Source organism: Pinus tabuliformis, chromosome J (assembly GCF_031772625.1).
Source record: "Pinus tabuliformis cultivar Carrire ecotype Pingquan chromosome J, CPIR1, whole genome shotgun sequence".
Classification (NCBI taxonomy): domain Eukaryota; kingdom Viridiplantae; phylum Streptophyta; class Pinopsida; order Pinales; family Pinaceae; genus Pinus; species Pinus tabuliformis.
The window spans coordinates 1,521,657,518-1,521,729,606 of NC_142295.1; the positions used below are offsets into that span (position 1 = coordinate 1,521,657,518).

Here is a 72,089-nt window from a genome sequence, read left to right on the forward strand (position 1 = left end):
AAAAGACGAGTCTCCTTTAAGCTATTTCAACTGACTCGTAAAATATGAAAAGGTTGTCGAGTCCTTGGCCTTCTAGCTCGTTAAAGGGACAGGAAGTGTTATCCCTTCTCTAGATTTTAATCTTTTTGGACCTGAGGGATTATTGCACAAAAAGATCGAGCGCTTGTTTTGTTCGGCTCATTAAAACTATCGAAAATTCATCCCTTCTGTATTGTTTTATACTTTTTCAGACTTAAGGGATTAGATGACGAAAAAGGAATTTTGGAGTTACCTTTACGTACCTTTTCAGACTCTATAAAAATGAAAAGGACTGAGTTATCTTTGTCGTTAAACTCGTTAAAAAGATTAATAGTGACAAACTTGTCTTTAGACGAGAACGAGTTTCACTATCGCTAGGCTCGTTAAAACTGTAGGAATTTACAGGGTAAGTTCCTCAGAAAGAACACCAAAAGGACACCGCTCACAACCAGATCTCAAATCAATACACCAGTATTTTTGACGTGGTTAAAACCCTCAGAGTGCAAGGAGGGAAACAGTCCACGGCCTGTCCCAACGTGGGTACTACAGGCAATTTATTAATCAAAGAATGAAAATTTACATAAGCTTCTCTCATGCACGGATTACCCGAACAATGACCCTCCATGCGCTTTAAATAGAACTCATGGACCAATCGGGTGTCAAGCCACGGATCAAGTGTCGGTAATACCGAGGTGAGAGTGAACCGTCGGATCACTACATATCGTGACCGTCGGATTGTAAGTTACAAAATGTACAACGGTAAAGAAACACACTTTACCTAACTCTAACCTAACTCTATACTAGACCAAGTTGAACTTAACTATATCCTATGTGTCGGAATATCCTAACATCCCCCCTTAAGAACAACTTGGGATAGGATTGAAGGATTTACAAATATGACACAATAGGAGAAGGAAGGAGGCACTAGAGCCTATCCCCCCTTAGTGACAACTTCCTGAACTCCAAGCATATATCGAAGTTTAGTGAACTTCGCCTCTGTGAGAGCCTTTGTGAAGATGTCTGCAACCTGATCATCTGTTGGACAATATTGCACTTCAAGAACATGGTCATGAATGAGCTTTCTGATGAAGTGCATGTGTAGTTCAATGTGTTTGCTGCGCTGATGCTGGACTGGATCTTTGCATAGCTGAATGGCACTTTGATTATCACACCAAAGTGTGGTTGGATGCTGCTGCTCAAAGCCAAACTCTGATAGGATCTGACGAAGCCACAAGGCTTCCTTACTAGCTTCCACGGCACCACGATACTCTGCTTCTGCTGACGAAAGAGAAATGGCAGCCTGTTTCTTACAAGCCCATGTAATAGGTCCTGAACCAAGAGTGAAGACATAACCGGCAGTAGACTTCCGATCATCAGGGTCACCAGCCCAATCAGAATCAGTGAAACCAACTAACAGAGGAGCTGCTTTGGCACTGTAATGAATCCCAAACTGTACTGTACCTCGAACATAACGAAGTATTCTTTTAGCTGCTTTCCAATGACTTTCACGGGGGTTTTGCATAAAACGAGCAACAAGGCCAATAGCAAAGGAAAGATCAGGACGAGTATGGGTTAAATACAAGAGTTTTCCGACAAGTTGACGGTATAAGGTAGCATCAACTTCAGGAGAAGTACAAGAGACTGAAAGTTTGACTCTAGACTGAAAGGGAGAAGGGGCTGGCTTACAGTCTTCCATGTGAAAATGACGAAGAATATCACAAGCATACTTGGACTGGGAAAGGAAAATACCCTCCTGGGATTGCAAGACTTGAAGACCGAGAAAATAGTGTAAGTGTCCTAAGTCTGTCATTTCAAATTTCTTTTTAAGGCTGGACTTCACATGGTTTATAAGGTTGGGATCACTACCAGTAAGAATAAGATCATCAACATAAAGAACAAGGATGATAAGAGAGTTGCCCACTTTCTTGGTGTAGACAGTATTGTCAGAATGACACCTAGAAAAGCCAGATTCTAAAAGAAAGCTATCCATTTTGGCATACCAAGCCCGAGGAGCTTGCTTGAGGCCATAAAGGGATTTCTTAAGTCGACAAACAAGGCTGGAGTCTGTTTGTATGAAGCCAATGGGTTGTTCCATATAGATTTCTTCCTGCAAGTCCCCATGCAAGAAGGCAGATTTAACATCCATCTGATGGACTTCCCATTTTAAAGAGGCAGCAAGGGAAAGAACAAGGCGGATAGAGTTCATTTTGGCAACAGGGGAGAAGGTTTCAGTGTAGTCAATTCCTTCAACCTGTGAAAAGCCCTTAGCAACGAGACGAGCTTTATGTTTATCAACTTTCCCATCTGGTCCATACTTGGTTCTGTAAACCCATTTACATCTAACAAGTTTGCGTCCCTTTGGTAGAGGAACAAGATCCCATGTATCATTTGTCATCAATGAATGATATTATTCATTCATAGCTGCTTCCCAATGTGGATGGCCTGAAGCTTCTGCAAAAGTGTCAGGATCATGATTTACTGGAGCTTGAGCCAGTAAAGAAGAGGCTCTTTCAAACTGAGAACGTGTACGTCGCTGATCTGTAGGATCACCGGCAAGATCACCTGCTGCATCCCGAGTAGCACGGACCCATCGTGGAAGTTGAGGATCCTGAGAAGGTGGGGGAGGATTATCATCCTCGCTTTCATCATCTGAAGAAGAAATGTTTTCAAAAGTAGAAGAGATAGGAAGAGGTGGCACATCCGCCGGACTAGGCTCGCAGGCCGATTTATTTTCATCAAACTTTACATCTCTTCTAATGATAACATTTTTGGACTTGAATGGAATAAGTCTATAACCTTTTACATCTTCAGAATATCCAACAAAAGTACATTTCTCACTCTTAGGTTCTAAAGCTTTATGCTTTTCATCTGGAATATGGGCCCATGCTTCACTTCCAAACACACGAAAGTGACTTACATCTGGTTTAATGGAACTCCAAGCTTCTTCTGGAGTGATATTCTCTAGAACCTTAGTAGGAGTGCGATTGATTATATAATTTGCACAATTAATTGCTTCGGCCCAAAAACTAAGACTGAGTCCTTTAGATTGCAGCATACAATTAGCCATTTCCTTTAAGGTGCGATTTTTCCTTTCAGCTACACCATTTTGTTGTGGAGTGTATGGAACAGTATGTTGCATTTGAATTCCATTTTCGGTGCAAAAGTTGATGAATGCGTTTTTAACATATTCTCCACCATTATCAGTTCTTAGCTTAAGAATTTGATGTCCAGATTGTTTTTCAACAAAGGCTTTGAAGGCCAAAAAAGTGTTAAATACTTCGCTCTTGAGTTTTAAGAAGTATACCCAAGTGCGTCTGGAGAAATCATCAATGAAAGTTAAGAAGTACTTGCAGCCAGAGAATGAAGCAACAGGAAGAGGACCACATAAATCACTGTGCACAAGCTGTAAAGGGGCTGAGGCGTGCCAAGAGGCACGTTTGTCAAAACTGTCCCGATGATGTTTTCCGAGTACACATCCGGAACAAACACCATCTCTGCAAGATACCATAGGAAGACCTGTCACCATATTTTCTTTACATAGATGCTGAAGGGAGCGATAGTTTAAGTGACCAAATCGCTCATGCCAAAGTTTGCTCACTTCATCATTATGAGCAATAAATACTGAGGGAAGATTTGATGACCCAAAGTTGTGAAACTTATACAACCTTTTGGAATCATCAGCAAGACCAGTAGCTAGAATCTGTTTAGGATCTTTTAGATCCTTGATTACAACATCATGAGGTGAAAATTCAACAATTTTACCTTCACCTGAATGAGTTATCTGATAGACAGATAGAAGGTTGCAGGATAAGGTTGGAACACATAATACATCATTAAACTGACCATTTTCTAGATCAACAGTTCCAGTCCCTACAACATTAAGAGATCTATCATCACCAACATATATATTTTTGGTGTTACAATCATTTAGAGAAGAAAACATGGCTTGGTTTTTGGCCATGTGACAAGAGGCTCCAGAATCAATGAGCCACTCATGAGAATGAGAAGGAGAAGAAGATACATTTAATGCATAACCAGACTGAGATGATTGACAATGACATGCAGAAAGTGCCATTCCGGAAGTTGAAGTTGAAGTAGGCTCCACATGGATGTTATGTTTCTTCATTGCGGCTTCCAAGGCTTCCATCTTCTTAAAGCATTTAGATTCTAAGTGGCCATCTCGATTACAAAAGTTACAATGTCTATCAGTCTTCTTCCATTTGTTTTTATTGGTCTTATCATTTTGCTGAAATGATCTTTCATTTTGAGGCTGAGATGGTTTAGGACCATTCTTTTGAGGATATGACTTCTTAGGATTCTTTGAATTTGGTTGCTGCTGGGCGGCTAACGCTTTCGTGGAAGAGTTTCCAAGATTAAGAAGACCAAGGTGTAAGAGTTTTTCTTGTTCTCTTATTAAGGAATCACAAAAGGAGTCAAAGGAAGGGGCCTTGTAGTCTTTTCCTTGACAAATGAAAGCTTCCCTTGTAGAATGGAAAGTGGAAACAAATACAGAGTAGGCTGGTCCCAACTTAGTAAGGATGGAATAAATAAGGTTACCATCTTCTTTCTTAACTTTAACACCTTCCAAGAGATATCTAAGGGTCTTGAATTTGGACAAGAAATCTTCAATGCAAGAAAAATTATTAGGATCCAAAGTAAGCAGCTCATTTTCAAGTTGATGGGCTCTAATTTCATTTTTAATCCCAAAAACTTTGGCGAGTTTTTCTAATGCTTCATGAGGAGTCTCAAGGTCTGCAATATGGAATCTAAGATCAGGAGAAATAGACATCCCTATCAAACCACGTGCTTGATCTTGTCTATTTTCCCATTTTGCAACCTTGTCTTCATCTTTTGGTTTCTTCTCTTGGTCTGTGGCTATTCTGAAGAGACCTTTACTTCTAAGTAAATCTTCCATGTAGGCTACCCATTGGAAGTAGTTAGTGCTGTCAAGAATGACTTGGCATGGACTTTCCATTTTTTTAAAAAACTGAAGCTGAGGATGCTGAAAGTAAGTGTTCCAATGGATAGATCTCGAAAAAATAGGCGGTTTTTAAAAAAAAACGGCTCTGAAAAAGGCTTCCGGATGAAGAAGTTATGGCTTTTTGAAAAAAAATTGTTGACGTTGCCGGCAAAGTTCGCGAATGTGCGGGAATGAAAAAAAATCCGCCCCCACAAAATGGAGACTTGAACCCAAGACCTCTACTCTCTTAAAATAGCTTTGAACCAATTGATCTATACAAAAAATTTGAGAGAGAGAGAGAGAGAGAGGGGGGGGCCTTGGTTTCCGTGCTTGCCTTGAGAAAACTCTTTTTCCCTACAAAACACAAGACACAAAACCCAACACGAATATGCAAAGAAAAACGAACCTTGCGGCTCGAAGTTAGCTTTAGCCAAAAAACTAGAAATTTTAAAAAAAATCTCAAAGTTAGCTTTAGCCGAAAAACTAAATATTTTTCTCAATGTTTCTGATTTTCCGAGATCACACTAAGGTGCAGGGAAAAGAGCATACGCATGAGAAAAATCCTTCCTTTCTGTTTCTGATTTGCCCAGATCGCACAGAGTCGCAGGGCAAAGAGCATACGCAGAAATGAAAGGTATAGATCCGGTTAAAAAAAAAGGCTAAATAAACTGAGACCGAAATAAACAGAGAGAAAATAACAGTAAACTGCAAAAAAACACTGTATACCTCCCGATCTGAAAAATGACGCAGCTAGGGCTACCGGAAACCTTTTCGCGTGAAACGAAAGGGGTTCCTCACTGGAACAGATGCTCCGAATGCAATAGAGCAGTCCTCTCGGCCCGAAAGCAGTCAGAAACAGCAGATCTAGGAAACGACAGCCGCATGCAGTTCTACCGGCTTCAGATTTGGATCACCAACGGACGCGGCCCTCAAATAGCTCTGATACCATGTAGGAATTTACAGGGTAAGTTCCTCAGAAAGAATACCAAAAGGACACCGCTCACAACCAGATCTCAAATCAATACACCAGTATTTTTGACGTGGTTAAAACCCTCAGAGTGCAAGGAGGGAAACAGTCCATGGCCTGTCCCAACGTGGGTACTACAGGCAATTTATTAATCAAAGAATGAAAATTTACATAAGCTTCTTTCATGCACGGATTACCCGAACAATGACCCTCCATGCGCTTTAAATAGAACTCATGGACCAATCGGGTGTCAAGCCACGGATCAAGTGTCGGTAATACCGAGGTGAGAGTGAACCGTCGGATCACTACATATCGTGACCGTCGGATTGTAAGTTACAAAATGTACAACGGTAAAGAAACACACTTTACCTAACTCTAACCTAACTCTATACTAGACCAAGTTGAACTTAACTATATCCTATGTGTCGGAATATCCTAACAAAAACATAGCGATGGGTTTGCCCGAAGGAAAAATTATAGAACAAGCATATGTTATCCTCCTCAAGCTTGAAAAAATTAAAGAGGTACTGGTCAGCAATGACTAGGGAAAAATTGGGAAGAAAACTCAAAGAATCTTTATTGGTAGCAAGTCGCTCTTGAACATGACACTTCCACTCCGTGTCCGAGTCGGGTTGGGTTGTTTCATTCACCTGTCACATCACCATGGTCACGCCATACCATCCACATTTGGGGTTAATGCTACCAATCCATCACATAAGTGTCGCCGACATGTTCAAGAGAAGTCATCCAGAGAAGTCACCTGTGTCCCACCCACTACCATACATTATACTCCATTCTTTCATGACCGCCACCCTGAACCGTATATCATCAGATTGTTTTCACCTCCATCAAAATCATTTGCTCCATTCCAAGTCATTGATGTGGGATTCATTAAGTCCCTCCTTTGACGGATCACTTCTTGTCGACATCAGCTCATTATCCAAGAAGTTGGTCTAGGAACACCCCATTCAGTACTTTGAAGCTTGCATGCCTTAATGGCAAGTTTCTCACTTCCAGCGACAGGTTTACATCAATGGCCTTCGACCAAAAGATTTTGCATGGTGTTTGACGCCAAGTCCTTATTCACACCACGTGAATTGTACTGTAGCACCTTGAGGGTCATTATCATTATCGGTGATTCCTCTCGCGCTTGTTAACAGTTTACATCATTGACTGGTAATCAAGCGATGTCTTTCCATGTTCGACTTCAGAACATTTTTCACATGGATCGACTTGTACCTCGAGTGAAGATCGGACGAGATTGAAGACCCCGGATCTAGTTTCATCCATCCGGGCTACGATATATATTCAGGGAAATAAAGACATTAAATGTACAGCATTGCAGCACAGATAATCATCCTACCAAAAGGATGATGGCTCTATCAGAATCATCAGTCTACACTCAGACGATTGTCTGTCCTATGTACATGAAAATGAATTTATAAAGCTGAGCATGGGAATGCCCGCCTCAGTTAGATCATGAAAAACAATATGAAGATAATGTATTGTATTGTATCTTATTACAGGTCTCCTCCCAGCATTGAAAGAACTTCGGATCCTCATAATAAAGCATTTCACCCGATTAATGGCCTCATACTTTAGGGGGCAACTATTATAGACATTTTTGTGCCTTGCATCTCCAAGCATGAAATGTCCATAAACCAAGGGCTCCTAAGTCCCTAAAAGTGTTGTTCCAACCCCTAAAGGAACAAGGTCAACAAATTATAGCTTCTCCCAGAAGTTCTCCACCAGAAACTGCTCAGAATAAGTCAAAACAGGATCATTTCAGCTGCTCCACTAGCTAGCTGCGTTGCATAGCACCTAAACACACTAGCTGGGTGTGTTGCAACGCACCTAAATGCACTATGAGGGTGCGTTGAGCGGGAAATGACAAATGGCAGTGCCATTCAGCGAGGTGGAAAGACAATGGAAGCTTCCAGAATCTTCTCCTATGACACTTGCCTCACTGAATTCGACCAAGGATGAGTAAGAGGCTTTCAGTCTCCAAGTGGAAGCAAGAACTGACAGAGAGAAGACACTAATCAAATCACAGGTTGACTCATCCTCCTTGCATACATCTATATATGGATCCCTCATCCCAGAGATCCAGAGGCTGGAATTTTGCACATTGTAAGGAATTGCTGTTGGTTTTGAGATTGATATTAGAGTATTGGGTGATTTATGCTTTGTTGGAGGTGAAGAGGGGCTTCTTTGCTGGGAGGTTGATGCTGGGTTAGGAATCATCGGTTGTAACTCCTCCTGGATCTTCTTGTATATCAATAAAAACTATTTGAGTTTCTCCTCCATGCTTTTGTATCATTGATGCTTGTTACATTTGTATGGTTAGCTTAAATCTGATCCTAAGCTGTTTATGAATATAGATCCATGTCTTTGTATAGTTTTCTTCTTCTGTGATCTTATAGGTACTTGGTGAAGTTGGGCAAGTAAGGAAGCAGGTAGCTGGAAGCTGTCAAAGAAGAGAGGGACTGGATCAAAGGACTAGCGCAAGACACAGGTCGGTTCTTTCTATCCTCCTCTATCCTTAATTCATAAAGGAAATACAAAAGTAGTTTTCTCTGTTTGTTTCTAAGGCAGCTGTCACACCTTAGTGGGATAGAGCAGTTCTAAATAGACACTTTTCCCGGTAACACCGCACCCAAAAGCTTCGGACCTCTGTATCATTTGTGGGCTTAGGCCACTTCATAATCACATCTACTTTAGAGGGATCTATTTTTAATTGCCCATTATCGACTATGTGACCTAAATAAACCAGAGAGGTCTTCCCAAACTCACACTTTAACAGTTTTACATCAATTTTTCTTTTTTTAGGACATCAAGCACTTTCTTCATATGACATACATGTTCATCCCATGCCCTACTATACACAAGAATATTGTCCAGATATACAAGCACAAAATTATCAAGAAAAGGCCTAAACAGATCATTCATTACTCACATAAAAGTGGTTGGAGCATTGCACAGTCCGAATGGCATCACCATCCATTCGAGCAACCCCTGATTGGTTTTGAATTCAGTCTTCTAAATGTCTTATTCGGCAACTCTAACCTGGTGATATCCACTACGCAAATCCAGTTTTGTAAAATAGACAAAAAAAATTGAACTGATCTAATAATTCATCAATGCGAGGGAGAGGGTATCGATTCCTCAATGTAATTTTGTTTAACACCCTATAGTCTACACACATTCTCCATGTGTCGTCTTTCTTTGGCACCAACACGATCAGTGAGCTGCACGAAGAAGAAACCGGTTTAATGACCCCTTGATTTAACAACTCTTGCACCTATTTCTTGATCTCCTCCATCTCGATAGAAGTCATTTTGTACATGCTAGGATTCGATAAAGGATCATCCTGTTGTAAATGGATCTCATGTTGGATTTCCCATTTTGTGGGCAATCCTCTTGGTTCCTCAAACAATCCATCATAGTCATAAATAATTTCAAACAATTCTTTCTTATGATCAGGATCACAACCTTTGAAAGAGTCATCCATCTCGGCCTCTTACGCCCTCATTACCATGAGCATGCACCCCTTACTGGAATTAACCAATCGTTTAATTTGTCCTAACTGGCAAGGCTAGCACTAACTTTCGTATGATGAGCTCTGACTATATATTCTACCCCATCCTTCGTGAGGTGGTATTTATTTTCATGCTGAAAGAAAACTGCCTTTATGTCATATAGATATGGACTTCCCAAGATAATTCCACAGATATCCAAAGGCACAACATCTAACTCTACCTCATCAACTAATTTGGAAGCAATAACAAATCTAGCCCTACATTGCTTGGTTACTTGTAATTTTTCTTTATCGCTTACCCAACCAAGCGGGTATGGACTCGAATGAGGCTTAGTTTCGAGGCCTAACTTTTTCACTAAGGACTCTGAGATTAAATTTTCTTGGGAACCTGAATCGAACAGAGTTTCCACCTTTGTGTGTTTTATAATAACTCTAATGTGGAATAATTCAATTCTCTTTCGCTCATTACTTATAGGCTCATTCAAATAACTAGTACTTTCCATTGAATCAGAATTATTACTAACAGAAGGAGTACCTTTTGTGCCCACGGCTGTGATCAATGTCTCATCACTGGAATATGATCCAAGGTCCTGTTGCATTGTTGCCACTATCTTCTGCTTGCCCTTTCCGCTGAATCTCTTTGGTCTCAGCTCTGGATGTAGCTTCCAACAGTGGTCCTTTCCATGACCTTCTCTCTTGCAATGCGTGCAAGATGATGTTGCTTCATCCTCTTTCTTGGTTGCAATGGTCTTCTTAGCCTTCCCCTTGCATTTATTCTGGAATTTGCCATGTTGAGGGTTGAACAGTGTTTTCTTGGCTTGATGATCTCTATCATTCTTTCCTTGGCTTTCAAGATGAATCGCCTTTATGATGGCTGCATAAATTGTAGTAGGCTTGAACAATAACAGTGAGTGTCTTATGTAACTATGTAGCGCACCAACATACTTAGTTAAAGTCTCGGGTGAATCTAATGAGATACCCAAATTTAATGCTTGTTTCCAAAATTCTTCAATGAATCTTTGCACATTTTGGCCTTTACCTTGCCTTATATATTTCCATTCCATTAGTGCCTTTTATTTATAACCCAAAGGGTAAAATTGGTCTTTCAATGTAGAAATAAAACTAAACCAAGAGGAAAGATGGTTACCCGAATTTTTGCTGCCCTTCTACAACTTCCTCTCCCACCAAATGAGAGCAGTGCCACTCAGCCGAAGAGATGCTAACTCAACCTTTGCCTCATCTTCTTTGATCTGCTAAATCTGGCAGTATAACTCTATATGTCTTATCCAATTATTAAGTTTTTTTGCACTACACTCTCCATTGTACATGGGCAAGTCAAACTTTACATCTATCTTGAAGAATGGTTTCTTAGATGTATGTTTGGAATCACGATTAGAGTGATGAGAACTATCACTTGAAGAAGGAGAAGGAGGAGGCTCTTCTCCACCACCTTCATGATTTTATGATCTATTTTCATCGACATCTTGCTTCTCGTTCCCAAGTGCCTTCTCGTACTCTGAAAATAGCTTATCCACTTTCTCTGCCATATTGTAGAATACCTTGAGGAAATTTTGTTCCTCTTCCCAACAAGCTTCTTCATTGGCCACGTTTCTTCTTCATTGTGCATGTCCTGCTTCGGGATCAAAGGACTTAAGCATTCCTTCTCCTTTTCGCAACTTGTTCCAGGTTAGCATATACTCATGCAATTTGCATCAACAAAGACCTGCTCTGATACCAAACTTGATCCAAGATATTTTACTTATAAATGAATCGGAATTACATGAAACCGAGCTTATTAACCATGGAACTTAAAAACACACAAGATGATGTGGAAATAACAAGATAAACATGAAACCATGACATGATGATTTGATTACAGAGTTCGTCCAATTTGGACTATGTATCTGGGCCCTACTCAATAGTGGGGATGCCTTCTTTCATTTAGTGGCATAAAGTACAAGAAACAATCATTTACAATCCTTATACATCCAATATGGAAGATGGACGAAGAATGGAGAACTCAGCTTCAAAGACAGATAGTACTACTGAAATCCTGGCAAAAAATCATGCAAAAATGCCTATCTGAACACCCAATTCAGATAATCAGGCTTTCTATACCTTCGCTAAACCTCCCTATGGCTCAAGGCAAGGTTTCGGCCTCTACTGCCAGGTCGGGTTACTGCTGTGTACAGTTATGAACTATCGAACAGTATCCCCCCTTCCTTTCCTATGCGGACAATCCATTATATATATGTTGGTGGCTAACTCCTCAATTCTCGGGCAGTCCCCAACAGATGACAAGTTTTAGCAAGTGGCGTTTCCAACAGAGGTTCTCAGGGCCGCATATAATATGCAGGTAACAAAAGCTATTTAAACAAAGGGAAAAACATTTTAACAATGTTTCCACATGAATCAGTGTACTTCCTGAATCCCGACGGCTTTATCAATGTTGATAACCCATCGCAAATCGCAATCGGTCAGAATCGGGGTGATCCTCCATACAGGCTACTGAGCTATGTGATCCGGCGGACCCGGCGAGTTTTCAAACCCACACTCTATACCATATCTCATCCGGGAGCAATGGTGTGTTGCAATCGAAAGAACTGATGGGTCTTACTATTTTGCGGCTCTATGCGATTGCGATATCGTAGTCGCAATTGTGACTATCGGGGGCTGATTCTATAGAGCACTTCCATATGCAATATGTGATTGCAATCATCGCATCACACCCTTCCTTGCATGGGGCCGATTTGTAAAACCGCCGACCTTTGCCTTTTGTGATCAGCGAAATGCGGGACCAATGGCGACCTACCACTTAGTACTTCCCCATTCACTGAGAGTGTTTTCCATGTCACTTCCTCCTACTACCTGTCCAAGTCAAACTTGATCTTTAACTTATTCTAACTTCTTCATATGAAAACGTATTGGAGTTTCATTCACACCGTTGGAATCAGGATGACGAGCACTTCGACCTGATACTAAGTTCATAGAGTTTTTGCCACTTTGATTTTTAAGCCTTTTTACCATGGCACTGGTACTTTTTAGAGATCCACCTGGATCAGTTTGGTTCAAGGGTTACTAGGCCAATGGCTTCATGCATCCTTAATCTCGTTCATGGACCACTACACCATGTGTTTTTCAATTCGGAGATCCACCCCACTCAGCTTCGAATCCAATCCGGCCATCCCACATAAACCGAATGAGAGAACCCATCTCATCAAAGCTATTAGGAAATTACAAGGCTAGGCTGAAAATATTGTCACACCTGGAAAAACCCATGCCATGGTAGAAAAGAAACACATGAAATCCCATGCATGCAAAATCTAGTAAGGAAAATACGCAAGCAAGTCGATACCTGCAATGAAGCTTGTTGTAGTTGCTTGATCCTGCCTTTGCCCGCTTGATCTTTGCTTCCTCTTTCCTTCTTTTCCTTTCTTGCTCCAATGCCAAAGTGCTCCAAGAAAACTCTAAGTGTCCAAAAGTATGAGAAATAGAATAATGAAAGGGCTCCAAAGCTAAACTGACAAAAGGTTACCAATTGATCCTCAGAAGTCTTTTTATGAATGAGGCCTCTATTTTCTTCATTTTCCTCTTCACATGTAACTTATGACCTTTCACCTCGCTTTTCACCTAATTTCCATTATTTTCATCTATAAATGTGCCGAAAATGCCATTTTTCTTTTCCAAATCCTTAGCCATTGCCTTTGCCAACTTCCTTAGCCATAAATAACCAAATGAACACCCCCTAGTATGAATTGCCCAACGTTCAGCTTGGAATAAGTGTCCCATTCATCCGTGGTTATTGTTTTTAACTTTTATTACATGGAATTTTCACCAGGGTTGTTACAGAACCCTCCCCCTTGGGGGACACCGTCCTCAGTGTTCAATCACTCATATAGCTTTGCAACCTTCTGAAATAAGACATACTGCTCATGGAGCTTTATAACACAGCTCGATGCAGTATTCAAAATGAAATATTTTCTCAAGAGAAAAACATCATGATAACATGACAACATACCGCATAGTGGAGCTTTATAACACATCTCACTATGATATTTACAATGATCATCTTGCTGAGTGCCAACTCATAGGACATCATGATAACATAACCACATGATAGCATAATAACATGATAACATAACCATAATGACATGACACCCATACCACATAGTGGAGCTTTATAACACATCTCGTTATGGTATTTACATCCATACGCATGGGTACATATAGTAATATCACCATAAATATAGGTACCAAAACATATGCCAAATCATATACCAAAACATATATCAAACATATACTAGTAATCATCTCTAAGCACATATCAAAACATCATATAGCATATATCAAACAATCATAAAGCATATATCAAACCACCATAAAGAATATACCACACCACCATAAGAAAATATCTAACCACAATAAGTAAATACCAAACCACCATAAGCAAATACCAAACCACCCTAATCAAATACCAAACCACCATGTTAAGCTTCTTTTCCTCAACCAGAAAAAAGGAAGGATACATACCCTGCATCTGATCCGACATCTCCCATGTAGCTTCATCGGGCCTGAAGTGCTTTCATTGCACTTTAACTTGCTCAATTGCTCAGTTCTAGAGCATGAGCACCTTTTTATGCGATATACACTGAGGCTCTGGCTGGACTTCTCCATCTGGTTCCACCTGCAATATAGATCAGTCAATTACATGATCAACATCTTTAACATAATTCTTAAGCAATGATACATGGAAAACATCATTGACTTTCATTGTCGGAGGCAACGCAAGTCAATAGGATACTAACCCAATCCTCTCAACGATACCGAAGGGTACACAACCATGGTGCCAGCTTGGCACATGAGCCAATCCGCAAGGAGCTCTTCTTCAGTTTGATGTGCAGGTACACCTATTCCCCAAACTAGAACTCCTTGAACAACCTATTCATGTCTGCATAACTCTTCTACCTATCATGTGTTGCATTGAGATTCTTCTTGATCACCTGCATCTCCTATTCCATGTCTACCAACATATCTAGTCCAATTAATACTCTGTTAACTGGATCACTCCAACTAATGGGAGTGTTATAACTCTGCACATACAATGCCTCAAAAGGACTCATCCTCAGTGACTCCTAATTACCGTTGTTGTATGAAAACTCTACCAAAGGGAGATAGTCTTCCCATTTCTGCTGTTGATGCATCACATACATCCTCAACATGTCCTTAAATATCTTGTTGAACCTCTTTGTCTGTCCATTTGTCTATGGATGATAAGTTATGTTGAAGTCCAACTCTGTGCCCAAACCTCTAAATAACTCCTTCCAAAACTTGGAAGTGAAATTCACATCCCTTTCTGACACAATCTTCTTCGAAACACCATGTAGTCTAACCACATCTCTGATGAAAACTTATGCCACATAGCTAGCTGAGAACATAGACTTCATTAGAATGAAGTTTGCAACCTTTGTCAACCTGTCCACAATGTCCATGATGGAATCATGTTGCTTCACTGTCTTTGGAAACCCTATGATGAAGTCCATGGAAATGACTTCCCATTTCCATTCTAGAATCAAAATCATCTATAGAAGTACATTTGGATGTTTACACTGATTTCACTTGGTGACAATCAAAACATCTAGCCACGAACTCTGCTACATCCCTCTTCAAATTCAACCAATAATAATATCTCTTCACTGTTGTCAGTGTCTTTTGATAACCTAGGTGACCTAAATATGGTTTCGCATGAAACTCCCTCAAGATCACCTTCTTGAGCTCACTGCTATCTGGTACATATATCCTGTCTTGGAACCTAACCAATTGATCCATTGTAAGACAATATTCCATGCCCTGTGCACCTGCACCTGCACCTGTACTCGTACTTGTACATGTACTGCCACCTGCGTCTGTACCACTACTTGTACCTGTACTATCAACCTGCTATAACCTATGCACAATCTCCATATACCTGACATCCTGTTGTCCCACCTGCAATATCCTATCCTGTAAGTCCGTCCCATAGGATCTCATAGCTTCTAAGTGATGTACATGTACCCATCTGCTGAGAGCATCTGCCACCCTGTCCTCTTTACCTTTTATGTACCTGATCTCGAAATCAAACTCGTTGATCGTGGCCAACCATCTAGCCTACCTGGCATTTGTTGAAATGTGGCAACAAGAATATTCCAATTTAATTTGTCCTTGAATTAAATTGAGAATTAAAATCGAATTTAGTCTTAACAGCTACTTGAAAATAATTAATTGAGTTAATTTGAGTTAATTAGTTGGAGAAATTCAAGTTTGAAGTCTTTCTAAAGTCATGCAAGAGTTATCCCTTGAATTAAGGAGATAAGGTTGAGTTATATTTGAGTTGTAATTAGTTGACTCAGTTTATTGAGTTAATTCCAATTAAATTAGTTCCAAACTGTTTGAGGAACTAATAGAGAGTTAACAATCAGTTGATGCATGCATGTACTCAACTAGTGTACTCCGATTAACTGAAGATTCCCTCATCAAAAACTCATGCATGTCTATTCTGAGAAAGACCCAGTTGAGATTAAAGACAAGGAAAATGTACTATCAGTTGTATGTATTTTCCTATAAAGAAAACTATGCATGCAGAAGGAACAATTCCTTGAGGATTGTGCAGTTCTGACAGTGTGTGAGAGCAGTGTTCCACTTGGTGAGGTGAGAATCATCCCAGAGGAACAATGCAAGGAAATAGGAGCTTGGAGGGCCGAGAGGAAGGCTTGAGAGAAGCCAGGATTTCCTGTGAGCATCTACGAGGATTGTACTGAGAGCTGGATAGCTGTGAGAGCTAAGGCTTTGTATAATTCCTATGTATTTCCACCTTGTATGATAATACACATAGTGGGGTTTTTAGCTGAGGCTTTCCCCAAAGTATTTTCATGTGTATTTTGTGATTGAATCTTTTTCTGGTTATATGTATTTAGCTCAATATTTAAGCTTCCGCAAATTGATAGTAGAAGTAGGTTATAGTATTCTGCTTTGGTTATATTGCATTATCAGGTTAATCTACAACTAGATTTTCTACATGGTCTTAGAGTGAGATTTGTAGAGAATTTTCACAATTTCTACATGGTATTGGAGTTGTGAACAGTATATTGAGAAGAGAATTCAAAGTTTTAATTTCGGGGTTGCAAGTGCAAATCAAATTCTTATCATACTTCAGGGTTGGCCAATAGCATTCAGTGGCTTGAGACTCGAGTATGCCTTGGAAGGTAGCTCGAATTACATAGCATGGAAAGATAGAATGGAGGTTGTATTATAAGACAATGGTTTGAAGGATTTCATTGATCAAGAAATCCCAAAGCCAGCTTCAACTAATGCACAAGAGTTGGCTGAGTGGAAGAAGTGTGTGGTGAAGGCAAGACGAATCATCCTTGAGGGAGTTCGAGACCATATTGTCTCGAGTCTCCATGGGAAGGATACTCCATTTTCAATGTGGAAGACATTGAAAGACATCTACCAGAATAGTAGCGACTAGAGGAAATTGGTGCTTAAGGATAAGCTTCGAAGAATCAAGATGGAGAAGGGCGATACTATTTCCACATATCTCAACAAGCTCACCACTTGCAGAGATGAGCTTGGAAGTGTGGGAATAACTACTGCCGATGATGATATGGTTAGCCTCACTCTCCTTGGCTTTCCAAAGAGCTGGAATAGCTACCAGGACTCTGTGAATGGAAGGGAGAAACTGCCGAATTGGGAACAACTATCGTTGGATCTCATGCAGGAGGAGATCAGGAGAAGCACACGAGATGGTTCTACACCCAAGGATGATGATGAAGAAAATATGGCCTTAGCAAGTAAGGCAAGGAAAGGGAAGGGGAAGGCTTCCCATTACAAATCAAATTCTTCTCATGGAGGGAAGAAGGGTGACAAGTCTAAAGTAAGATGCTTTAATTGTCACGATATGGGACATTATGCGACTAATTGCCCATCGAAGAAGTCCAAGAAGGGATCCTCAGAAGGATCGGAAGGTGAGGCATTAACCTCTCAGTTTGAAATGGACTTTACCCTCATCACATGCATGGTGTCATCGATGATGGGTTGTGTCTAGTATCTTGACAATGGAGCCTCATTCCACATGACTGGCGATAAAAGTTTATTCAGTACCTTGGAGGAGAAAGACCTTAAGATGCACATAGATATGGGTGATGACGGAAGGTATAGTGTTTCAGGAGTGGGCAGGGTTGCTTTTTAGAGGGAGCATGGACCTCCTATCACCTTGACAGATGTAATGTATGTGCCTGGACTGAAGAAGAACTTGGTACCGGTCGCAATCTTGGAGGACAAAGGCTACGATGTTGTCTTCAATAAAGGAAAGGTGTTCCTAAGACACATAGCCATGGGTCAGACCAAGAGGATAAAGATTCGGGTGAAGAATCTCTATAAACTAGAGGTAGATGATTGTGCAACATTGAGTACGAAAGCATAATTAGTGCAAAGCCAAGACATTGGCGAGTTATGGCACAGACGGTTGGGCCATTTGCGTCACAGGGCTTTGAAGATAATGCAGCAGATATCTATAGGACTTCCCAAAGGTAAACTTGAGCAAGTTGACACAGGCAAAGGTCGTACCTTGGTAAAGTACACCAAGTCTTCTTTTCATGATCAAGACAGTCAAGCAGAGGTTATCTTGGAGCGAGTTTATACTGATGTGTGCGGACCATTTTTTACGGCATCCACAATGAAGAAAAAGTATTTTGTGATTTTCATTGATGATTATTCTCGTAAACGCTGGATTTATTTCATGCAGAAGAAGGATCAAACCTTCACAATATTTTGTGAGTTCAAATATTTGGTCGAGAAAGAGTCAGGGAAGGAGATCAAGGCCTTGAGAAGCGACAATGATGGGGAATATGTCTCTCAAGAGTTTAAGGACTTCTGTGCAGCAAAAGGAATTAAATGAGAGATGATGGCACATCATAACCCACAGCAGAATGGGGTGGCCGAGAGGAAGAACATAACTATTGTAGGGGTAGCATGGGAAATGCTACATGACCAAGACCTGCCACTTCACTTGTGGGATGAGGCATGCAACACAACAATCTATTTGTAGAATAGAAGCCCACATCACATACTTGGGATGAAGACACCACAGGAAGATTTCTCTAGTAAGAGACCAGATGTGGGTCACTTGAGGATCTTTGGCTCATCGGTATATTTCCATGTGGCCAAGGATGCATGGAAGAAGCTTGAGCTGACGACAGAGTTGGGGATACTTGTGGGGTTCGCTGATACACCTCACAACTATCGGGTGTACTTGCCTACCAGTCAGAGGACAGTGGCTCGCAGAGATCTCAAGTTTGATGAGCAGAAGGCCATGCAAGTTTCCCTTGAGAGGGAGCTACAACTACAGGTTGTGGAGGAACTATTAGTTCCTAAGGAGGAGGATCCTCAGACTGATGTGGAGCAGCCGCATGCAAAGGTTCTAGGAGTGGAGGCATCCACTCAAGTAGAGTCTTCCAGAGATGGACAGAAGCGTGCAAGAGAAGTTGATAGATTGTTGAAGGATGCGAGAGAGAATGTGGGAGCACCATTTTCTCAGCGAAGACAGAGGAGGTCACCTGAGAGGTACATTGGATACATGGACCTTGCTGGGGAATGTGTTGAGACCAAGCCATCTTCCTTTTAGGAAGCAGTGCAGCAACTGATTTGGGTTGATTCTATGGTGGAGGAGTATGACTCCATAGTTCGTAACAGTGTTTGGGACGTGGTTATGAGATCGGAGAACAAGTCAGTTGTGAGTTCCTGTTGGCTTTACGAGGTAAAGTAAGCTGTTGGTGGAAGTGTGGAGAAGCATAAGGCAAGATTTGTTGCTCATGGCTTTTCACAGATCGAGGAGGATCATGTTGCTGCAGTGTATATTTCAACAGAGGAGCAAGATGCTGACATTTTGACAAAGGCATTGTTAAAGTGTAAATTCAAGTTCCATAGAGACATGATCGAGGTGGCATATAATCCCTTTCTTGTTGAGAGAGAGTGTTGTAATGTGGCAACAAGAATATTCCAATTTAATTTGTCCTTGAATTAAATTGAGAATTAAAATTGAATTTAGTCTTAACATGAAAATAATTGATTAAGTTATTTTGACTTAATTAGTTGGAGAAATTCAAGTTAGAAGTCTTTCTGAAGTCATGTAAGAGTTATCCCTTGAATTAAGGAGATAAGGTTGAGTTATATTTGAGTTGTAATTAGTTGACTCAGTTTACTTAGTTAAGTCCAGTTAAATTAGTTGCAAACTGTTTGAGGAACTAATAGAGAGTTAACAGTCAATTGATGCATGCATGCACTCAACTAGAGTACTCCAGTTCACTGAAGATTACCTCATCAGAAACTCATGCATGTCTATTTTGAGAAAGACCTAGTTGAGATTAAAGACAAGGACAATGTACTATCAGTTTTATGCGTTTTCCTATAAAGAAAACTCATGCATGCAGAAGGAAAAATTCCTTGAGGATTGTGTAGTTCTGACAGTGTGTGAGAGCAGTGTTCCACTTGGTGAGGTGAGAATCATCCTAGAGGAACAACGCAAGGAAATAGGAGCTTGGAGGGAAGAGAGGAAGGCTTGAGAGAAGCCAGGATTTCCTGTGAGCATCTACGAGGATCGTACTGAGAGCTAGATAGTTGTGAGAGCTAAGGCTTTGTATAATTCCTATGTATTTCCACCTTGTATGATAATACACATAGTGGGGTTTTTAGCTGAGGCTTTCCCAAAAGTATTTTCATGTGTATTTTGTGATTGATTCTTTTTCTGGTTATATGTGTTCAACTCAATATTTAAGCTTCTGCAAATTGATAGTAGAAGTAGGTTATAGTATTATGCTTTGGTTATATTGCATTATCGGGTTGATCTACAACCAGATTTTCTAGATGGTCTTAGAGTGAGATTTGTAGAGAATTTGCAGAATTTCTACAACATTCAGATTCAGTTGGTCAAACAAATACCTCAACCCAATGTGATCACTCATAAGCAAAAGCTACCTGCCAAGAAGATAGTGCCTCCACATATTTAGTGCATGTATCATCGTTGCTAACTCAAGATCATGTGTCGGGTAGTTCTGATCGTTCTCATTTAGTTTTTGGGACTCATAACATACGACCTGTCCATCCGCATAAGGACTCCACCAAGACCTCTGTTGTAAGCATATGTGCATACCACAAGCTCTTTGTCTGGATATGCAATTTGTAGTATTGGTGCCAGGGAAAATTTTAAGAATCCCCCTAAATTTATATGTATAATAAATGGGTGAATCCCCATGTTACATAGGAAAAATTGAAGGCGTTTTTATTACTAATATAATATGTATATATAATTTTTTTGGCGAATCTCTCACCAAATTATATTGTCTTGTAAAATCATAGTGAATCACTAGTAAAAAAATAGTGAATCATTGACAAATCCAAGGGTTATTGCAGTCGCTTGGCACCAAGAGGATATTTCAAGAAGAAATTGTAAAACAACTTGACCATATTGTTGGAAAATCGAAAGAGCTTAACAAGTTACCATCAAGTGTGTTGCTCTAGTGACTAATTCATACAAATCTAGAACCAACAATTTTCGCTTAACAATTTCTTTCAAAAGTGATAATGCAATGATAGTTGAGATACTCTCTAAATTGATAAAGAGTGGACATTGGAGAAGCATCATTAATGGATAATTTGAGATGGTTATATTTGCATGTCTCAAAAGAATAACATGTAAATTAACAAAAGACTGCATTAAGGGACTGTCACTTTTTCTTGATGTTAGGACCATATTAACTAGCAATTGCCCCAAAAGGTGCAAAGATATGCCTATAGGGTTTTTAAATTGAAGAAGTTGTACTTTAGTTTCCATAATCAAGAAAATAACAATTGATATATTAAATTTAAGTTTTTTTAGTGTATTTTTTTAATGTTTATAATTTTTATTTTTTTTTGGTTTCAAAATTTAAGTAACAAATTTTATTTATTTATATTAACATTTCTCCTCTTAATATTAGGATATAGCATATTAATCACAACATGTAACATAATAGTTAATATTTTATCTTTTTCCAATGCTTACTTACAACATCAAGTTTTCAAAACATCTTATAAAGTTACTTGTGGCCTATACATATAAAAAAACAATTCAATAACTACATATCTCCATCTTGGCTACGTTCACCACCATATTGAAATATGGATAAATCCTATTGCAAAGATAAGACTCATGGTTTTTCCAGTAGGTATTTCGAAGTTGAATTATCATGGAGATCATAGTCGCGCTTTCAATGGAGATAGGGAAAAATAGAAGAAGTCGTGATGGATCTCATAGTTTTGGCATTGGGCAACCTCAGGTCTACGTTCTTAAAATATATATATATCCTTCTTCGGGCTCTAAACATTGCATGGTTTGGCTCCAGAAACACAATGGTAAACAAAGTTAACTCTCACAAATTTGTGTTGACATTGGGTAACTCTGTCATGGCGAACGTGGGATCCTCTTCCCATGATTTTGAATCCATTGAAATCAATGTAATTTTGGATAGGGTCCTCGAGGCTATGGAAGGCATGCAACTCGCCTTCAAGCAGAGACAAGAAGCTGAAGAAAAGGCTCACAATTCTCTTTAGTTGCTAACCAATTCCAAGCTCGAGTTAATGCAAATAAAAAATGATTGCCTTAATAATGAAATGAGGTCCAAGAAGGCATCCATTCACTACAAATGGTGGAGATGGAGGATGTGTTTGTTGTGTTAAATTTCCATGAAATTTTGTAGCTACTTAGATGAATAACTGAAAACTAAAAACTAGTTTACTTTCACCAAGATGCAAAGTTTCTTAACAATTCAAAAACACCAGAGATATAAAAATACATCACACAAATTGACACACTTATTTGATCAAGAAACCCAACAAGGAAAACATGCTTCCTTGATATGGTATTTTATAGATTATTCTCAAGCAATTAAATCTATTATAAAGAAATCTATCTCTAAGAAAGAATTATGCATCTTCTCATAAATATCAACTAATACAATGGATCTCAGCTTGCCTTAATCAAGACCCTCTAACTTGCAATTGTTCCTTTTCTGCCTCCTTGACTTGCTCTACAAAACCTTCTCTTCTTCTCTTTATCTTTGAACACTAGAGGCTTGTTAATCCTTATGCACATGAGCCCCTATTCTCTACCACAGATAAACTCCCATTTTATAGGGAAAATCTAGATTTCCTTGTGCACTTCCTTCCTCTTATTTCTTAGGGACCCAACTCCTCAGCCATGCGCACAATCAATCTCCTATTTTCTAGTGCACATGATCTCCTATTACTTAGGACATAAGTTCTACACTTCCTACAATCAAAGACTCTTTCACAAACTCGTGAGTTGTCTTGTCTCACCAAGCTTGTGCAAAAAATTATGAATTTTCTTGTGCCTTCATCCTCCTCTTTATAGATCCAATTCGAACATGCAAGGAGATCCAATTCAAATTTAGAAATCGATTTCTCATTGACAAGTTAACTGAGATTGATGCTCTTTCTCTCTCCAATTAGAATTAGATTTCTTAACTCGTCCTTCCTTTAATCAAGACTGAACACTTACTCTTTTAACTGAACTTGTAATTACCACCTTGTTCTGTAGTCAAACTAATGAAGACTCCACTTAACTGAAGCTCCAACTCTATGCATGTTAACTTGATGATTATTCCAGTAAACTGGAAATAACTCATCCTAACTGAAGTCTAACTCATGAGCTTGCACTCAAACTGATAGAAGGATACTTTGAGGTCTTCACTGGCTAAGGCACAAGCCAGAAGACCTTGCTTGCTACATTTTCAACATGTTGCAGGGCTTCAGCTAGTTCCAACAGAGGACGATTCTGGTAAAAATGCAGTTCCAAAAAGAGGAAAGTTGGTCCAGGCTCCAAAACAGCAAAAGAAATTCTAAATATGCAGCTTTGGCAACAAGTTTTTGGTAGTTTTCACTTAAATTTCAGTTTCTAATGTTGTGCAAATTATGTTTGTACCTATGAATCTACGAAATGGTATACAGTCGGCACAAATAAAATAAAAATTGCCACAAGCATAGGTTGCAAATGTACTGGACCTCAGAAATTAGGATTATGGTGGAACTGGATGAACTATGTAAGGGTTTTAGCCCGAAAACCAGATTTTGTTTTTAATAAAAATCCTCTAACCATTCCTTTGAAAAAAATGAAATCATATAATAATCCAAATATCAAAATTTTAAACTCAATCCCAACAACAACATTTAAAATTTCATAATTTCTTCCTTCGCATATTGATGCACCAAATAATTTCTTCCTTCACATGCACTTTGTTGTATGGATAGTTAATCAAAGTTCATCTTGCATTCTTCATACAAGGATAAACATATATAATAAAACATGTTACATATGTCCAACAAAGTTTTGTTTGTTGCAGGAGATTGTCACATGAATTGATTTCAGACTATTCTATTTTCATGTGCTTCTTATCTTATCATATGTCCCCATCATTAAAGATGAATGACTCCCACTGTCTTGAAATTCACTTTTTTATCAGGGGATCAATAAAAGGATTTACATAGGCTAGGAATGGATTCATTTAATGATAAGCGGATCATATTTTGACATCTGAGCCTTCTCAGATCATACTTTGTTATTAGAACTCATTTCAATCATGTGAGCATCATGCCAAAAAGTATTCAAGCCTTTGGGAAACAACCAAGGTTATATTTTGGTGTGAGAGTTCATCGGGGATCATATTTTGTTGTCTTTTTAAACCGTGGACAATGAAGTAAAATAAGCCATGAGAAAGAAGGCAGAGAGAAGCTGTGACACTAAGGAATACCAAACAACAAGCAATTGTCAGGAAACTGCAGGAATCCATCTCATGCTTCACTGCAAATCTTTCCTAACCTCCCACAAAAGAGCTTATCGTTGTTTGCAAATACTCAAATTACATAACAAATATTGATGTTCATTTGAAAGTTGAAACACCTGTTTTCACTCATTTGGTCACATGCAAGACAATTTGTACAAGAAGCTGCTAATTGAAAGAACTTTCCTTGCATTACATTTATAAGTCAAAACTAATCTCCCATGCACCAAATTCGAGCATTTGAATTGCACGTGTTCATCCTGCTTTATCGAATGTCTCAAACCCTTGAAAGATGTCATTAAATTGTGCAAATCTCAATCTCCATGTTGATTTTTGGAGTATCCATTGGAGGATCAAATAGTGTTTCTCAAAGGCCCTTACCATAGATGGCACAACCATTCATGCCCTACAGGTTATTAGCTTGGGCTCCAATTTTTTTTATTAAACTTTTGAAAAAGTAGATGATATGCTGCCATATCACAAAAGTGAGCTTTTCAACGGGAATTATAGAAAAATAGATAAATCTTGAGGGAATGCAACTCAATCCTCAAATTTGGTTACTAATTTTTTCAGAATTTTAAGGTGCATACAAAAGTGAGAACTACGTTGAAAACTTACATATCTTCAAAAAATAGTATCAAGATCCATTCATGAGAATGGGTTTAATTTTCGAGTCGTCATCCCCTGTACAATGACCTCAAAAAATATTTGGGTATTCCAACTCAAATTGGTCAAGTAGTGCAACAAATAAGAAGAGCACCTCAAGGTGTTGCTTTCATTGGGATCAACGATGATAAAATAGTTCAATAGGAAGGAAAATTTTGTGGCACTTAGCTTAGTGAAAATACCTATGATTGAATAGAAAATAATTTGAATAACTCAAATTGCAGCATCAAAGGATTCAACTCATTAGGTTACAAGTAAAGTAGTTCTAGGAGGAGAAGCTTTAAGAGAAGTTCTGGTTTCATAATTAAAAAAAAATGACATATTAAATAAAAAAATGGAAATACAATCTAAATACAGTGATAAGCCTTTGCAATGATTACTTTTAGGACCCATCTACAGTGCCATTTTTACCTAGAACATATCTTTATTACATTTTTAATATGTATTTTTAATATTTTACGTGATAAATCATGAAGTCAAGTAGGTTGCTCAATTAGTATGATCATGCTTATGTTTTTGTTGTTTTTGGTACAAGTAGTGGATTGGATATGACATGAATCTTCAAAAGACCTTTCATTGGAAACTCTGCAAGAAAATAGGGATCCTGCTCTTGATATTGCTAGCACTTAAACTAAAAATACTCAACTTATCCAAGGACACATCACCATTTGAAGACTGAATCTGCAAATGCAATTAACACTGAAAGACAAACTCCACCCAATTTCAAGATTTTTGGAGGAAATCAGCCCCACCTATTTAGGGGATTGTTCCTTTTTGCAGATATAAATTGAGGACTTGAACCTCATAGTAGTTAGTTGATTTTTCTGCTGTATGAGTTGGTTTCAGTTTCAGACAATTCCAAACTTTGAAAGCAGGTATCCATTTTTGTCATGTGAATGAAAAAGTTATGTTCGGTTTAGCGTGGTGATTTTCTTATTTTATTGACTACCTTAGGGAGTGCCCACCCAAAGGACTCCAAGAAAATTTTGTGCTTTAGTTTCTTAACCCTCTTTCCTATGTTATAATCTTCTTATAAATTGTTGTTACAAATTTTCCATATTTGCATTTATTTACTTTCCAGTAGAAAGACAAATTTCATGATATAACTCATTTCTTGATCACATATATGATTGTTAGGACTTGTATTAGGCCAATCAAGTAGTTTTCATGAGAATCAAATGATTTCATCTCTGTTTACAAATTTCTTTTAACTATTTAGGCAAGTTTCCTATTGTAGTGCAAAGTTTATCTGTAGCTCTGCAATTGTTCTTGTAAAACAATGCATCTCTTTTTAGCATATTTCTCCACAACAATGCACATTATTTCTACAACACCACTAATGGCATCAAGCAATAAGATTCAACCAAAGGGGAATTAGGATTTGGGTATTCTTCCATTAAGTTCTTGTTGTGAGTGTTTATGCTTTCATTGCATTTTGAATTATGCTTTCTAAAATTTAGATCAATAACATTTCCTTTTACCTGAAATAATTCCTTCAAGTTGAATCAAATATAGACTTTTGTTTCAAGAACATTTCAAGGATTCAGGCACATTTCAAGGATGTTCCACACAAATTTTAGGGATTTTCCAAGTAGATTTCTTGGATAATCCAAGCATCTATCTTCACTTTTGACAATCATGGACATTCAAAAATGGACAATATGATCATTTTTCCTTGATGACCCTTATTCAAACTTCTTAAAACTCCTTATTCTCCTTTCAATAGATCTTCAGACTGCCTTTTTCCTTATTCTTCACCTTAGCTCTGATTCTCAATTGGACAAGACAAATTTGCAAGAACCCTGAAATCAATAAGAAAAATAAGGGTTTTATCTTAAAGAAAATGGGAAAAAAAGAAAAGAAACATGGATTAAGGGGTGTATCAAGAAGACAAGTAAAGTAAAGTAATTAAACTTGGTATTAATATTACAGAGCTTAATCAATACCTTCCATTGCGCTATTCCAGAAATCTTTCCAAGGATGCTTTACATGCTAGTGGTAGCGTTGGCATAAAACAAATATCAAATAAGATAGCAATAAATGAATGCAATTCTATTAACCTCTATATATACATATTCTCATTCATTATCCACTTAATGCCTACTGCCAAAAGGTAGGCCAACCTATTATTATATCTACATTAGTCCACATATATTATAACCCCCATCAGGGTTATAACAACTTATGATACCTTGAGCTAAGTCTGATATCCTAGGAATATAGAGCTAAGTAATTAGCCTTCTGTATCGTCGTTACCTCTTGGTACGACAACATTAGGTGTTGATGTTGGGAAAACATTTTTTTCACATTCTTGTTGGTTGCTACTAGCCCCATTGTTTTGATTTGATTATAGTTCCCCATTACTTTAGGATACTCCAATAGACTGGTCGGGTTTGGAACATAATTGGGTCTTTCAGGGATGAACTTGTGGAATAGGCATAAGATGCATTTGAGGTGGACCATGTGGAGTCATTCAAGTTAGTGCATTTGGTCGTCTAGAGAAAATATTAGGTGTGGATGGTCTACTATGACTATTTGTTGGCAATGTTGTCGACATTACAAAAGTTTGAGGTGATAAATTTGTCATCTTTGTAGACATTGAACTTCTATTTTCAGTCGCTAGCATGATTGCATGTGCCTGCAATGAAAACCAAGAATTTGATATTAATTTTAGTAGAGGCTTTTATAGAGAGTCCAAGTGAACAGATGGCAGAAAATACCTAAATAGTAAATACCCAGAAAGATGAATAAAAATCTCAAGTATCCACAAATAGAGTTCTACATCCCTACTCTTTAATATTAGCATATAATACAACCAAAGAGTAGTCAGTCCAAGTGACTAGAAAGAAGAAGCTATCTAAATATAAAATACTTAGAAATATGAACAAACATCTCAAAGACACATAGATAGATCCATCTTAATTAAAAGACCTATATTTTGTGTAAGAGATTATGAGTAAATGAATTTTAGGGACCTAAGAATGTTATCACTAATTGCCAATCGCCCCACACAAAGCACTAGACCAAATCTACTTTAATATTCAAATTTGAACGAGTTTAATTTATTAACTTTCCTAATCATGTTATAGCTTCTAGGCCCCAAAGAATGCATACATTGTCTGGAGGAATGTTATCATACACATTTACTATGTCAGCATAGAATATTGTCAGTTGAGCATTAGCCAATTTTCCAGGTAAATTAGAATCGGCCTTGCAAGTACAAGTTAAGAAGAATGTGTCATATTTTAGAATAAAGGAAAACCCAGAAAAGATAAATAAGAAACAAATCCAAACCAACCTGAAGTTTGTTTTACTTATGATAATGATTTTGCAAACTCACTCAAGCATAGAATTACATTGAACCTGCCTTTTCATGGATAAGTTGTATTGCCTCATCGATGTGGTACTAACTGAAGAGGAAACAACACCACACAAGACAGAATAATGTCTCGTAAAGGGAATGCTTACAATTAGTTTTCCAGCCAAAGCAGTTGTTGGATCTTGTCCCTTCAAAGAAGCAGGAGAGCTAAAATGCTCCTTGAAATTAGTTGGAGAGAGGGAGGCCTTTTCTCTAGGAAAAGCACCAGCTTGTTCAATAGAAGGATTAGAAAAGGTTGGATCATCAAAGAATTTTATCTAAAAGGATGAAGGAGGCACTTCAAAAGCTAACTGTCTTAGAAGTTAGAATATTGAAGTTTGTTTAGAAAATCTTCGGCAAAATCACATAATCAATCTTTTGTCGACGCGTTTCGAACCAACCAGTGTGGTTCATCGTCAGGACAAGTTGAAGGACTGATCTGGCTAAGCTTGATTAAATAGAGTGTGCAGAGATCCCAACGGTTATATTGCAACGGCTAATTTTGACTTAGTCAAACTAATAATTTTATTATTAACCGAAACCTACTATTATTAGTTAATTGAATATAATAAATATAATGTTTAAATATAATGGTCATTATATTTATTAAAAATCTATATTTATTATTATTCTTAAATTAATTAATTCCAAATAAATAGTATTAAAATACTATTAATCTTTAGAATTTAGTTACAATGGTAATTGTGTATTTAAAAATTGTTTATACCTAAGGATCCAATGGTAAAGATATAATGGTTAATAAATTATGGTAAATTCATAATGGTAAACTACCTATAATGGTCATTAATAAATTATATTAATATTCCCAAATTATTTAACTCTAAATGGTAATAAATTACTATTGTTTTTAGAATCAAGTTATAATAGGTAAAAGTTTAAACCAAAAAATCATTTTAATTTAAAATTTTTTAATTGTAAAGGCCCATTCGAAATTAAATTAATAAGTACTAACCACTAATCTATATTTTCTTAATAATTTATAGTTCTAATAATAAAAAACAATAAATAGTATTTTAGTTAAATTAATATTCCTAGAATGTAGTTTACCTAAGGTAAATGCCATAATTAACATACATGTTTATTAATAATAGTATATTCATTAACCTAATATTATTGGTATACCATATACTTTTCTAATAACTTCTTGTTTATCATTTAACCTTAAGGGTCATTAGGTAAAATTGGATTACCTCTTATCATTAATTATATTCAATAATTTATCAATAATAATTTACTAAAATTCTTATTAGAATTAATTATGTTATTAGTTATTAATCTTATTACTTATAAGGTTTAGAAAAGGAAGGCCTTTATTAATTCAATATAAGGAAATCAGTTAAAAGTAAAAATCAATGAAACAATCTAATCTAATTTAAAATACCCCTTGGAATAAGGTTAATACTAACAAACTAAAACCTCAAGCACTCCAGATTAATAAGGCAACCCGCCAAAACCAGAACTTGAGGAGAGAGAAGACAGAAACCCTATAAGAAGGAACAAAGAGGGAAGGGTGGAGGCTAGGAAGACAACGCTGGGACCCAGCAACTGCTAATCTTCCAGCCATCATCCCTATTAAGATTGTTCGGCCTTTTCTCAATCTCCAGGGCCTCTCTAAATTTACGATGGTGAAACTGCGCAACTTTGGCAATGACTTGAGCATCTTCTATACAAACATGATGCATAGTCTTCCCCGCATGCTCAGCCAGGGCTGAGGACTTGGTCCTACCATGTCTTAAGTCAGCCGAATGCTCACTGATCCGTTGATTGATAGAGCGACCAGTCTCACCAATATAAGGGGTCCCACAGGAACAGGGAATGACATAGACGCCTTTCATGTCCTTAGGGTCAATAGGGTCTTTCACAGACCTAAGGGAGCTACGGATAGTGCGGAGGGGTCTAAACGTTGCGGGCACATCGTATCTCCTCAGAACCCTCGCAATCCTATCTGTAGTCCCTTGGATGTAAGGAAGGTTCACACCCAAGACATGGTCTTTGGGAACCTTTCGGATTGAAGGCTCCTTCTTGGCCTTGAGGAAGGCTTTTTGACCAAGGCGCCTATTATAACCATTCTTCTCAAAGACATCAAGGAGATGAGCTTTCTCCGCTTCCAGGCTCTCCTCATCCGAAATTCTTACAGCGCGTGTGGCAAGCGTGCTAAGGACTCCTAACTTCTGAGCGGGGAAATGATGCGACGACGCATGCAAGTATTGTTCAGTATGCGTCTTCTTTCTAAACACCTGATGAGAAAAGGAACCATCCACCTTCTTAGAGATGAGAACATCTAAGAACGGAAGACAACCATTATCTTCTTTTTCCATCGTGAATTTAATGGCGGTGGACTGGTTATTGAGGTGACAAAAGAAACGCTCCAGCTCGACCGGACCATGAGACCAGACAACACCAGTGTCATCAACAAATCTTTTCCAAAGCTTCGGTAAGAGACGAGAGGAGGCCAAAGCCTTAGACTCAAAATCCTCCATGAAGAGATTAGCGACGACAGGGGACAAGGGGGAGCCCATGGCAACTCCGCAAGTCTGCTCATAGAATTCTCCCTCGAAGCTGAAAAAGGTGGAGGTAAGGCAAAGCTCAACTAACTTAGCCGTATCAGGGTCAGTTAGCTTATTAATTACCATCATGGCCTCATTGATAGGAATACAAGTGTAAAGAGAGACCACGTCGAAACTTACCAAAATGTCCCCGGGCTCAAGATTAATTTTCTTAAGATCCTCAATAAAAGAAGTTGAGTCTTTGACAAAGGACTCAGTCTGCCCTACCAAGGGTCTCAATTTAGCAGCGAGGAACTTGGCCAGGAGGTAAGTCGGACCACCAATGGTATTGATGGTATCGGTGCTCAGCAGTCAGATGATGTTGCGGATGTCTCAATGGATGGTGAACTGCGCGGAGTTTCTGTTTCAGCTGGCATTACTATGGACAAGTCAGCGGTTTTAGATCTGCGCAGAGATGAGCGGATTTGTGTAGAAATGTCAGGCCGTTCTGATGTGCGAAGTGATCCGGCCGTGGTTGAGCTGGATTCGTTGAGTCTAAGTTCGTCTTCCCTGGAGAACGAGACCTTAGGTAACGTTTTGACCGTTAATACTAATTTGTTTAACGAAAAGAGTAGGAATATTATGATTTTAAACGATGGCGTTGATAGTAATAAAAGCGTTTTATATATGAATAATGATGATGCTAATTTGAATTACGTTGATAGTAATAAAGGCGGTTTATATAAGAGTAATGATAATGCTAATTCGAATTACGTTGATAGTAATAAAGGCGCTGTATTTAATAGTAACGATAATGCTAATAGCGTAAATAACATGAATAATAAGTTAAAAAACAATTACGATGGTAGTTATAAAGCTGGTTTATGTAAAAGTTATGATGATCCTAATTGTGATTTTATTAATATATGTAATAATAATAATAGGAGTCAGTTAGTGATCGAAAATAAGCAGGATGATTGCAATAAAGAAGCGGCAATATACAGAGATAATAATATTAATAATAACCCGTTAAATAACGAAGACCCCAATCCGGTTAATGGTTTGGGTGTTAGCAGTAATTTAAGTATCATTAATAAGCATTATGGTATTAATAACTTGGGCAATTACGATAATAATAATGCATTATATATATGGGATAATAAAAATAAAAAAGTCAAGATTCCGAATGGTGTTAAAGCATACAATAATAATAGTGGTTGGTATGATAAAGGGTTAGATGGGATTGATTGCCTTGATCATAGAGTTAGTAGTAAGGGTCCGTCGTTGGGTAAGTCGGATTCTTTCCCTCAGGACAATAAGGTAATAAATCTGTCGAGTTTTTCCTTTCCGCCCGCGGTTTTTAGTCTCTTAAGGAAGGGTCTTAACTTTGCCTTAGCTCCCAGAAAAATCCCGGTTGAAGACATCATTTGTGATGTGGAATATGGCATTAAGAACCTTCCTGATAAGATTAAAGACACGATCAGACAGGATTGCGCCGTTGCCCTGAGGAGGGCTAAGCCCCCCCGTAGCAATATTAGCAAGGCTGAGTTTGAGGCTCTGAGGACCTTGAACGAAAATCGGGATGTTGTGGTCTTAAAAGCAGATAAAGGTGGGGCTGCTGTTATCATGGATAGGAAAGATTACAGAACTAAGATGCTTGACCATCTCTGTAATAGTGGGAGTTATAAGAAGCTTTCGAAAAATCCCCTCAAAAAGGTTTCCAGAGCGGTCGCTCATGCGATCAAGTCGTGCAATTCCACGATTCCTCTTGCCATGAAACTTATTGAGGGTAACCCCATCACCCCTAGGATTTATGGTCTTCCCAAAATCCATAAGGATGGGGTCCCCCTGAGACCCATTGTCAATACCATTGGTGGTCCGACTTACCTCCTGGCCAAGTTCCTCGCTGCTAAATTGAGACCCTTGGTAGGGCAGACTGAGTCCTTTGTCAAAGACTCAGCTTCTTTTATTGAGGATCTTAAGAAAATTAATCTTGAGCCCGGGGACATTTTGGTAAGTTTCGACGTGGTCTCTCTTTACACTTGTATTCCTATCAATGAGGCCATGATGGTAATTAATAAGCTAACTGACCCTGATACGGCTAAGTTAGTTGAGCTTTGCCTTACCTCCACCTTTTTCAGCTTCGAGGGAGAATTCTATGAGCAGACTTGCGGAGTTGCCATGGGCTCCCCCTTGTCCCCTGTCGTCGCTAATCTCTTCATGGAGGATTTTGAGTCTAAGGCTTTGGCCTCCTCTCGTCTCTTACCGAAGCTTTGGAAAAGATTTGTTGATGACACTGGTGTTGTCTGGTCTCATGGTCCGGTCGAGCTGGAGCGTTTCTTCTGTCACCTCAATAACCAGTCCACCGCCATTAAATTCACGATGGAAAAAGAAGATAATGGTTGTCTTCCGTTCTTAGATGTTCTCATCTCTAAGAAGGTGGATGGTTCCTTTTCTCATCAGGTGTTTAGAAAGAAGACGCATACTGAGCAATACTTGCATGCGTCGTCGCATCATTTCCCCGCTCAGAAGTTAGGAGTCCTTAGCACGCTTGCCACACGTGCTGTAAGAATTTCGGATGAGGAGAGCCTGGAAGCGGAGAAAGCTCATCTCCTTGATGTCTTTGAGAAGAATGGTTATAATAGGCGCCTTGGTCAAAAAGCCTTCCTCAAGGCCAAGAAGGAGCCTTCAATCCGAAAGGTTCCCAAAGACCATGTCTTGGGTGTGAACCTTCCTTACATCCAAGGGACTACAGATAGGATTGCGAGGGTTCTGAGGAGATACGATGTGCCCGCAACGTTTAGACCCCTCCGCACTATCCGTAGCTCCCTTAGGTCTGTGAAAGACCCTATTGACCCTAAGGACATGAAAGGCGTCTATGTCATTCCCTGTTCCTGTGGGACCCCTTATATTGGTGAGACTGGTCGCTCTATCAATCAACGGATCAGTGAGCATTCGGTTGACTTAAGACATGGTAGGACCAAGTCCTCAGCCCTGGCTAAGCATGCGGGGAAGACTATGCATCATGTTTGTATAGAAGATGCTCAAGTCATTGCCAAAGTTGCGCAGTTTCACCATCGTAAATTTAGAGAGGCCCTGGAGATTGAGAAAAGGCCGAACAATCTTAATAGGGATGATGGCTGGAAGATTAGCAGTTGTTGGGTCCCAGCGTTGTCTTCCTAGCCTCCACCCTTCCCTCTTTGTTCCTTCTTAGGGTTTTTGTCTTCTCTCTCCTCAAGTTCTGGTTTTGGCGGGTTGCCTTATTAATCTGGAGTGCTTGAGGTTTTAGTTTGTTAGTATTAACCTTATTCCAAGGGGTATTTTAAATTAGATTAGATTGTTTCATTGATTTTTACTTTTAACTGATTTCCTTATATTGAATTAATAAAGGCCTTCCTTTTCTAAACCTTATAAGTAATAAGATTAATAACTAATAACATAATTAATTCTAATAAGAATTTTAGTAAATTATTATTGATAAATTATTGAATATAATCAATGATAAGAGGTAATCCAATTTTACCTAATGACCCTTAAGGTTAAATGATAAACAAGAAGTTATTAGAAAAGTATATGGTATACCAATAATATTAGGTTAATGAATATACTATTATTAATAAACATGTATGTTAATTAGGGCATTTACCTTAGGTAAACTACATTCTAGGAATATTAATTTAACTAAAATACTATTTATTGTTTTTTAATATTATTAGAACTATAAATTATTAAGAAAATATAGATTAGTGGTTAGTACTTATTAATTTAATTTCGAATGGGCCTTTACAATTAAAAAATTTTAAATTAAAATGATTTTTTGGTTTAAACTTTTACCTATTATAACTTGATTCTAAAAACAATAGTAATTTATTACCATTTAGAGTTAAATAATTTGGGAATATTAATATAATTTATTAATGACCATTATAGGTAGTTTACCATTATGAATTTACCATAATTTATTAACCATTATATCTTTACCATTGGATCCTTAGGTATAAACAATTTTTAAATACCAATTACCATTGTAACTAAATTCTAAAGATTAATAGTATTTTAATACTATTTATTTGGAATTAATTAATTTAAGAATAATAATAAATATAGATTTTTAATAAATATAATGACCATTATATTTAAACATTATATTTATTATATTCAATTAACTAATAATAGTAGGTTTCGGTTAATAATAAAATTATTAGTTTGACTAAGTCAAAATTAGTCGTTGCAATATAACCGTTGGGATCTCTGCACACTCTATTTAATCAAGCTTAGCCAGATCAGTCCTTCAACTTGTCCTGACGATGAACCACACTGGTTGGTTCGAAACGCGTCGACAAAAGATTGATATGTGATTTTGCCGAAGATTTTCTAAACAATGTTATGGATCACAGAAGTCTAAATTCCTTAATATTGAAGTTTATTTTGCTATGGATTTGCATGTAAATTTGAAATGTATACCGATCATCTTGAGTTTTAGTTAAAAGAACTAATTCACAAAATGATAATGATTTCAGGGGAATACAACTATAAATCTCAACATGCATTGACTCTAACATCCAATTCCAATAGAAAATTATAGTGATCCACATCTTCTGAAAATAGCAGTGTAAAATATTTGTGTCCTTCTAACAATAATATTAATGATGTTGGAGTAACTTGTTAGTAACAAGAGAATTGGGAAATAATTTTCTTAAGACAATAAATCGAATGGTGGAAATTCCATCTGGAAAAATTGTAAATTGTCAATGTTAAATATACTAACAAATGATAAGTCAAACTTCTCATGATCTAGAGATGTTGAAGTAGACAGACCTACCGAAAACAGGTTGATCCCCCACATTTTCTCTTTGGAGACAAGCATGGCATTAAAGTCCCAAAATGGAGGGATGCTACCCATATTTACTTGTCATAAGGATGACCTTGGATTGAAAAACATGTAGGAAACACTCAAACACAATGCCAGAAGGAGCACCATGATTACAGGGAAATGATAGATCTAAAGCTGGAAATGCAAATTCAGAGTAAATGTATAGGTTAGTTCCAAGAAAACATGTTCCATATGCCATGGAAATATTGTGCATATCTTTTAAAGCAGGAAATGCAAATTCAGAGTATATGCATAGGTTAGTTCCAAGCAAACATGTTCCATATGACATGGTATTATTGTGCATATATTTAAAAATATGCATGTTACTATACACCTAACACAAAATTAATAATGAACAATAAGGATCAACATATTTGCAATTAACTTGAGTCAAAAATAATTATCTGAGATGAAAATGTACTTCTATGATTTCCCTAACCTATGCATATACTCTGAATTTGCATATAGTATATGCATAGGAAATGCAAATTCAGAGTATATGCATATAGTCTAAAATAATTACCTGAGGTAACAAGCTAGTTGAACTTCCTTTTCTCAGGTTTCTCATCCTGATAACTTTTTAAAGACATGAACTGCTACAACGCAACAACTTTGGTCCAATAAGTCCATTGCATATTTTTGTTTGGCACAGATACTACAAGAGGAAGATCACATTTATCATTTATGTCATTTTTTAGAGTATAAACATCAATTCAAATTAACTTGGTTTGATTCAATAAGGCCACTACAAGCTATGTTAAGAATGCATATTATTCCTTATATCATCTACATCATTTCAAAGTGTATCTGTTTCAAGTTGAAGTTGTGTGTTGAACGATGTTAACATGGAATCCCAAGCACAATGCAAGGCCATACAGTGAGATCAATCAGTTCTTTTGCACATCAATCAAGATTTTGTGGTCTTCACAACATATTATAAATCGTTTTGATCAAAATATTGTTCAATGCAATCCTAGGGAAAAACCAGTTATACCAACATTTTAAAGAAGATCCAAGCACCGATTTCTGTGGCCAATGATATTGTGGTCAAGAAGTTGTCCTATAGTGAAATGATGGGAAATAATTTATGGCCATCGAGGATTTTAGTTGATAGATAAATTGAAAAATATGTGACCTATGACAGGTAAGACAACAGAGTGCCCACTAAACCTGTTACTAGGAACTCGAGATGACATTTGAAGTCTATTTCACAAAATGATGAGTTGCAGTACAAGTAGCCCTTCACCCAAAAGAATGGCTCTTCCTGTTAGATTCTACCCACCTTCCTACCTGAAAATCTAAAACAGATAGGAAACTCCCCAAACACAGTTCTATCTTTTCCACAAAGAAATCCTTTTCTGAACAAGCAATCACTATTTTTAACTCCATAGTCTTCGATAGTCCTGAGAAGCAATGATTGAATTTGATGGACATACTAATGCAAGGAAAAACCACAAAGATGGCAACCCAAAATATTACAAAGGTAAATGGGGCCTCAGTGCACTGGTGTAGTCTTGGAGTGTTAAGCCATCCATTGAGGTTCTATTCTTGTGGTATACCCCACCAAATGACATGTCCCAATAAAGAGATGAGGTCAGGTCCAACTCCAACAATTTTGACAGAAAAATTACCCCTCACACCTGGCTCCTAAGCCAAAGGAAAATTTCCCCTCACACGTGGCTCCTAAGCCAAAGGAACTTTGTATTGTACAGTGAAACTCTCCACCTTCTTAAAGTAGATTCCAAAAAAGAAAAACTCCAAAAATTTGAGACAACCTCTTCTATAAATTCCCAACTCGATTCAATGCATCCTCCCATCTCCGCCCAAGCAAACTATATCTCAACACCTTACTGTTATGTATTATTATCTATAATTATTCCCACAAATAATGGTTATTCATAAGAGCTTCGATATTATCTTCATACCAAAAATATATCTGTAATAATAGCTAATAAGGCAACCTTAACACAACTCATAAAAAATCAATCTCCCTTCAAAAATTGAATATGGCTACCATTCATTTGAAAAGTGAAAATTCATAGTCTCTTTTGACTTAGACATAATCTTCATATGGGTAAACTTCTCTATCCAGGTATTCTGAGTTGATCCATTCCACAGACCTCGATGAACAGAGTCCTTTGTCTAAACCAATTATATGAATAAAATAAAAAACAATGAAGTAACTCTAGGAAGGATATGAATCAGTACTTACCCTTAACAGATCCATTTGCATTCCCAATTTTAGTAATAGCCTCACTTAACCCACAAAAATTGCTTGAAGAAACATGTCGTTCAGTACTTCTCTCAACTTCCTGAAAGAAATTCAGGCTCACAATTTTCTCTCTTTCACCATGTGGTTGTTCATTGGTACTCATCCTCTCAACTTCCATTTCATTACCATTGCGTCTACTCAATCCCAGTAAATCCCTTTCTATTATGCTATCCATAGATCCTCGAAATGTTCTATGGATTTCAATGAGCTCTAATACCCAAAATCCTAGGGTGTCCTAAATAGGGTATTGTGCTTCTTTGAATTAAAATTAATTCTTGCAGCTAAGGCCTTCTTCATTTCCCATTAAAACCATGTAGGTATTTTAAACAGATTTTGCAGAGCACCACAACTGGAAAACAAGTCATAGGAGGACAAATCTCGAAAAAAAATCAATTCATAAGCAAAGTCTTCGAAGCAATACAAGCAGAAATTTCGAAACTAACACCCGACACAAGGAGAAAAACAATGAAGATGCAAAAAATGCAACTGTAAACAAATGGATGATCTTGTCCTTTTGAAACCCTCTCCAGGCATAATTTTTTCATTGACCATCAAGACACCTGTTTATTGGTAGATCAACAATGAGGAGGATTGTATATACAAATTTATAAATCCTAATCAAACTGCAAACCCGTTAAGGATTGTATATACAAATTTTATGAATACCATAATTGAATTTCTCATATGGTGATTGTAAAGATAGCACAATTTGGTTTTTTGGTGTGTACCTCCAGATCTCCTTCAACCATTTGGTTCTGGTCCCAGAATAGGCAGAGGTCGATAAATTTGGATGGAAATGACCTGAAACTATGACCACAACCCATTAATGATACACATTTGATCCGAGAACTAGTAGGTGACATGAGTCTACCACGAGGCAATCTTGGAGGCGAAATATACCTCCATTATGATCGTTTGACAATATCAACATGATAGTGGCAGTTGGTCTGGGTTGCATAGATAATTCCAATCTGGGCAATGTTAATTGATAGCCACTTGAATCTTCAATGAAGAAGCTTTCCCATGAAATTCGAAGCCATAATAAAATGGAAAACCCATAAAACCCAGGGTGAATTCAACCCTAGCCTCGATTTCCAATAATGATATAAGGTGAAAGAGTCTGTAACCAATGCCATTCTTGAAAATAGGGGTCGATTGGAAGAAAGTCTCACATGCAAACGAGGGCTAATCGGGGGTTGGAATGTTTATCGGCTTATTATTTTTATGGATAAATATTTATAATTATTTATTTTTAAAATAATTTTTAGGCTAACTATATAAAATGAGCGTAATATAAAAAATTGCCCCTCTAAAATATAAAACCTCTTAAATTTCGCCCGGGCTAAAATTCGCCCCTAAAATTTTCTATGATGCATTTGTCTTCAACACAATAAAATATATTCGTAGAATTATTTAATTAAAATCATACATGATGTAATATATCAATATATACAGTCATGTAAGGTTACTAAAAGTGGAAAACTATTCCACTTCCAAATTTGAGCAATTATCTTTGGTTAAAGCTTTTAGCTTGATGTCTATGATTTCTATGAATCGATTGTTTTCTTATCAGAAAAGATAAATTTGAGTGTGTTTTTCATTGGTTTTACAAGTAACCATTGCACCAGCCTAGGGTTTTGGCTATTGGTAGACTTGGAGGTTTGTTTTCTTGCATTGGGATTTAGTTGGTTATTTTAGGTTCTCTATTGTTGTTTCAGTCTTCTAAACCTATATCCAATCTATTTGACCCTTTCATTCAATCTTTTGGGTACAAAACAGGGTTACTTGGGAGCGAGAGCAAAAACGGGGAGCGGGAGTGGGAGAAACATTTTCATAAGCTTCCGGTTCGAGAGCAAATCGGGGAGCTAATTTTTATATAATATATATTTTTATATATTTTGATGCGTATATATCAACAAAAGCATGTAGAATGATGAATTAAATATAAAAGGCATAAAAGCATGGATTGGATTATATAACATCAATCATCTAGAAGTTATAATCTTCATCAACCACGTCCACAAGTTAGTAACATACAACATATTGAGTCTCATGATTCTTCAACCTTAAAGTTTCAAGCTTTCAAAATTCAATATATAACATTTATCATCATTGATAACCAAAGATGTACTTGTAAGCTAAGTGTACATTGTAACCATTACAACGAAGAATATCAAACATGAAATGAATTGTTATAAAATGAAATGAAATGAAACAATTTTCAACTTTCACAAAGCATCATATTCATAATTCATTACCAATGACTTATAATTTCCAAATTCAAACTTCAAACTTAAATTGTCATATATTATTTACAAAAAATATCATAATAAATATGAAAGAGTCAACAGTTATAAAAACTACTAGAAACTAGAAAAGACAAGTAAATCTATTATCTACAGCTTCGTCTTGCCGCCACGAGAAATGTCTAATTTCTGAATAGGTCGTGGTGTCAGTGGTCTTCCAGGAGTTCCTCCTACATAGTCACATGACCAGAACTAGAAGGCACATGCCCTCCACGTGAGAATGTAGATGGGGGAGCCGAAAACAAAGGAACAATAGTTGGAACTCAAGCACTGGCACTACTATTGGATGGTGGGGTTGGGGATGGATTTGGAGCCCTATCCTTTAATACCTACCAGTGTTGACTTGATACCATGCTAACCAATGACTCTCTTACCTTCAAAAGGTGCTTGAAGGTGAGGTAATAGCTAACAAATCTAGTCTTTTCAATCTTCAACAACTCCAATCTTGAGTGACTCCGGAAAAGCCTGAGGGTATTGCTATGATTTGTAATAAATTTTATCATTTTTTCCCCTCTTGTACAAATAACCAATCCATTTGTATTGTTGGTTTTTGTTCTTAATAATATCATGCAACAAAAGGTTCATTGTGTGAACCAAACACCTAGACCAAAATATGTTGGGTTATTTATCCTCAATAATTTCTCTTGATGCCTTACAATTAGCAACATTATCAGTGATGGTTTATCATTTCAATTGTTTCAATTAATGGTTTTTCAATGTTGATGTCAGTCTTGAACTTCTCTGAGTAATCATATGTTGAAAGGAAGATGACACCACTAACAGACACGGAAAGAACACTTGTCAATGGCTTTCCTTTTACATTTGTCCACCCATCAATTAAAATGGACACCCCATGCTCACTCCAAGAATTTGTCATTTCACTCAAAGAATGTGTTATTTTTTCTTTTTCATGATTAAGTCCAATGATTCTAGCCTTGTCATACCCAGGGCTTTTGTATCCTTTGGGGGCATCATTTATGGCAGAAACCATTTCATGCCAATAAGGTGAGAGAAGAACATTGAATGCTATCCCACATGCATAGAGAAGCCAGTAAATTTTTGAATCCATGTCATTCCTACACCCTTCGTCGAGGAAATTTGATATGGTTCTACACCTTAAAGAGATATTTGTTCTTGTGCCTCCATATCCATTGCCATGGGAGGATGCTGATGGAGTTCTTTGTGCATGTGATTATGAGCTATGTTCAAAGAAACCCTTTGATTTTTTTTTTTATTTGTATTATTCTTCCTCCCCTTCCCTTATGTGTTTGGCTCTTTGTGTCGTGGACGCACTTACACAAGATTTCATTTCTATTTGTTTATCTCCATCCCAGGCCATTTTCCCACAAAGGCGCCTTTTGGCACGGGTGTATGAACCTATGTAAGTATTGTTGCAAAGGGTGCATGTAAATTTAGTGCCTCCACCCCCTTTCCCTACTTCATACCTAGAAACATATTTCCACAATGGGATTTGGTCTTGTTTAGTTTTTATTCCCTCATCATCTCCACTCTCTTCCTCCTCACCAAGGTACTCCTCTCCAGGTTTTTCATCAAATCCACTATAACCTACTTCTTCATCCTCTTCACCATTATCAACCCTCATTCTTTTACTCTCCAACATCATAATAACAAAAAAAGGAACCAAAAACAAGAAAATTCCAAACCATATAGCCATGATGTTTAATGTTTTGAGTCTGAAAAAAATGGAGCAATGGGAATGGGAAATAGAGAAGAGAAATTTTTTATTTAGCAATGAACATATAAAAAACAAAAATACTAGATTAGAGTGTATATCATACCTCTTTGGCCTTAAATCCTAAGATCTAATCTCCCTTGCAAGCTCCTCAAGTTCATTCAATCTCCCTCCTCAACTCAAGCTCCAAGTTCCTCTCTCCTGCTCTCTCCAAGCTCCAAATTCTCTCTTACTCTCTCCAATAAGACAAATGGTAAATAATGGGAGGGGGGAGAACCTTTTAACCTTCCCCCTCGCCCTTCCCTCCCTTTCCTCCATGTTCCTCTTCATCCACCAGTCGACCCTCCCTGTACGTCGCGTGGCCCTTTTCGCCCACCAATGGAAGCGAAAATTTTAAAACAGGGAGTGGTTGGGAGCGATGACTCCCTGACCACTCCCTCTTTTAAAATTTCTCTCCTGGAGTGAAAGGGAGCATTCAAGGAGCGACCAGGAACCAACCCCAAAGAAAGAAGAAATGAATCCGACCATATCTTGTAATGCATTAGAAAGAATTACCACTCCTCATATTCTCAAGATTGAAGGAAATATCAAGAAGAAAAAGGTAATAGTGTTGATTGATTCGGGTAGTTCCCATAATTTTATTCACTGTAAGATAGCCAAGGAATTTAATTGCTTTCTATATCTATCAACAAAGTGTCAAGTGATGGTTGCAAATAGAGGAACCATAAATTTCTCTAGAAATTGCCATAGTATCAAGCTATCCATGGGATAATATGTATTGAATAGTTCAATGCTTTCCATTCCAATGGGTGGTGCTGATATTGTACTAAGAGTCCAATGGTTACAATCTTTGGGTATGATAGCTTTTAATTTTCAAGAACTTTTCTTGAAAGTTTTTTGGGAAGGAAAGGAAGTTGAATTAAGGGGCATCACAGGGAAACCAAGAAATATAATCAATTCTAATGGCATGACAAAGCTTCTAAATAAATAAAAACGGGGCGTAATTTCACAATTATGTTCACTAGAGGTTCAAACATCGAAATCATTTATTTCTCTAGATCTCCAAAAAGTCTTGGACAATCATTCCAAGGTATTCAAGACTCTGAAAGGCCTCCCACCTATTTGTGATCATGATCATGATCATGCTATTCATTTGATTCCAAAAGTGTTCCTCCAAACATCAAGCCTTACAGATATCCCTATGCCCAAAAGAGTGAAATTGAACATATGGTTGCAAAAATTCTAGACGCTGGCATAATTCAACCTAGTCAAAGTGATTTCTCTGCTCCAGTAGTATTGGTGCAAAAGAAGGACAGATCATGGCACATGTGTCCAGATTATAGGGAGCTCAACAAGCTCACTATTAAAGATAAATTACCCATTCCTGTCATTGATGAGTTATTGGATGAATTAGATGGAGTAATTTACTTCACCAAGTTGGATCTTCATTCAAGATATCATCCATAGTCCATCACATCATCTTTAAGAGAAAATTATAAGGTTCAAGTAGAAGATCACATCGAGTATCAACAACAAGTTCTCAAACACTTAAAGGATAACCTCACTTTGGCGCATAATAGAATGAACCAATAGACAGATCAACATCGCAGCGAAAGAATTTTTGAGGTAGGCAACTAGGTATTTTTACAGCTACAACCATACAAAAAAATGTCCATCAAGCAAGCTAAGAAGGATAATAAATTATCACCAAAGTATTATGGTCCTTACAAGGTGTTGAAAAAGATTGGTACTAGGGCATACAAATTGGAACTTCCTTCATTTTCCCAAGTGGAGCCAGTTTTCTATGTTTCATGCTTAAAGAAGGTTATAGGTGACAAGATCGTAGTTCAAACAATATTGCCAGAACTTGACAAGGAAGAAAAATTCATGTTGGAACCTGAAGCAGTCACAGAAACAATAACTTAACAGCTATGAAATTGATCAATTTCAGAATATTTCATTAAGTGGAAGATTTTACCCGCTAAATATTCCACATGGGAGGATAAGAATTTTGTACAGAAGCATCTAGAACTACTCAAGTGTTGAGGACACCACTTTTTTGAATGAGAGGGGCATGTTAGGTGCCTATAATACTAGTGTATTCCCTCATTGTTATTGTTAGTGTATCCCCCTTATTGTTATTGTTGTGTGCATGTAGGACCCCATATTATTATTATTGTGCCCCATAGAAGCCCACTATTGTTATCGTTGTGCCCTTACATTATTATTGTTATGTTGGCTTTGATTTTATTGTGACCCCTGACTCCTATATATAGAAATGAGGTTTTTTCATTTGAATCATCCAAGAATTTTTTATTTATGTAATGTAAAGGAGGTTTCCCCCTCAAAGAGGCTAATTTTGAAGTCGGTGATCTATCTCTTCTTCTAGTTTTTGAGCTGGTTGCATAACATTGAGTCATTTTGTTTTGATATTTTCAAGGTGGTTGAGTGGTTGCTTCATCGATTAACAAGGCTACATGATCTTTCTCTTGAGAGTGTGAAACCTTCATACGAAAGGCTAGACTAGTTGATATTGGTCCACAAGGACTCATTAGAGCTGATGCAAAGGAAATTAACCCTCCTCTCAAGGGGTCACCATTAGAGGAAGAAATTGAATTGCAAGGGCTCCTTCGAGACCTTACTAGTCATATTCTTGTATGTACATTGTTTCAATTAGGTTCTCAAGATAGTTTAGAATAGGTTTTGGTTAAATATATACCTGATACTTTAGGTATTAACATAAATCCTCTTACAAAGGGTCATCCTCTTGTTGTATCATTCATAGGGACTCTTATTTCAGATCCTTCTATGTATTCTCCTTCTTTTGTAATATCCAACATGAGCAATGCTAGTATTTATACCGGAACCACAGGTGTTTCTAAAACCTCTTATTTTATTGGTGGTGGAGGAGTTAACATTTCATTTATCACTCTTGTTGGAGAGGTAAATCCCCTCTACAGATAGAGGCGATCCCTACTAGCCCAGAATGGGTCTAGCAACAATCAGTCAATGCTACTATGCAAGTTCCTAATTGCAAATAAAAGATAGGCAATGAACACCTACTTGGATTCCAACGCTATTGTTTGATGAAGAGATGTCGTTCTCGCTCCTTCGCTTTGGCCGGTCACGATCTTCCACGATCCCATAGATAGATACCTGCACACACGAAGAGAAACACAAACACAAGCGTGAAATCTAATAAATGCAATTATACATCAGTCAGAAAGGACGTAATTCACATTAACCATTACAAAGACAAATGAGAATGGAACCATAATAGTAGTCATCTATTATTAATCAATAACAGAGAAAGGTACAACCAAAGTTCTGACGTTGAATCCTTCTCAAGAGGGTCCAGCCAGCAAGTCTCTTAAGCATTCACCCTTGGAGGTAGATCTCCCAAGACAAGAAACTCTCTCTCACACAAGTTCACACAAGAAAGCAACACTTCACAAACTTCCTTAAGCTCTCTAGCAATCCCACACTTGTCACACCAACTACCTACTAACAGCAATAGTTAAGCACTATCAATTCCACACTATCAAAAACTAAAAAAACTATCCAAACTAAAAAAAAAACTAGCTGCTCATGGCAATGGCAGAGGCTTAAATAGGAGAAGGAGTCTCCATGAATGGTGGGAGGATGAGCTTATCTCCAAGGAAGGTGGCTCAAATGACGAACAGACATGCCATAGAAGGGAGGGCGACATTTACAAGGCCAACAACCAGGTCTGGAGTCATCTGGAAGGCTGGCTGTTAGAACAAACTCGCCCAAACTGGATCAGCGCGGGTGTATAACTGCACTGGAGCGCTGACATAGCATCTGAATAATGGAGAGGGTTGGGTCAGCGCGACTCAATACAAACATAGGATGCGCTGGGTCATGAAATTCGACCAGCGCAGAAAACACGTGTGCTTCCGCGCTGGCAGCGCATTCGTTGCACTATTAGGCGCCAGTCAGCGCGGTTATTTTGATAACAGTCGCGATGATGGAAAAAACTTTGGCAAAGTGGGTCATTTGGCCAGACTAGAGAGCATGAGCATGATTAATTTGAATTCATGACACAGTAGGAAGACTGACAGGGAGACAGTGACAAATTACTGTGTAACAGATGCCCCCTAAAGCATGAAGCCTGAGAGAGTGGGAGGGGTGAAATGCTTTACAAAACTCGCTGAACTGGAACACCACCAGGAAGAACCTGTATGTACGTACAACTGATATCTCTATTACACGTAGTCTAGGCATGGGCGCAACCATCCAAAAGACATATGAAAAGGTCTGTGGTATGGACGCAGCCACCCAGCTGAAGAGACCATGATGATAAGAAGGTATGGGCGCAGCCATCCCAAAAGACTCAGGTATGGGCGCAGCCATCCATCAATGAGTCATGTAATAATAATCCACAAAATCGCAACCTGGTTTGCAACAGACAAAAAACCAGGGTCTTGCGCTCCATCCCTACCCGAACAAAGTACAAGTCCAAGCATGTGAATACATGAGCCGAAGTCGAACATGCATGAACATCTTCTGATTACCAGCCAATAATGAAAACTGTTAACAGACGCGAGAGGCACCACCAATAATGACAATGGTCCTCAAGGTACTTATAGGTACAATCCGCGGCATGTGAATCAATGAGCTGGTGTCGAACACCCGCAAAATCATCTGATCGGAGGCCAATGATGAAAACCTCGCGTCGAACACGAAGAACCTACCATTGAGGCATGCAGGCTCTAAGGAACCCAAAGGGAGTCTCTAGGACACTTTCCTGGATAATGAGCTGAAGTCGACAGGAAGTAACCTTGATCGAAGGTGGGCCATAATGTTTCCCACATCATCGACACGAGACCAAGAAGGATAAAATATTTTGTGTGAGACATCAGAGGGAGGTGGTAAGTTTGCAGAGGTCAACTTCTCTTGAACATATCGGCGGCACGACAGTGGATTTGGCAGTATCTGATGTCAAATGAGCAGAGGTCATGGTGACAAGGCAATGAGTAGATGAGAGGTCAAATAGGATAACCCAAACCCACGGAGGCCAGTGTAAAACAAGATGAGAAATCCCCACCCAGACATGAATGCAGACTAGTGCCATGTTCAAGAGCGACATACTGCCGACACGACAATTATTACAGTTCCATTTTCCCCACCATTTCTGGCAGGTACCCCGATTATTTTTGGACGACAAGCTTGACGGGGATAGCATATGCTTGGAAAGCGTCATTTCGACGGTGTCCGATGTCATTAAGTTTTAACGAGTCTGACAAAGGAAGAACTCGGCGTCTTTTCCTGTTTAGAGAGTCTGAAAAGACAGCGGAAAAGAAAACTCCAGGGGGGTCCTTTTTCGTAAAGTTGTGTCTCTCGAGCCCGAAAAAGTATAAAACAATGCTCGAAAGAACCGCCCGACCAGTATGATCGAGGAGTACTTTTCGTAAGTAGTGACTTCGACCCGAAAAAGTAGAAAAGCGGTCAGAAGTACGTCGTTTTGGAGCCGATAACGAGTTCGAAACGACAAACACTCGGCAATCTTTTTAGTTTAAACAGTCGAAAAAAGAGCTTTAAAGGCGACCGCCTCTCGTTTCTTTAACGAGTCGAGAGGGGAACTCGGCAATCTTTTCATCTTTAAACGGTCAGAAAAGAGCTGAAAGCAGACCTCCATTTTTATTCTCTTTAACGAGTCAACAAGGGAAAATACTTGGCAATCTTTTCATCTTTTACGAGTCAGAAAAGAGCTTAAAGGAGACTCGTCCTAGAGGAACGAGTGGTATAAAGGGTAGCAACTGGTTCCGGTAATGGTGGAACTGCTCAAAACATGTAATGGTCAAGAGGCTGGCTAATAAAACCACTCATCGCTGCGGTTCCTCAGGAAAGGATAAACAACCAAGTGAGAGCATATGATCGGCCAAAGAGATGGTAGCAATGGAATGAAACAAACAAGCTCATCTAGCAGAATTCAGCGGATAAAAATGGCAATCACGAGATGTAGATTGGGTATGGGTTCATTTTTACACAAACTTGAACCATGGAGAACTTTGCTTGGATTCTGTTTCATGTTTACACAAGCTTGAAACGAAAAACTATGCTTGGTATGAGTTCGCATGCCCCCAGCATAATAACGCAAATTGAGGTACATGCCCCCCAAGCTTCATTGCATTCAACAAAGTGGATGGAATGAAGGTTCACTCTCGAGATCTACGAAAGACTCGACTTGTATTTTACGAGATCTTAAGCAAAAGACTCGATTTGGAAAGGGAGGTGTTTCATTTTTTAATGAGGTTGACACAGTAAAAGAACTGTCCTCATAACCCTTGTTTCATTTTTAATGAGCTTGACACAAGATCAGGAACTATGCTCGGAACACTTTGTTTCATTTTTTAACGAGCTTGACACAAGACAAGGAACTGTGCTCCAAACAAACCTAGTTTCATTTTTTAAGGAGCTTGACACCGGAAAGGAAATATGCTCCGAACAGAATTCATCATAATGAACAGGAAGTAATTGCTTCCAAGAGTGTTACTCCCGGTGAAAGGACCACATCTTGGAAGTCAGGACCTAATGCCCCCAGGACACTATGCACGACGGTGTCATCACTGGATACAGGCACGGGGTAGGTGGCCACGTAGTTGATCTGCGGTGGGGCAGATACAACTGGTGGATAAAAACTAGGAGGGGATGACAACTGCGCAGGAGGCATTGGGGGACTAACGAACGACAATTGATCGATAGTCACAATTCTTCTATCGTGTGGAAAGAAAACCACACGAAAAAGCGAAGAAATGAGGGCCCCCATGGCATAAACATAGTCGCGACCAAGGAGAAGACTAAAGTATAAAACACCTTGGGTAACCAAGACGTCTATATATACAGTTTTTCCTCCCAAAGTAATAGGGAACTTCGGGAGAACTCCTAGAGATGGACAGGCTCCTCCGTCGAATGCCAACAGATTCTGAGTGACTGGCCCAAGCTGCGGGGAACCTAAAGCTTGCCAAGTAGTGTACGACATAAGACTGACAGACGCCCCTTCATCCAAAACAGTGCCAGGTACTGCCTTAGCACAGGCATGTACTGTGATCTGGAAAGGCATATGGGACGGAAGGCGACCGACGATCAGGCGATTCCAATCAAAGGAAGCGACCAGACTACTTGGTGGGGGAATTGTATGATTGCCCCCACGTGCTAAAGGAACCAAAGGAGAACCTTCGGGAGCAGCTGGGTTAAGAGAGTCATTTCGGGACTCAGGAGAATCTGAAGAGACGAGAAGAACATGGGCATGATTCTCTTCCGAAACAGAGTGAGCGAGTGGCGGACTCGAGTCGACACTCTCTCCGACCAATGGTCGGTCTGGAACAGGCTGGAAATAGCCGGGTTCGGGAAGAGGGGCCTGGACAAGAGAAGAATGTGAACCAATCTCATTGTCGGGAGGCAGATGATCTGTAGCTGCAGAAAGACGTTGATATCCAATGGGGAGTTGGGGTGAAGGAGTTGTAAGACTTTCCAAGACAACAGAGGCTTTATCCATTAGTGGACAAAGGTGAAGGGGATGATTGCCTTCACAAAGTCTACAGGGGATTCGAATCTTCCCTTTTCCCTTACCATTCCCAACTGATAAGGTAGCATCGTCGTGAGCTTCAGAGGACGATGAGGGGTGGGCCGGATCGCGAGACCATACTTCTAGTACCCTGGGAATGCCAGGACAATCGCGAAGAAGATGGTCCTCCTTGCATAATCGATAAGGAAACTTGACCTTCCGCGGAGGAGCAGAAGTGGCCCGACTTCAGGTGTATTCTAAGGAGTAACAGTTATACTTGTAGCCTCTCCCTTAGGAGACTTCTTCTTCTTGGTCTTCTTCTTCTTCTTCTTAGCCACCTGGTTATTCGAATCGAGACTTTCACCAGGCGAAGTACAAGAGGAAGACGTAGAAGTAGGCGTCGAAGGGGAGAGATCCACCTTAGGATCAACATGATGTTGTTCAGGTGGAGGGACTGATGGACTAGCAGCCGATATGGCAGGGACCAAAGAGTTTGAAAATAACCAAACAGGCAACCCAACAGTTAACCCCGGAAGGGATAACGTTGCCATATAAGGAGCACCAACATTCCCGAGAGGAGGGAAATGACCAGGACTCCCCTCAGGAGGGGAACTTGGGTTGGTGAACCCTGGAAAAGTTGCCATGGCAAAAAAAAAGAAGCCTACTCAAGCTAACGCACTCAAGATCTAACCAGGTAACGTTAATTGTGGCCAAATAAATTTTTAAGACACAGGAACTAAACTTGACCTTTTCATGTTTTAAGAGTCGAGAAAAGGACGAAAAGATGACTCTAGTCTCCTTCGAATGTTTAATGAGCACGAAGTGACAAGACGCTCACTGACACCTTTTCTTTTAAGGAGTCCGAAAAGGATCAAAAGTGACTACTCTGGAGACTCTAGGCAAAGGGTTTACCAAGCAATCCGTAAAAATGCTTATACACCTTGGCAATCGTATGAGAACCAAGGACTTTCCGTACTGTAGTCAATCTTCCCGAATGTTGTGTTCGGTGCGTTACGGTTCGCAAGGCGGCAGACTCGGCTTCCTATGGATCAAGGATAAAAGCCTAGTGGGGTCTCCCTATATACGCGACGGTACGTGGGAGCACAATCCGTGTTAGACCACTATCGAGTCACAGAAGGAGGAATCACCCAACCGTAATGTGAAACAATAGTGACTATGTTTAAAGATGCCGGAACACGTCTCTAGCCTAGACCTCTAGATGTTTGCGTTAAGTTCCAATGCGTTTTTAGGTTTATTCAGTTTATTTTATGGTTGATCTTGAATTAAGTTTCGGTTTCAGGCCCTATCGTGTGATCTCTCACAATTACCTAGATGCAAACTACATGCCAAAGAATACCATTTTGTTCGATGAATTCTAACTATGAGAGGGTTAAGATTTTTCAACCAAACAAAATGAACTCAATCAATCAAACAATCTAATGCAGCTAATGGCAAAGAAATGAAACTTTTTCTTTTGAGAACACAAATCAATGAAATGCTCTTTTTCCCATTAACTATTGAATGCAAAAGATATTAGTTCGATTTCTTTTTCCAATGGCACAATGCACTTAAAATGAATTTTGAGAGACAGCAACACCGAGTAAAGAGAAATAAAATCACTCAATGAAAAACACAACAAGCGTGAAAAGAGCCGGTTGAACCCGAGCAACTGTGATCCATGTCTGGGTAGTGAGAAGTAATCGAAACAATCCAAGGACTGGTTCAATGACAATCACCTAAACAACCAAGCAAAGAAAGCAAAAGAGGAAGGTTTTCGCAAAAGCAAAGGCAAGTAGTAACGAATCTTTGTGAACGAGTGATAAAACAAAGTCAATCCAGCGAAAACGGGATGATAACACCAGGTCACAGGACACAAAACAAGATCCGCCCGACAAGACTTCGCAAGCAAGTGCTTCAATATTCAGACAATAGAAATTAAGTTATAAACCAGGTGGAAAGAGCAAGGGATAGTTAAACCAACAGGCTCAGGAGGTAAAATTGAGAAAAATTCAATTCTACAGGATCAGCGCGGGTGACCCACAGCAACAAAGCGCTGACCAGAAACCACGCGTAGCAACAAAGCGCTGTCAGCGCAGAAGTACACAGCTTAACCGCGCTGGTTCGTTTTTCAGAACCGTCGCGACTGTTAAATGTACAAGCGCGATGACCACGAAGTCAAAGAAACAGCTATCCGATGTCAGCGCGACTGTTTTGATATAAACCGCACTAAGGCTAAAAAATAGGCACAATCAAGCCAAAGGCTCCCAAACCAAGGCAATAACTCTTTAAACAATCAAGACACCTCCCAGATTGAACTAGGAAGTCTAAAAGCAGAGAACTAATCCAAATCTTTGAAAAGAGAGTAACAATCAAACTCAAAGCAAGAATGAACAAAAAGAGACAAAGGGCAGCTCCCCAGCGGAGTCGCCAAATTGTTGGAGAGGTAAATCCCCTCTACGGATAGAGGCGATCCCTACTAGCCCAGAATGGGTCTAACAACAATCAGTCAATGCTACTATGCAAGTTCCTAATTGCAAATAAAAGATAGGCAATGAACACCTACTTAGATTCCAACGCTATTGTTTGATGAAGAGATGTCGTTCTCGCTCCTTCGCTTTGGCCGGTCACGATCTTCCACGATCCCCATAGATAGATACCTGCACACACGAAGAGAAACACAAACACAAGCGTGAAATCTAATAAATGCAATTATACATCAGTCAGAAAGGACGTAATTCACATTAACCATTACAAAGACAAATGAGAATGGAACCATAATAGTAGTCATCTATTATTAATCAATAACAGAGAAAGGTACAACCAAAGTTCTGACGTTGAATCCTTCTCAAGAGGGTCCAGCCAGCAAGTCTCTTAAGCATTCACCCTTGGAGGTAGATCTCCCAAGACAAGAAACTCTCTCTCACACAAGTTCACACAAGAAAGCAACACTTCACAACCTTCCTTAAGCTCTCTAGCAATCCCACACTTGTCACACCAACTACCTACTAACAGCAGCAGTCTAAGCACTATCAATTCCACACTATCAAAAACTAAAAAAATTATCCAAACTAAAAAAAAAACTAGCTGCTCATGGCAATGGCAGAGGCTTAAATAGGAGAAGGAGTCTCCATGAATGGTGGGAGGATGAGCTTATCTCCAAGGAAGGTGGCTCAAATGACCAACAGACATGCCATAGAAGGGAGGGCGACATTTACAAGGCCAACAACCAGGTCTGGAGTCATCTGGAAGGCTGGCTGTTAGAACAAACTCGCCCAAACTGGATCAGCGCGGGTGTATAACTGCACTGGAGCGCTGACATCGCATCTGAATAACGGAGAGGGTTGGGTCAGCGCGACTCAATACAAACATAGGATGCGCTGGCTCATGAAATTCGACCAGCGCGAAAAACACGTGTGCTTCCGCGCTGGCAGCGCATTCGTTCACTATCAGGCGCCAGTCAGCGCGGTTTTTTTTATAACAGTCGCGATGATGGAAAAAACTTTGGCAAAGTGGGTCATTTGGCCAGACTAGAGAGCATGAGCATGATTAATTTGAATTCATGACACAGTAGGAAGACTGACAGGGAGACAGTGACAAATTACTGTGTAACAACTCCTATCTCTAGTTTAGTCTCCATGACTACTAGTCCTTCCTCCACTTCTAGTCCAAGTGAAGGAATCCAACCCTTTTCTTCTTATGTTGTGCCTTTCACTTTTGGGATGTTTTCAATTGGAATTTATTTTATTTCGTCTATGTATTACATTGTACTCATTCATCCATGACTAACATGGTGAACCCATCACCTCCTCTGCAAGTTTTTCCATTTAGCAGGGGGCATATCCCTCCTCCTAGTCCCTCATTAAGGAGTGGAATTTACCATTCACTAGGATGTCTTTGGGAGAAAATCATTTCCAAGGGTTTGTTGAGATGATTAAGGTTTCAACTCCTTCTAGTGGTCTGATTGGCAGTATTCCATCTTCTGTATTTGGTAGTGTAACCCCTCCTTTTGGGATTTCGGTGAGTTATGTACCATTTACTACTTTTTGGAATCCTTGTTAAGGAATTCCTATATCTTATAGAATGTCAGTAGGTAGAAACCATCCCAAATTTATGGGAATACCGTGAGTGGAGATTTACCTTCCTTTGGCCCAATAAGTGAATGGTTAAATCTTAATCTAGGTCTATTTGTGAACAACCCATGGCAACCTAATGCCACTCAAAATCCAAGATATTATTTTCCTAGTTTTAGGATTTTGGAAGGTCCTCCTCTTGGAAACTGGAAGCCCGTGGCTCAACCACATATACCTTTTTTGGAAACATTGAACTTTCCAAACATCTCAAAATTGATTATCGATCTAATTTGGTATGATAGAAATTGGCCCCCTATCCCAACCAAACTTCCTTCAACTATCCCTAAATTTGAAGGAAAGTTTGGTGATGATCCAAGATCTTTTGGTTATGGATGCATAAAGAATTACATGTAAAAGAGCATATTAACCAAGGAAACTTAAGAGCACATAAAACATGAAGAAAATATCATGAAATCGTAATAAGAGGAGACAAAGGGTTGATAACGGAGTTTTTCCAACTTGGACTACGTCTCCAGGCCCTGCTCAATAGTGGGGAGGCCTTCATTCATTAAGTGGCATCAAAGAGAATAATTACAAGCAAAATTTAAATATGAACCCTTATAACTCCAAGCTGGAAGATGGCCGAAAAATGGAGAGTCCATCTATAGAAACAAATGGAACCACTGAATTCTTGGCGAAAAATATTGCAAAAATGAATGTCCAAACGCCCAATTCTGAAGAAAAAAAAACCATTCTACACCTCTTGGAATATTTTTGATGCCCCCAAGATTCCCTAGTGCAAGGTTTCGGCCTCCTTCTAGGCTTAGGGTTCCACTCCTGCAATTAAAAAAATAATAAATGTTGAAAAGTGTGTCAGTCCTCCCCAGGTGCATCTACAACTGCGGTTCATATACAAATTGGGCATGTGGAGTTTACCACATGCGACCGTTGGGAGAAGTGGTAAATATGGTTTGTCTTTGAGGAGGTGTTGGGGGATCAAATCCCTCCCCTCCTTATTTTGGTTCACCATTACATATGTTGACTGGGCATTACATTTTATGTTCCACTTTTTTGGAGTCGCCCACTTGGGGGCTGGCCACATGGGCGAGCAGGTTCGACCCTCGCTGCCTCTCTTCCACCATATGTGTGACGTGATAAACATGGGTCAGTGTTCTTGGGTCTCAACCTCCCTTATTTATATAGTATAGTTGTATTGTATTGTGGAGGGGGTGACGGTGAAAACCCACCTCCGTTTCATATGGTATATGATGACTATGGGTGGCGAGGTTGGTGGCTCGCCAACTAATATTATATATTTTTATTATAACCATAGCCTCATTTTAGATTTTCTCGAACTTGGAGGTTATTGGAAATTTTAAGTGTCCTACAATTTTACCTAGAAACTGGCCAGATTTTGGCGCCATATTTCCACCAATTTGTTGCCTCCTTAAGTCTACCACTTGTACAAGTCAACCCATAACTTTGACTGGCTCTATCTTCCTCATACGAGCTCAGATTTGAGTGTCGTTCACACCGTGGGAATCAGGGTGACGAGCACTTTGATCTGGTGTTGATTTCGTTGCAATCTGACCACTTTGATTTTTGAGCTATTTTAAAGCCACTTGTTCTTCGAGATCCTCCTGGATCAGGTGAAAACCCAGCTAGCCATATCACGACTTTCCATCTAAGGTGATCTTTGAATTCGGAAATGCAATAAAAAATTATAAAATTAGTATGTCATTATTGATGTTTATTTATTTTCAAAATTGTCAAATTGATGTGCAAGGGAAAAAAGTTCCTTTGTGTGTGTATTAGGCTATCCAATACCACTTCGCCAAAGTCTTGATACCACAATTATGGGGGCAAGCAGTTTCTCCACTGAGTTTTCTTGGCCAAACTCTCGATACCACAATTATGGGTGAAGGCAATTTATCCAGTGATAACTTAGCGGATAAACTCGTTACGCTTGGAATTGTGGTATGGGGACTTTGGCCAAGAAATTTTGGTTGGCTTGTAAAAATCCCTGTATTAATAAGGGATCAAAATGTACCCATTAAATGGTTTTCATATAATCCCCTAAATTAAGACTTTTTGGAAAGATACCCCCCTCCCCCAAACTAAAAATCGTAATACGTTGTTTCCATTGTCATTTTTTCTCGGTTATGTTAAGCCATGCCACGTGCTCAATCTCTTGGGTTAGGCATTGGGGTATGTGAAATTAATGGCTACATGAGTCTTTCAAATTATTTCAAATGTTTTAGTGTAAGGAAGAACCATTTCAATTTTAGGTAATCATAGGTTGCTAAGCATGTCAAGCGTGTGCACTTTTATAGTGCATGCATGAAACTGTCCTTAAAAAGGCGTGTGTATTCCACCTTGCTATGTAAACATGAAAACTCATGAAGCATTGATGTTATATAATGATGGAAGCATGGTTATATAAATGCTTAGGTTGAAAGTATGTTGATAAGATTGTACCAACTATGTCTAAAACCATGTTACAACCTAGTAGAAAACATATAAAAGTGTGTTATAGTTTTAGAGAAGGTTTAGACATGTAAAGAGAAAGGTCCAACCCATAAAATATGCTAATAATATTGTACAAAATACATGTAAAACCATGTTACACTCTGGTAGATGTAGTAGCCCTGGTGAAAATTCCATGTAATAAAAGCTAATAAAGGCAAAACTAATAACCACAGTTGATGGGACACTTATTCCAAGTTGAATGTTGGGCAAGACATCCCAGTGTGGGTCTTCATGTGGTTGTTTAATGGCTAATGATATTGGAAAAGGCAATGGCTAAGGATTTGGAAAGGCAAAATGGCATTTTTGGCACATTTATTTATGAAAGTAATGGAAATTAGGAGAAAAGGGAGGTGAAAGGTCATAGGTTGCATGTGAGTAGGAAAATGAAGGAATGGAAAATGAAGAAAATAGAGGCCTCATTCATAAAAGGCTTCTGAGGATTAGTTGGTAACCTTTTGTTTGTTCAGTTTTGGAGCTCTCTCATTATTCTCTCTGTCATACTCTTGGATACTTAGATTTTTCTTGGAGCACTCTTGGAGGGTGTCGCATACTTGGATTTTTTTAGTAAGAAGGCAAAGGAAGAGTAGCAAGGAACTAGAGGACATCGGGATCAATAGCTATAATGCATTTTTATTGCAGATACTGAGTTGCATGTATGTTTCCCTCACTATTTTTGCATGCATGGCATATGCATGTGGTTTGTTGGTTGTGATCTGTCATTGGCATGGAGGATGGCCGAGATTGACAGTGGATTTCCTAGCCTTTCCATTTCTTGGATAGCCATGGTGATTGTGGATTTGTTTTCCTTGTTTTGTTTTGGTTGGTTCTCATGTTTCCTTAGCTTGGGTTGAGTTATTAGTCCTGGAAGCCCTGGTTGGAAAAACGCTCTAGAAGCACTGTAACAACTTGGGTTGAGTTACTAGTACTAGAAGCCTTGGTTGGACAAATGCTCTGGAAGCCCTTGGTGGGTTTAGTTACTAGTCTTGGAATCCTTGGTTGTACAAATTCTCTGGAAGCCCGATAAAACTTGTGGGTTGAGTTATTAGTCTTGGAAGCCTTGGTTGGACAAACACTCTGGAATCCCTAGAAGGCTTGGATAGGGACCAATCTTATGATAGTTTTGTGATGTTCGGTCGTGAGGTGGAATCAATGTTTCATGGATAGAGGTGGATGGCCTCTGGAAGCCTTGGATGGTTTTTGATTGATGTGTTCAATGAGATCCCACATTCATGCTTGGAATATGGCATGGGGGTGAATGACTGAAGAGAGATTTGTCTCAACCATTCTACGGTTGGGTGGAATGTGGAAGTCCTATCCTGGGTTTGGATTTTGCATCATCAATATGAAGTTATTTCTCCTTGTATTTCTATGAGTATTATACTAGTTATATGTGGTTTATATGGTTGTGATTTCATTGGTATTTCTACTACTATATATATATATATATATATATATATATATTATGACAGTAGATATCTATGGCTCTCATCATGTTTTTACTTTTCAATGAAGGAACAATGTATCTATGACCTAATGGATGAAATGGTAGTTGATGTGTTGAGGCATCAATTTTTCTTAGCAATTCTCAGCTAAGTATGAGACCCCCATACTCAAATATGTTGTTTACACCTATATATTACGTATTCGTGATATGTTTGATGAAATGCTTGTAATGGCTAGTAGGGGTCTAGTTAAGGGCTTATTCAAGTAATTGCATTTGTACTGTCATTTCTCTATTATTTTACTATTCATAAGATGTCATTAAATTCTCGGCAGTGACCTAGACTTTGGGCCTGAAAAAGTGGCTCAAATCCCGGGGATGTTGGCATGAAACTGTGCAAAATAGTCCCTGGACGTTGGCTTTCAGGCCTGTGAGAGCATCCAGAGGTCCCTGGACGTTGGCATGCCCATAGCATGAGAGCGCCCCAAGTTCAAGTGGTCCAAAATCTCAGTGGGACCTAGGGGTTGGTTGGTAGAAAGATTGGATTGATTCCTAAGGGTCCTAATGCTGATGTTGAATGTATGTATGGTGTGTTTCCGTCGATTCCACTTCCTTAATGTGACTTAGGAGGTCAAATCATATCATAGTGGCCTCTCGTCGCATGTTTACCCTTTTTGGCCGGTTGCTTGGGTAGATGTGGAGGAGGGTGTTACAAAGTGGTGCTTTTAGGCCTCATGAAAAAGGGCTCTTTTTAAAGTTGTTGTTCTAATTGGCTAAGGTTTGAAAATATATCGTGTTTATCCTCCTAGTCCTTCTTATTTTCAAAGCGAATGGGTCTAATTGGGAATGTGGGCAAGAATGTGGTGGGTATGGGAAGCGGGGCGTGTATGCGGGGCTTGATGGTATCATAGCATGGTTCACCCCTCGGACTAGATGGACTGTGTGTTGGTCATGCATGCATGTCAGTCGCATGTGTGTCTCTTACACTTGCATGTGTGTGTTGCATTTGCATGATGTTGATCATGGTTGTAGTGATGTCGTCATGTGGAAGTTGATGTTGTTGTTGTGAAGTGCATCGTCATGAGTGTATGACTAGTTACATGTTGTTATATGTCGCTTACATGTATCATTTTGTATGCATGGTTACATTCTCATATGTTTGGTTACATTCTTGTATGCTTGGTTACATGTATCATTCTTGTAGGTTTGGTTACAAGTATTGTTCGTTTATGCTTGATTACATGTATTTATGCATGTGTGTGGTTGGTTACGCATTGCTTATGCATGTTAATGTTTTCATGTGGTCAAGTGTATAGTGATGTAGTTGTTGTTTTCATGCATGAGGTCGTGGTATGCATTGTTGATAAGGTCATGCATTAATGACTAGACCCTAGCTAGAATTATGCTTGCATGTTTATATTTTTTTTTGTAAATAAGAATTTCATATTACTTCATAGAATACATAGATTACAAAAGGCTTGCTCGTGCAGGCTAAAGAGAGACAATCTTGCCCGAATACATCTCTTAACACGTATAAACTGTCAAAATGACCCCAAGGCACACCACACAGGGTGGCACAGAGAAAAGTTGGGGCTAGCAAAACAAAGTATCCATCTGAGCATCTGAAAACATAGATAAAGCAGACCATATGGTCCTCCGAGACATACAGAGACAAACCATGTAGAAGACCAGTTAACAGGAGAAATAGAGAAGCAGCTAGATGACCAATAAATTTACAAAACAGAAACAAAACAAATGCTGAGCATCCAAAGCAAACTGAGACTGCTACAGCAAGCCATTACAGCTCGAGAATGACATAATCCTTGGTAGTGGTATCCTGGTTGGCCAAAGTAGTAGCTTTGCCAAGCAGAGGTGGGCGCTGAGTTGAGCACTTCCCCTAGCTGGTTCCCGTGGTCTCCTCCGCACCCTCCCTCATAACAGCAGAATCTTGGCCAATAGTGTGCCTCAGAAGATTGATCAGCATAGTCATATTTTTGGAGATATAGCTAAATTGCTGCTCCAGAGAACTAATTTTGAAATCCAGGGCTTCCAGAACCGTTGTATGATCCACAGATAAAACTGAGATTGCTTGATGTGCCTGATTAAGGTATTCTCCTTGCATACTGATAGCCTTTGCTAACATTGTCTTGATGCGCCACATTTACGCTTGTGTGCGAACAAATTGGGTTGTTCGTGTGGTGGTCGTGCTGGGATCCTGAACCCATTCCATCTCCTTTTCCAGCTCTTGTTCCTCCATGTTCTCCTCCTCTTCTGCAACAATTGCTTCAAGTTCCTCAATTTTGTGCTTTTCCTTACTGGAAGTTCTTGTTTCGTAAGCCTCTCGAGCATTCTGTAGGTCTTTATTGGCCGAGGCATTTTGACTACCCTCCCGTGCCATTCTTTTATAACAGAGAACAGAAATATGAAACCTTCTGAAAACACAATTGATACTATGTTGATTGCCGTTGGAAAGCTGTTTATTGTTCTCGCGTTTGGAGACTGTAGTTATAGAAGAGGGAAACCATGAGTCTCCTACGGCCTCCGGTCTCGTCGACTTATGATCGCACGTCCATTCATAATAACTTCTGCTCAAATTTTCACATTTTTGTTGATGCGTCGAATCCTTATTCTCAAGTCTGCCACGCTTGAACCATTTTACCGAGTGCCAAGTGTCTTTTTTGTGTTTTGATGCCGGCAGTACCCATAATTTTTGTTCATTGTGCTTCTTGGAACTATCCCAACGTTCTTGTATATTGAATGCCCCTTCCTTCCTTGTACTCCCTTAGCCTGCCAACCACTTATCCTCATGTCCCTTCGATTGGGTGGATCCATTCTCCACATATGGGGAAGATCTTCGTACCCCTTAGCCTCTTCTTTCATTAAGTGATGTCCTGCCTCGAAAGAAGAGTGCACCAATTTCTCAGCTCCGTGCATGTGACTTCCTACCAACAGGTGTCCAAGTTGGCAGAGGGGTTATCAATTCCATAATTTGCCAAGTGATCTGCCACTGTATTGGCCTTGCGTCTAACTGCCTGAAAGATTATACCATCCAGGCATGATAGGTGTTCTGCAATAATCTCTGTTACCTTGGCAAGCCTCCAGTGTCGTGTGACTTTACTTGTTTTGGCTCCAGTATATAATCTTCTTGTTGCCGTAACCACCAGTTGCGAGTCCCCTTCCACCATGGTGGCTCCAGCTTTAAGTATTATGAGAATTCTCAAACCCTGTTCCAACGCTGCAAATTCCATTTCATTGTTTGTCCCTTCACTAAGCGCTTGATTGTAGATGTGCTGAATTACACCTTTGCTATTCCTAAGAACCCCTCCAATGCCAGTAGGTCCCGGCTTTCCCCTGGAGGGTCCATCAAAATTGAGTTTAAGGAAGCCTGTTGGTGAATGAATCCATGAATTCACACTGGTATTTAGCTCCTGTCAACGAATCTCAAAAGACGTGAAGAATTTCATATTAATGTCAAAGGCTTTCAGAATCTGTAAGTCCAAACCAAAGATGTTTTTGTCCTGTTCCATTCTTCCTTTGGCAAGAACCGTTTGCTTGATATTTTGAAGAATTGTATCTTTTAAGTGGTTAATGCTTCTATTTTCATTTAGGAAGACTCTCCAGTTTCTTCATTTCTAGATTTTCCATGCTATGAACCCTGGTATGAGTTTCCATATGGTATTAACCATTTGGGTATTGGAGAATTTCCCACTCCAATTCTCAATTATTTCTTGAATTGAATTCCTAACTCGATCCGTCCTTTGAAGAATGGTTTCCACCCAATTCCATATGTTGTCTGCCCAATCACAGGTGTTGAGGAGGTGATTCATGGTTTCCTCTTTCGTTCCACACATGGGGCAGCGAGAAGGACCTATGAATCCTTTTTTCCAGAGATTCTCCCAAGTTAGCGTTCTTCTGTGCATAAGTAGCCATAGGAATGTTTTGATCTTCGGCCATAGTTGGGCGTCCCAAACTTTGCTATGCCATTTGAATTTTTCTTCATGTTCAGTATTTTCTATGTGTGTTCTGGCCTCTCTGAGCGTGAAGTTTCCTCCTTCAAGCTTTCCCCAGCGTAATTGGTCACTATCCCCTGCTTTCCTTATCCTTCTCTTAGCGAGCTGAGTTTTCAGGTTCTCTAAACTGTTGTTTTCTTCGGTCAGCTGATCTGTCTCATTGAATAACCATATTCTCCACACCTGGTCACTGTCGTTAGGCTTCCAATACTGATTCACTGTGGTTCTCCCTAGCTCCTGGTTGCTTCTTTGGATATCTAAGAATTCGGGGCTTTCTATCTTGGGGAGTTGTTGCCATGCATCTTCCCAGAAAAGGGTTGTTTTCCATCACAAATCTCCCAAAAACTTTGCTCCTGGATTATGTGTCGGTTGTTTCTCGCTAGGTTCCAAATTGGTGAGCCCTTTGGAGTTTCTTGCATCCAGATTAAGTTTTGTAGTCTGTGATTTTGAGCGTACTTTTCTTTCCAATGCTTGGCCCATGGTAGTTTAGGTTCTTTTAGCCACCTCCACCATAATTTTGCACCGCAAGCACGGTAAACCGTGGATGGGTCCTATAGGTTCAACCCTCCTAGATGTTTGGGTTTGTACAACTTATTCCACGCCATTAGTGACCATTTCTTCTTCTCTGAGTTTCCCGACCAGAGAAAAGCCCTTTGGATGACCCTTATCTTCTACAACACTCCCTTGGGAGCTGGGAGAATGGAAAGCATATATTGTGGAATGTCCTGGAGGACTGCTTTGGTTAAGACCAATCTACCTGCGAAGTTAAGGGCTTTGTGTGTCCAATGATGACATATTTTTTCCAGGCTTGCTAAAATCTTTTCCCAGTGCGATTTTTGCCATGGCTTATTTGTTAACAAAACTTCTAGGTATCTCAAGGGGAGGCTACTTCTTCTGAATCCTAAGATAGTAGAATTTTTTTTTTGAACAGCTATGTGAGTATTAAAAGATAAGATAGAAGATTTTGAGAGATTTAGTTCCATACCTGAGGCCTTGGTGAAGAGATTGAGAATTCTTTTGAATCCCAATGCTTCTTTAACTGAGGGAGTCCCATGCAACATCGTATCATCAACAAATTGTTGGTGAGTAGTTGCTAGAATTGAGGGCAGGGGTTGAAGTCCTTCAATAACTCCTTCCTCTTTAGCTTTTTGGATTAGTCTGCTCAAACCTTCCATTAAAATCACGAAAAGGAAAGGGGATAAAGGATCACCCTGTCATAGACCTCGCGAAGGAGAGAACTGGGTAGTTGGGGCTCCATTAACCAGAATTGAAAATTTTGTGGATTTGACCAAAGCTAGGATCCAAACTATCCATTGTTCTGCAAAGCCAAAGGCTTTCAATATTGCTTCCAGATAGTGCCAGTTAACCTTATCATATGCCTTTGATAGGTCTAGTTGCATCATCATACTTGCTTTCTTCTGCGTTTGGAGTGTGTGAATCATCTCTTGTGCTAGTAAGATGTTGTCCAAAATTTGTCTCCCCTCTACATAACCTGATTGCTCTTCTGAAATAATGCCTGGAAGTATGGGTTTCATTCTATTTGCTATGACTTTGGAGATAATCTTGTATAATACATTGCATAGCGCAATTGGATGAAAGTTTAAGGGTGTTTTAGCTTCCTCCTCCTTTGGAATAAGGGCAAGGAAGGTGGAATTGAGGGACTTGAGGATTGAAGCGGATCATTGGGAATCTTCCACTGCTTCCCAGACTTCTGTTTTGACTATTTCCCAAAAGGCTTTGTAAAATTTGATGGTGAATCCATCATGCCCATGTGCTTTACCATTAGGCATTTCTTTTACGGCCTCTTCCACCTCTTCCAGGGAAATTTCTCGAGTTAAAGCTAAGTTTTGCTCCTCCGAAATTAGCTTGGGGATTGAGGATGTAAGTTCCTCAATGGCCTCCTTTTTGTCAATCCCAGGTTCTTGAGATATTCTATTGAAATGTGTTGTAAGAAGGTTGGAGATCTCTTGATGTGTCTGTATCGTGGCTCCCTGTTCATCTTTAAGGCTTAGAATTTTGTTGGCTCCTCTGTGGTCAATGGCTGATCTATGGAAGAATTTCGTGTTCTATTCTCCTTCCTGAAGCCATTGAACTCAAGATTTTTGTCTCCAAAGTGTTTCCTCCTATTGGCAACGTAGTTTCCAGTTTTGCATAAGTGTCTTTTCCTTGTTCACATTTTCTTTGTTTATGTTCCCTTGAATCCATCCTTCATGTATATGTTCCAATTGCTCTTCTAGTTTCTTTTTTTCTTTGAAAATATTCCCAAAGACTTCATGATTCCAAACTTTGATTTTGGCTTTAATGTGTTTCAGCTTACCCTGTAACAAATACATTTTGGTGCCTTTAATACCCAAAGGTTCTTTCCACCATTGTTCAAATTGTTGAATGAATTTAGGATGAGTGAGCCATAATTTCTCGAATCTAAAAGGTTTATTTCTAGGAGTGCCTTGGATTGCTGCAGTTAATGTGATGGGCCAGTGGTCTGACCCTCCACTGGGAAGAATATCCGATTCCACAATGATTCCTTCCATCAATATTCTTTCTGTTACTAAAAATCTATCCAGACGAGAGGCTATTAGCTTTTCACCTCCCCTTTTGTTGTTCCACGTGAAAACACCACTTCTAGGGAAAACATCCACTAGATTGGCCGACTTAATGAAGTCTAGGAAAGCTTCAGAGTCTCTATTGAGTTTCCTTAAACCTCCTCTCTTTTCCGTGAGTGTGGTGATCATGTTGAAGTCACCTCCAAAGATCGCCTTAGCTTGGGGATATCTTAGCTTCAGGTTAAGCAGAGTTCTTAAAAATAGAAGCTTAGCCTCTAGCTTCTGGGGGCCATAGACATTGGTGCAAAGATAAGTCTCAGAGTTTCCTACTACTTGGACTTCTATAGCTATGTATGATCTGGCTGCCTCAGAGGAAAGGAGCTGGATTACTTGTGGATTCCACAGAATAACCAGACCTCCCTCCCATCCATTACTAGTTGTCTCCAAGTATTCCATGCGTTTACCTAGTTTTTTGCTGATATTGATTACCGTGCTGCTTGAGCATTTAGTTTCCTGCACAAACACTATGTCTGGTTGTTCCTTTTGGACCTTCTTCTTTAATAGACACTGTTTTGTTTGGTTGTTTAGCCCTCTAGCATTCCAAGAAAGAACTTTCATTTTAAACAGAGTTTAGGAGGTTAGTGAAAAAGCCTCTAGGGCTTTCATCTTACCAGAATTTAAGAGCATTTGTCCCAGTTCTTGTAATGCCTCATTGTTGGTCCTTCGTCCTCTCTTTTTTCGATGCTTGGAACTGGTGGAGGTTTGATGTAATCCCTGTGTGCAGACCCCTAGCCCTTTAGCTGTGCCCAAGCTCTTGCTTTGCAGCTCCATCTCTGCCCTTTGCCGTGCTATGAATATGTCATTAATCCTCTTTACCTCCTCTTCCAATATGTGTTCCAATCCCTTCTATTTCCAGTTCTCCACCATGTTTGGTAAGTCCATACCTTCTTGCTCTAGTATGTCACTTAAATCCATTTCTTCGATCCCGATTTCATCGGTGAACATTTCTGAGTCTTCTTCAACCCTCTCCGGTGTTTCCTAAACCCGGAGAATGATACTTAAAGGGTTCACCTCCGGTTCTTTCAAATTGGGCATTGTTGTAGATTTGATTATTGTCATGGTTTCTTGTTCTTTAATGTTTTCCTCTGATTCCGTCTCAGTTTCCAAAACTTCGACAGGATTGCTCATATTTCCTTGTGAAGTGCTTTTGTTGGTTTAGCATTTTCTGTTTGCTCTCGGTTTGGCTTTTGGTCTCGTGAAGATTTCCTTGTTCTTCTCTCCTTTTCCATCCTTGTCATCCCCTGTTGCTTTGTTCAGTGGGAATTCTCTGATTAAATGACCATGCTCATGACATTTTCTGCAGCTGAACGACATTTGCTCATAGTCTATGGCTTGGAAATAATCATTGTCTCTGTATTCTAGCCATAGGCCCTCATGCAACGCTCCCGAAACATCCATTTCCACGCAGATTCTGGCACAAGAGGTATACCTTTTTTGCAATGTCACTTATGAGGCCTTGATGAAAGTCCCTAGCTTGTTACCTATTTGTTTTAGAGCTTCATGTCCTCAATAATCAATCGGTAGAGAAAAGAGGCGTATCCAAACTGGTACTTGCTTGAAGGTTTCTTTTTCTGGTACGAAGTTGGGTTTCCATCGTCTTATGTAAAAACATGCAGAGGCAAAGAAATAAGGCCCTCCATCGAAGATCCGATCCTTGTTCTCTAAATTGGAAAATACCACAGTAAATAAACCCTTAGCTCCCAAGTGTAGCCTTACATCACCTCTGGGTTTCCACTGTTGCTTTATCCACTGACACAGAGCTCATTCTGTTGGCTAGAGCCCCATGAACCTGCATATCACTGCATGTTCGACCATGTGATCTCGGTACGACTGAATCTCTAGATCCGAAATCACAACCCTTAGGGTTTCCGTGGCTTTGGGCTTGCACGGACCCTAATTCTTTTTTTTGTTGGGTGTTGATGTCGTTCCCCCCTACTCCTCTTTATCCTGCTTTAGAACCTTTTCCTCTGCTCCTGCTTGCTCCTTCTCCGGTTTGTTTCCATGGGAGGAATGTCCTAGGGTTGGATTCTTGCTTTCTCTACTCTCTGTACTTTTTCTTTCATCCTTTTCCTTCAGTTTTTTAGTATTATTATCTTCATTTCTCCTCTTCCCCTTGCTGGTCGGATTTTCCTGATTCGACTTTTCATACCCTGCTATCTGCACCCCATCCTGTGTTGTCTTCTTGTGCATCATTATTTGTTTGTATGATGGGGTCCCATTGGACCCCGCGTTTTCCATTTGTTGGGTAAGAGTTTGTCCCCTTCTATGGAGCTCTGCCACTCTGGCCCTGTTCTTCTCCAGAATTGTTACCTAGGTCCGTTGAATCCGTGAGCTTCAAACCCTCGTTTCCACCAGAGCTCCCCGATCGCCCGTATTACTATTACTATTTTACATGTTTAATAAGTTGTACTTGCATAGTTATATGATTATGTGTTATGTTTCTATATGTTGTCATGATTATGTTATATGTGTATCACTTTAATTTTTTGATCTTGTAGATAAGGTATCCTCCCCGAGCTACACTAAGGTACATTGGTTCATTATGATTTGGTTGAGTTGACATGATATACCTTACAGGAAGAAATATCAAATGGCTAGCAAGATGGTAGACTACAAAGACTCTCCCTATGAATCAGATGAGCAATATGGTGTTGGGAATTCTTCTGATTTGGTAGACACATTGAGAAGCTTAAAGGAAGAAATAAGGATTTTTAAGGAAGATAATGACAGAATCATACAAGCACAAGAGAAACTAGAAGAGGTAAATGCAGTGATACTTCAGAGCTTGTCAGAGTTGCAGCGATAGGGACCACTTCGGATCAGCCATGAGTAGGATGAAAAAACTAATGGGGCATATGGTAGTAGGTCACATGGTGGTCACAAGTTAGATAGAAATGACACGGTTAGAGATGGAAAACTGTTGGACACTCTAGATAAGAGAGGGGATAGACACACATACCATTCTAGTTCTGGTTCTGAAATGCATGATGATCGATATCATTACCATCCATACAATAGGAGTGATAGGGGATACTTTCTAGATGAGTTTAAGAAAGAAAAGCCACCAACATTTGATGATGAGATAAAGAAATCACAGGATGTCGAGGCATGGTTTCTTGGTATGAATAATTTCTTCAGGTTGCATGACTATTCATGTGAACATGAAAGCCAGAGTAGCTACATTTAGTCTCAAAGGTAAATCAGACATTTGGTGGGAAGATGTGAAGAATCTCAAAGGTATATAAGAGGAGGACTTGATTTGGAATGAGTTTGAGCAGTTATTCAAAAGGAAGTACCTATCAGAGAGATACTTGGAGGACAGGGAAAAGGAATTCTATGAACTAAATATGGTATCTATGACAGATGATGAGTACAATAGCAAGTTCTTGGAGCTATTAAGGTATGTGCCTTACCTCAAGGAGGAGAAGGCCAAGATTCAGATATTCACTAGTGGGTTACCAATGGCATTCAAAGATAGAATTGAGTTTGATGAGCCTAGATCATTGGAGGAGGCCATCTAAAAGCTAAAGCATTGTGATGAACAATTGAAGCATAGATCTGAGACTAAACCAGACTGGAAAGGCAATGCAAAGAAAAAAGGAAAATGGGACAAGAATTGAGCAAGACCACAGGATTAGGTAATAAGGAGAACGTTGCACCACCTAAGAGGTTTAATGCATATGACAAAGGACAGGGACATCGATCTGAGGAGAAGAACATGGATGTAGGCTAGAAGCCTATAGAGTGTTAGACATTGATGAATCGAGTCCTTTGTCTAAACCAATTATATGAATAATTTAAAAAGAAATGAAGTAACTCTAGGAAGGATATGAATCAGTACTTACCCTTAACAGATCCATTTGCATTCCCAACTTTAGTAATAGCCTCACTTAACCCACCAAAACTACCTGAAGAAATATGTGGTTTAGTACTTTTCTCAACTTCCTGAAAGAGATTCAAGCTCGCAATTTTCTCTCTTTCACCATGTGGTTGTTCATTGGTACTCATCCTCTCAACTTCCATTTCATTACCATTGCATCTACTCAATCCCATAAAATCCCTTTTTATTATGTTATCCATAGATCCCCAAAATGATTTATCGATTTCAATGAGCTTTGATACCCAAAATCCTAGGGTGTCCTGAATAGGGTATTGTGCTTCTTTGAATTAAAATTAATTCCTACAGCGAAGGCCCTCTTCATTTCCCATTAAAATCGTGTACATATTTTAAACAGATTTTGTAGAGCACCACAACTGGAAAACAAGTCACAGGTGGACCAATCTCGAAAAAAAGTCAATTCATAAACAAAATCTTCGAAGCAATACAAGTAGAACTTTCGAAACTGACACCCGACATAAGGAGAAAAATATTGAAGATGCAAAAAATGAAATTGCAAATAGATTTATGATCTTGTCCTTCTGAAACCCTCTCCAGGCACAATTTTTTCATTGACCATCAAGACACTTTTTTATTGGTATCTCAACAATGAGGAGGATTGTATATACAAAATTATAAAGCCTAATCAAACCAAAAACCCGTTGAGGATTGTATATACAAATTTTGTGAATGTCATCATTGAATGTATCATCTAGTGATGGTAAAGATAGTGCAATTTGTTTTCTGGTTTGTACCTCCAGATCTCCTTCAACCATTTGGTTCTGGTCCCAGAATAGACAGAGATCGATAAATTTGGATGGAAATGACCTGAAACTATGACCATGGCCCATTAATTATACACATGTGATCTGAGAACCAGTAGGTGATGTTATCTCAAAATCAGGCCCTGGAAGGCTGCAGACCAGGAAGACTTCAAGTAACTATTTCAAACCTACTTTAGGCTCAGGCTTAGCCTCCTCAACCTGAGAGGGCTCTCTCTGGATGGGTTAATGATTTTGATTAAGATAAGATGGCTAACTCTTTGTGAAATAACTGAGATAAATATAGATGCTGGAAAAACATTAAACAAGTTTCCATTGGGCCTATGGAGTCAACAACATCTCAATAAACAAGGATCTTGACTTTACATAGAAGTTAGGGCATTCAACATTTGAATATTCAGAACATAACTCATATGAAACCACAGTTTATAAATGCATACAGGAAATCAGAGCACAATCAGTGAATTCTGAGTGATTATACATTTATACAACTGTAAAAAATTTAGGAAAGGACAAGATCACACATTCTGAACATAGAAATCCTTCATGAATCCTGAGAAGTAAAGCCAAATTATATTACTGAAACTTTGTCTTTACATAAGCCAAATACAATGCTCTGTCATAAAGTTCCCCCCCCCCTTGATTACATTGCTGTTTCAGCTATATATAGAGTTTTTATTCTAACTGATCGAGATTCCTCCTCCAGCATGAGGGGAATTCGAAAACTACTTCTAATGACACCTATTTACCCTTTAACTAACTAATAAATACAACTGACTGTTGACTGGAGTTTTTAGAGATCTAAATCAAGTAGGATTCTAACACTGTGACAGTCTTGGTCTACAATCATCTTCGTTCTTTGACATCTGGTTCCCTTCTGCGGTGGCTGTGATAGGTGTCTGTAGCTGCTTGCTGGCCTTAAATGTCGTATCCTTTTACCTCTGCTGAGAAACAGGGAACTGCCCCGGTACTATGCTTTTGGTTTCCTTAAAATTATTCGGAAGTAATTAGCCACGTTGATTTTCTTGAATTAGTAATGAGTGCCACGTACTTCGTGTGTTGTAAGCCTTTCCGTGTACATGTGTGCTGACTGGCATTGAATTCTGCTTCAATGAAAGCTTTGCGGCTTCTACCATTATTTCCAATATTTGTTCAAGTTTAGCAAGGTTGCCCTCATAAATCACAGGGAGATATCTTAATAGTCCATCATGTGACTCTGTCTTTCATGCGCTGTGCCTCATTGATTATGATATATTTCCAGTCTACTTTAGAGAGCTTTGCCCGATCTCGCATAACAAACTCATATGTAGTGACCAGTACATTAAACTTCATTGCAGCAACTTCCTGAGAATACAATTTTGGACGTTGATCTTTCCCACCAACATAATAAATACAAGATAATGTAGGAAGCCAATTATGTAACTCACTCTTCCAGTTAACCATGACAGCATTTGGCACAATTATGATGAGCCCTAGCTACAGCCTGCTCTTCAGCATACTTAAGCAGGGGTCGTAGAGTCTAGTTAAATCTAAGCTGTATCACACACATCATTCTTTGTAACATTGTCATTTCTTCCCAAGTGCATGCCAGTTTGATGGAGATTTGCTCCATCAACAACCTGTTCCCCATTTAATCTGATCCTTTCCCTGTATTCACGCATTTCTCTTTTATAGCGCTTCTTATCCTGTAGGCTTCTTTCTTGATAATGTGATTTCTTGTCTTCTGGAAGGTGATTCCACAAATCACCAATCATTTTGCTAATTTCTCTGTTCTTATCAGGTTCAGTTGACTTCAACTTGGCTCGCTGTTCAGCAAAGAAAAAGGTGTAGCCGCTTCTGTTTTGCCTTGGTGCATTTGGATCCTTCCGTGACATCTCTTTTTTCTTACGCCGACGACCAATTTGATTCTCAATTTGTAAAGCTTCAGCGCCAGTTATGATGTTATTCATAGAGGTCGATACAGATGCACCTTGTGGTCTGGCACCAGTGGGAGGTATATGGTACATCACACCTTTCATTTTCCTTGTACCAACCATCACAGTAATGAGATAACCATGCTCAAATTTACCATCAATAGACCCCATCACAGTGCTCCCAATTGATGATGCAGGATCCACTGCGGATACTTCCTTAGAAGGTCTTTCACGAGAACCAAAGTTTCTGCAGTGACATAATCCTTTTCCATCTCTAGGAACTGAAGAAGGCGGTCAACAATGGCATTGACATCATATTGCTGCAATGCAATTTTTCCAACTGCTTGGACAGACTCTCTTGCAATGGCCACATCAACATTTGCAGCATATTCACTGAGCTCCGTCACAATATCATATGTATTACTCTCATTTGCCACGGCTGTAAGCATCTCAAGCTTCAATTTCTTCACATATGAAGGGTGACTGTAGCGACAATGAAAATGCTTATAATCTGATGAAAACAGTATTGGAGCACGTGTCACCAATAGATGTAGATGGCTCAAGACTGCATATGACTGTTTTGGGCTTCCTGAACTCACTAGAGTGAGCAAAGGAGCCTTGATTCGTTCATACACCTGCTGGTGCACATCAGCCATGGAAATTGTTAAGTGAAGAAACACATTGATTGTAGCTAACACTACAACACTATCGGATATGATAGACGAAGTGTATAGGCTGACAACTGTTGATGGATTTTGATGGATATGACAGCTGTGAAAGAATGGTTATGAATTCGAACAAATCCCCAATTTCGTAGCGCAGCGAGTGCAAAATATGAATTATGCGCTACGAAATCACCTAAAACATGTTGCGCTGTGAAACTGATAAAGGGATTTATGTGCTGCGAAACCACTTTAAAATGATTACAGGCGCTACGAAATCACCTAGACAATTTCAGCTTTGAAACGAGTTTGGACATATGATATCCATGTGAGATGTGAGACCAATGATAGACTAAGACAGAGAATTGACCCCTTTATACATACCAACAATACTCTTAACAAGACTCCTATTCGAACTATTTAGACTCTAAAACCAGATGAAAAGACTAGACCCAAAATTGACACCAACCCTTTGACAAACAATCGAACTGATGTGAACAATTTAAAAATTTTTCTTGAGTGATAACAGGTGACATGTTATGTTGACTTTGTTAATCAATCCCAAGGCAGTCTTGGAGGTGAAACCTACCTCCATTGTGATTGTTTGACAATATCAACATAATAGTGGCAGTTGGGCTGGGTTGCGTAG

At 39.1% G+C, this 72,089-nt stretch overlaps 1 long non-coding RNA gene and 1 pseudogene across 6 annotated transcripts; both read right to left on the reverse strand.

Annotated features, from left to right (window-relative positions):
- Positions 1 to 26,684: 26,684 nt before the first annotated feature.
- LOC149233286 (uncharacterized) lies at positions 26,685 to 39,215 on the reverse strand. 6 transcript variants are annotated; one of them, XR_016248224.1, is made up of 5 exons: positions 38,927 to 39,215; positions 38,755 to 38,827; positions 27,577 to 27,654; positions 26,963 to 27,008; positions 26,685 to 26,818 (listed from the first exon to the last, which is right to left on the reverse strand). It is a non-coding gene; the product is annotated as an uncharacterized LOC149233286 (long non-coding RNA). The 6 variants fall into 6 exon arrangements; XR_016248226.1 differs by having other exon boundaries at positions 27,273 to 27,654; XR_016248225.1 differs by having other exon boundaries at positions 38,755 to 38,833.
- Positions 39,216 to 70,364: 31,149 nt separating this feature from the next.
- LOC149233287 (high mobility group B protein 15 pseudogene) lies at positions 70,365 to 70,977 on the reverse strand (annotated as a pseudogene).
- Between the last annotated feature and the right edge of the window lie 1,112 nt (positions 70,978 to 72,089).